Source organism: Arachis hypogaea, chromosome 13 (assembly GCF_003086295.3).
Source record: "Arachis hypogaea cultivar Tifrunner chromosome 13, arahy.Tifrunner.gnm2.J5K5, whole genome shotgun sequence".
Lineage (NCBI taxonomy): Eukaryota > Viridiplantae > Streptophyta > Magnoliopsida > Fabales > Fabaceae > Arachis > Arachis hypogaea.
In genome coordinates, this window is record NC_092048.1 from 72,313,384 (window position 1) to 72,385,472 (window position 72,089).

A 72,089-nucleotide genomic window follows, 5' to 3' on the forward strand; every position below is an offset into this window, starting at 1 on the left:
CTTTCTGCACCACTTTCTTCATGGCTGGATTTAGCCGCCTCTGTGGTTGAACCACTGGTTTAGCATTGTCCTCCAATAAGATCTTGTGCATGCATCTAGCTGGGCTTATGCCCTTAAGGTCACTTATGGACCACCCAAGAGCTGTCTTGTGTGTCCTTAGTACTTGAATTAGTGCTTCCTCTTCCTGTGGATTTAAAGCAGAGCTTATGATCACTGGAAAAGTATCACCTTCTCCCAGAAATGCATATTTCAGGGATGGTGGTAATGGTTTGAGCTCGGGTTTAGGAGGTTTTTCCTCTTCCTGAGGAAATTTCAGAGGCTCTTTCAATTCCTCTGAATCCTCTAGATCAGGTGGAACATCTTTAAAGATGTTTTCCAGCTCTGATTTGAGACTCTCAGCCATGTTGATCTCTTCTACCAAAGAGTCAATAAGATCAACTTTCATGCAGTCTTTTGGTGGGTCTGGATGCTGCATGGCATTGACAGCATTCAACTTAAACTTATCCTCATTGACTCTCAGGGAGACTTCCCCCTTTTGGACATCAATGAGAGTTCGTCCAGTTGCTAGGAAAGGTCTTCCTAGAATGAGAGTAGCACTCTTATACTCCTCCATCTCCAACACTACGAAGTCAGTGGGAAAGGCGAATGGCCCAACCCTGACAATCATGTCCTCAATCACGCCTGATGGGTATTTAATAGAGCCATCAACAAGTTGGAGACATATCCGGGTAGGTTTAACTTCTTCAGTTAAACCAAGCTTTCTGATAGTGGATGCAGGTATTAGGTTGATGCTTGCCCCAAGATCGCATAAAGCTATCTTCGTGCAATTTCCCTCTAATGTGCATGGTATCAGAAAGCTTCCGGGATCTTTAAGCTTTTCAGGAAAGCTTTTCAGAATGACTGTACTGCATTCTTCAGTGAGGAGAACTCTTTCAGTTTCTCTCCAATCCTTCTTATGACTCAATATCTCTTTCATGAACTTGGCGTAAGAAGGTATTTGCTCAAGTGCTTCTGCAAACGGAATCTTTATTTCAAGGGTCCTGAGATAATCTGCAAAGCGAGCAAATTGCTTATCCTGCTCCTCTTGGCGGAGTTGTTGAGGATAAGGTATCTTGGCTTTATATTCCTCAACCTTGGTTGCTGTAGGTTTATTTCCTACAGAAGTGGTTGAAGAAACCTTTTTAGAGGGGTTGTCATCAGTACTTGTGTGTGTCTGATCCCTCACTGGCATTTGAATGCCAGGGTTGGAAGCTGGAGTGACGTTAGATGCCAACTCCTCAGCTGTTCCTGGCGTCTGAACGCCAGAACTGTGCTTCCTTTGGGCGTTCAACGCCAGTTCCTTGCTTGTTTCTGGCGTTGAACGCCAGTCCTGAGCATGGTCTAGGCGTTCAGCGCCAGTCTTCCACCCAATTTCTGGCGTTTTAACGCTAGAATTATTTTTTCCTGGGCTCTTACTGTCCTCAGATGGATTTTGGGTGGTTTGCTCATTCCTTGGCTTCCTGCTGCCTTGAGGTGGGGTATTCAATGTTTTCCCACTTCTTAATTGAACTGCTTGGCATTCTTTTGTTATTTATTTTGACAGCTGCTGTTTTGTTTGCTTCAATTGTTCTTCCATATTTATATTAGCCATCATTGTCTCTTGTAGTCTATCTTTGAATTCGGCTAACTGTTGTGTTAGAAAGTTCAATTGCTGATTGAATTCAGCAGCTTGTTCTACAGGACTGAGTTCAGCAGTTACTATTTTAGCCTCTTCTTTCATGGAAGGGTCACTGCTTAAGTACAGATGCTGATTTCTGGCAACTGTATCAATGAGCTCTTGAGCTTCTTCAATTGTCTTTCTCATATGGATAGATCCACCAGCTGAGTAATCTATAGACATCTGAGCTCTTTCTGCAAGCCCATAATAGAAGATGTCTAACTGAACCCATTCTGAAAACATTTCAGAGGGGCATTTTCTTAGCATCTCTCTGTATCTCTCCCAGGCATCATAAAGAGATTCATTATCTCCTTGTTTAAAGCCTTGGATGTCCAGCCTTAGCTGTGTCATCCATTTTGGAGGAAAGTATTGATTCAGGAATTTCTCTGTCAGTTGTTTCCATATCTTTAGGCTGGCCTTAGGTTGGTTATTTAACCACCTCTTGGCTTGGTCTTTTACAGCAAATGGAAATAGTAATAATCTGTAGACGTCCTGATCTACTTCCTTATCATGTACTGTGTCAGCAATTTGTAAAAACTGTGCCAGAAACTCTGTAGGTTCTTCCTGTGGAAGACCGAAATACTGGCAGCTTTGCTACACCATGACAATGAGCTGAGGATTCAACTCAAAGCTACTGACTCCAATGGAGGGTATACTGATACTACTCCCATATGAAGCAGTAGAGGGGTTAGCATACGACCCCAGAGTCCTTCTGGACTGTTCATTTCCACTTAGATCCATGATGGAGAAAGGGAGATGATGTAAAATAGAGAAGAAATATTTTTATTTATTTAATTATTATTTATTTATTTCGAAAATAAAATAAATTTAAATAAAATAAATAAAAATGGGTGAAGATTTTCGAAAAAATGAGGAGAGAGAAAGTGGTTAGGAAGTTTTGAAAAGGATATGATGATTTTTGAAAAAGGTTTTAAATTTTGAAATAAAAATCTGAATTTTAAAGGTAAATTTCGAAAATTTGCTTTAAAATAGAGAGAAAAGATATTTTTGAATTTAAAGAGGAGAGAGAAAAACAATAAGATAGCACAAGATTTAAAATTTTTAGATCTAATGCTCCTAGTTTTCGAAAATTTTGGAGGGAAAACACCAAGGAACACCAAACTTAAAAATTTTAAGATCAAGACACAAGGAAAACTCAAGAACACTTTGAAGATTCACAAGAACACAAAGAAAAATAAGATTTTCGAAAACCAAAGAAAAATCAACAAGAAAACACCAAACTTAAAGTTTGGCACAAGATTTAATGTAAAAATTATTTTTGAAAAAGAATTTTAAAAAGAAGGTACCTAATTACCAAGAACACAGACCAACGCTCTAGCCAAATGGGCAGTAAATGTAACACTTGTTTTGAAAAATATTTTTAATAACTAAGAAAAAATATTATTTTTATTTTTATTTTTTTTTCGAAAAGAATATAAAAGACTCTAACCCAAAAGACAAAATTTTCCTAATCTAAGCAACAGAATTCACCGTCAGTTGTTCAAACTCAAACAATCCCCGGCAACGGCGCCAAAAACTTGGTGCACGAAATTGTAATGTCAATGTTCACATTACTCTCTTACAACTTCGCGCAACTAACCAGCAAGTGCACTGGGTCATCCAAGTAATACCTTACGTGAGTAAGGGTCGATCCTACAGAGATTGTTGGCTTGAAGCAGGCTATGGTTATCTCGTAACTTTTAGTCAAGATATAATATCAATAATAATTTTTAATTTGAATTGTAAAAAGTAAGAAGGGCAGAACACAAATTATACTTGTATGCAGTAATGGAGAATATGTTGGAGTTTTGGAGATGTTTTGTCTTCTAAAATTCTGCTTTCCTCTATTTTCTGATTCACGCATGCACGTCCTCCTATGGCAAGCTGTGTGTTGGTGGATCACCGTTGTCAATGGCTTCCATCCATCCTTCCAGTGAAAAGGGTCCAGGTGCGCTGTCACCGCATGGCTAATCATCTGCAGGTTTTCAATTGTACCGGAATAAGATTTACTATCCTTTTGCCACTACGCCCAGCACTCGCGAGTTTGAAGCTCATCACAGTCATTCAATCCCTGAATCCTACTCGGAATACCACAGACAAGGTTTAGACTTTCCGGATTCTCTTGAATGTTGCCATCAATCTAGCTTACACCACGAAGATTCTGATTTAGAGATCAAAGAGATATTCATTCATTCTACGGTGGAACGAAAGTGGTTGTCAGGCACACGTTCGTGGGGGAATGATGATGATTGTCATGTTCATCACATTCATGTTGAAGTGCGAATGGATATCTTAGATAGGAACACACATGTTTGAATAGAAAACAGAAATACTTGCATTAATTCATCGAGACACAGCAGAGCTCCTCACCCCCAACAATGGAGTTTAGAGACTCATGCCGTCAAAGAGTATAAAATTCAGATCTAAAATGTCACGAGATACAAAATAAATCTCTAAAAGTTGTTTAAATACTAAACTAGTAACCTAGGTTTACAGAAAATGAGTAAACTATGATAGATAGTGCAGAAATCCACTTCTGGGGCCCACTTGGTGTGTGCTGGGGCTGAGACTAAAGCTTCTCACGTGCCTGGGCTGTTTTGGGCGTTCAACGCCAAGCTGTAACCTGTTTCTGGCGTTGAACTCCAACTTGTAATGTGTTTCTGGCGCTAGACGCCAGACTGCAACATGGAACTGGTGTTGAACGCCGGTTTACGTCATCTATCCTTGAGCAAAGTATAGATTATTATAAATTTCTGGAAAGCCCTGAATGTCTACTTTCCAACGCAATTGGAAGCGCGTCAATTGGACTTCTGTAGCTCCAGAAATTCCATTTCGAGTGTAGAGAGGTCAGGATCCAACAGTATCAGCAGTCCTTTTTTAGCCTGAATCAGATTTTTGCTCAGCTCCCTCAATTTCAGCCAGAAAATACCTGAAATTACAGAAAAACACACAAACTCATAGTAAAGTCCAGAAATATGAATTTTTCCTAGAAACTAATGAAAATAAACTAAAAACTAACTAAAACATACTAAAAACTATATGAAATTAACCCCAAAAAGCGTATAAAATATCCGCTCATCAAGTTCCGATCTAATTTTCCTTTTCCTACTAGTTTTTCGATGACGTTCTTTAAGTCGAAACATTCGTTGGTAGAATGCCCATAGATTCGATGGTATTCGCAATATTCAGTCCGATTTCCTCCTCCTTTTTTGCCTTTGAGTGGTCGAGCTGGGGGTATTTTTTCAGTGTAGCAGACTTCTCTGTAGACATCCACAAGGGACACCCAAAGAGGGGTGTAATTGTGATATTTTTTGATTTTCTTCCCATGTCGATCTTCCTTCTTTTTGGATTCCTTGTCCTTATCCCGGGAGGGGTAGGTAAATCCGGATTTTGAGGTCTCTCCTGGTCGGAAGTTTTCCTCCATGTTGATGTACTTCTCTGCTCGTTCTTGTACTTCGTTCAGAGATTCGGGGTGTTTTTTCGATATAGATTGGCTAAGAGGTCCCTTTTGTAAGCCATTGATGAGGCCCATAGTTGCGAAGACTTTTCCGATCTCCTTGCTTGATTCCTAATAGACTTGGGGCGTGCTTAGCCTTATCTTTTTGGATGGAAAATCTGGCCAGAAATTTCCTAGCTAAGTCGTCGAAGCTTGAGATGGACCTAGGAGGTAGATTGTCAAACCATCTGATCGCTGTCTTTGTTAAGGTAGTCGGAAAGGCTTTGCAGCGAACTGCATCTGAGGCATCAGTGAGGTACATTCTACTTCTGAAATTGCTGAGATGATGACCGGGATCTGTAGTGCCATCATATAAAAGCATATCCGGGAGTTTAAAGTCTTTAGGGATTTTGGTCTTCATGATCTCCCTAGTGAATGGATCTTGATCCTTGCGGGAGCTGTCCTCATGGATGGATCAAGTAGCTTTAGTTTTGAGATCGGCTTCGAGTTTTAGAAGTTTATCTTCTAATTCCTGACGCCACCTTATCTCCCTTTGTAGATCCTTCCCAGCTTCTCGCTGATGTTGGGCTTCTTTTTCAAGTTGTTTTAAGAGATCTTGAAGTGCCTCCATGGCTCCCACAGTTGATGAATCATTGTTTTTATTAGGTTGAGGAGTATCATTTGGTGTAGTGTCCGTGTTCTTGTGCGGCATTCTATCTTCCAGATCCGAATCGTGGTCGTTGTCATGGTCGTCCGCCATAGTGATGAGATGACTTCCAGGGTCCCCAGCAACGGCGCCAATGTCCTGAGGGTTACCTGAAACTGTAGGTCGATCTCAGATGAGATCTTCTATACTGGTCGGAGATGACGTGTCTGGTTAGTGAATGGTGGCCGGAGCGGTCGTGTCTGACTTATTGGACTGCTGCGTTGTTGATCCGTTGTCACCGGAGGGTGGTGGTACCTACAAGGGACTCCGATGCTTAAGTTAGCAAGGGTATTGAGCAGGTTTTTAGTAGAATCAGAGTATGAGTTATACCTGGGTGCTCCAGTGTATTTATAATAGCGTGGGTTGACCTTTTTAGATAAGATAAGTTAGTTATCTTATCTTATCTTATCTTATCTTATCTTTGGGTGAGGACAGCTTATCTTCAAGGAAACCACCTTTATCTCTATAGGCTTGGACTGCCTTTGGATTTGGGTCGTGTTCCTCTATTTGGGCCCTTTACTGGGCTTTCCTGGCAGTTTGGCCGAGTTCATTGAGAAGAGGTCAGATAGTCGAACCTGTCGAGGTCGGTCGCCTTGTCGCTAAACATCCCGGGTCGGGTAACTCGACCCAGGTTATGAACAGTAGGCGTCGATAAACGAGAGGTATTTATATCCAGAGGAGGCATCCACCAGAGTGTCGATACTTGGGAGTAGATATGGGTCTTTTGGAAAGGCTTTGCTGAGATCAGTGTAGTCGGTGCACATTCGCCACTTCCCATTTGGTTTTTACACCAAGACGACGTTAGCTAGCCATAATGGGTACTTGACTTCTCTTATGAATCCTGCCTCCAGTAGAGCCTATACCTGCTCTTCCACAGCTTGGGATCATTCTGGTCCGAGCTTTCTATGCCTCTACTGTACTGGCCGAGATCCTGAGTAAACTGCCAGCTTATGGCACATTAGGTTAGTGTCTATGCCTGGTATGTCTACGGCCTTCCATGCAAAGAGGTCGACATTATCTCGTAAGAACTGTACGAGTGACTCTGTTATCTGTCCTTTTAAGATTGTGCCAATATTGGGTGTTTTGTCTGGGACATCTCCGATCTGGACTTTTTCTACTTCGCCTTCGGGTTGTGGACGGAGTTCTTCTCGCCCGCAAACTCCACCAAGTTCAATGGTATGGCATTCTTCTCCTCTGCCTCTGAGGTTTAGACTTTCGTTATAACAGCAGTGCGCCGTCTTCAGGTCTGCTTTTATTGTAGCTATTCCTTCTGTGGTTGGGAACTTCATGCACAGATGTGGAGTCGAGACTACTGCGCCAAGCTGATTTAACGTTGTCCGACCTATTAGGGCATTGTAAGTTGAACTCACGTCGACTACGATGTAGTCTATATTGAGTGTCCTTGACCGGTTTCCTTTTCCAAAGGTCGTGTGGAGTGAGATGTACCCCAGGGGTTGAATTGGAGTGTCTCCCAGCCCGAACAGGCTGTTCGGATATGCTCTGAGTTCTTTTTCTTCTAGGTCGAGCTTGTCGAAGGCGGTTTTGAACAAGATGTCAGCCGAGCTTCCTTGGTCTACCAGAGTGCGGTGGAGATTTGCATTGGCTAATACGATATGATAACCATGGGATCGTCATGTCCCGTGATGATGCCGGCTGCGTCCTCTTTTGTAAAAGTGATTATGGGGATATCGGGTGCTTCCTCTTTTCCTTCTACGTGATATACATCTTTAAGATGTCTTTTGCGAGATGATTTGGAGATTCCTCCTCCCACAAATACTCCATGTATCATGTGGACATGTCTCTCTGGTGTACGAGGTGGTCGTTCAGCCCGTCCGACATCTTCATCCCTTCTTCTTTTTCTCGGATAGTCTGCTCGGCTGGCTAAGTACCGATCTAACTTTCCTTCTCTTACCAGTTTTTCTATGATATTTTTTAGGTCGAAACATTCGTTGGTGGAATGTCCATGGATTCAATGGTATTCGCAATATTCAGTCCAATTTCCTCCTCTCTTTTTGCTTTTGAGTGGTCGAGCTGGGGGTATTTTTTCAGTATGGCATACTTCTCTGTAGAGATCCACAAGGGATGCCCGGAGAGGGGTGTAATTGTGGTATTTTTTGATTTTTTCCCCATGTTGATCTTCTTTCTTTCTGGACTCTTTATCCTTATCTCGGGAGGAGTAGGAGAATCCAGATTTTGAGGCCTCTCCTAGTCGAGAGTTTTCGTCCATATTGATGTATTTCTCTGCTCGTTCTTGTACTTCGTTCAGAGATGTGGGATATTTTTTCGATATAGATTGGCTAAAAGGTCCCTCTCGTAAGCCATTGATGAGACCCATAATGGCGGCCTCTGTTGGTAGACTTTGTATGTCCAGACATGCTTTGTTGAATCTTTCCATGTAGCTTCAGAGACTTTCCCAATCTCCTTGCTTAATTCCTAATAGACTTGGGGCGTGCTTAGCTTTGTCTTTTTGGATGGAGAATCCGGCCAGAAACTTCTTGGCTAAGTCGTCGAACCTTGAGACGGACCTAGGGGGTAGATTGTCAAACCATTTAATTGTTGTCTTTGTTAAAGTAGTCGGGAAGGCTTTGCAGCGAACTACATCTGAGACGTCGGTGAAGTACATTCTACTTCTGAAATTACTGAGATGATGGCCGGGATCTGCTGTGCCATCGTAAAAGTCATGTCGGGAAGTTTGAAGTCCTTTGGGATTTTGCTCATCATGATCTCTTTAGTGAATGGGTCTTGGTCCTTACGGGAGTCGTCTTCGTGACCGGATCAAGTATTTTTGGCCTTAAGATCTGCTTCGAGTTTTAAGAGCTTGTCCTATAACTCGCGGCGTCACCTAGCTTCCCTTTGTAGGCTTCTCTTCATTTCGCGTTGGTACTCGACCTCTTTTTCAAGTTGTTTTAGTCAATCCTGAAGTGCTTCCATAGCTCCCATGTTCGGCGAATCTTTGTCTTTGTTAGGTTGAGGAGTATCTTTTGGTGTAGTGTCCGTGTTTTTATACGGCATCCTATCTTCTAGATCAGAGTCGTGGTCGTTGTCAAGGTTGTCCGCCATGACGATTTCCAGGTTCCCCGGCAACGGCGCCAATGCTCTGAGGGTTACCTGAAACTGTAGGTCGATCTCGGACGAGATCTTCTGTGCTGATCGGTGCTGACATGTCTGACTTGTAAGTGGTAGCCGGTGCGGTCGCGTCCGACTTGTTGAACTGTCGATACTGCTGATCCTTTGTCACTGGAGGGTGGTGGTACCTGCAAGGGACTCCGATGCTTAAGTTAGCAAGGGTATTAAGCAGGTATTTTGTAGAATCAGAGTACATGTTATACCTGGGTGCTCCAGTGTATTTATAATAGTAGAGGATGACCTTTCTGGGGATAACATAGTTATCTTATCTTATCTTATCTTTGAGTGAAGTTATCTTCTTCAAGGGAACCGCCATTATCTCTATAGGCTTGGGCTACCTTTGAATTTGGGTCGTGTTCCTCTATCTGGGCCCTTTATTGGGCTTTCCTGGCAATTTGGCCGAGCTCTTTGAGAAGAGGTCGGATAGTCTGACCTGAAGAGGTCGGTCGCCTTGTCGCTAAACATCCCGGGTTGGATAGCTCGACCCAGGGTATGAACAGTAATGTTCCGAGGGTTACCTGAAACTGTAGGTTGATCTCGGACGAGATCTTCTGTTCTAGTTGGAGATGACGTGTCCAGCTGGTGGGTGGTGGCCGGAGCTGTCGTGTCCGACTTGTTAGACTGGCTGCGCTACTGATCCTTTGTCACTGGAGGGTGGTGGTACCTGCGAGGGACTCGAATGCTTAAGTTAGCAAGGGTATTAAGCAGGTTTTTAGTAAAATCAGAGTATGAGTTATACCTTGCTGCTCCAGTGTATTTATAATAGTAGAGGATGACCTTTCTGGGGATAAGATAGTTATCTTATCTTATCTTATCTTTGAGTGAAGTCATCTTATCTTCAAGGGAACCGCCCTTATCTCTATAGGCTTGGGCTGCCTTTGGATTTGGGTCTTGTTCCTCTATCTGGGCCCTTTATTGGGCTTTCCTGTCAATTTGGCCGAGCTCTTTGAGAAGAGGTTGAATAGTCTGACCTGAAGAGGTCAGTCGCTTTTGTCGCTAAACATCCCGAGTTGGACAACTCGACCCAGGGTATGAACAGTGCCCCTACTCGAGCACGGTCTTTCTTTTGAGGTCGAGTCTTTAGTTTTAGGACTTCGATCCTTCTTTTGGTGAAGCCGAACTCGAGTATTTTGTCGACTTCTTCTTTGTAGAGTTTCCTTTTGAATGTGGAACGTTTTTTCTTTAAATTTTCATTCCTTTGAAAAGGCGCGTCTCCTTGCTTTGGGAATGCGCGAGGGTTTAATTACCTCATTGATTCCTTTAATGTTCCGTTTCTTTTGCCTCCCACGTTCATTTTGAACTTTTCACAAAAATGGTTTTCTCTTCTCTTGCTGTAACTTCCCCCTTTTCTTTCTACCTTTCTGTTTTTCCTGGGACTTACATTTCTGCATTTCTCTCTGTAACACCGTTTGGTGATTGTTGGTGCTTTCTTTGCTTTAAAAGGCGACTCCAGATTCTGTCTCTCCATCTTCGATTTCATTCAAACTTTTCCCCTTTTTCCAGGTTGGTTCTTCTTTCTGCTTCTTTGCTTCCTTCATCGATTTGCATTCAGTTCTTGGTAAAGTTTTGATTTTGCTTGAATGTTCATTGAAAGATTGAACCTTTTTGCCTTCTTGTGTCTGCTTTTGGCATTTTTCTTTTATGATAAAGGCTTTTTTAGGGCTATGCATGTTTGTTGCCTTTTTATTTGGTTTTGTAGCTTTTGAGATAATGGCTTTTGTTTATTTCTGGAAAAAGTTGCGTCTTTGATGACTTCTACCTGATACGTTTTATTGCTTGGTAGTTCCGCTTGAAACTGTAGTTTGGGAGGTGGTTATTTTGATGACTTTATTTGATTTATGGCTCGTAGCTTTCTTCTCGGAGTGTCGCTTTTGTTGGAAATAGTGTTATTATCTTCCTGTTAGGACGTGTAGAGATGTAGGCTTGTAGATTTTCCTGAATCCTTATTCCATAATTGCCTCCAAAGGATGCCCCTGGATCTTTAGTGTAGGTCCTGGGATTTCCTTTTGTTGCTTTGTCTGCCTTCTTGACACTTATGCGTTTTAGTTTTGAGTTGTATCCCTTTATGCCCGAGTTACGCTTTATTTTGCCCGAGCTGTTTGATTAGTAGCCCCCTTTTTCCTTTTCTTACTGTAGGATTTTAGTTGACCTATGTCGTTTCGCAAAAATATTGTCGAGACCTCTTCCAGAGTCCCCGAGGGCATGTCGGACTGGCTGGAATCCCTTGTGTTGATGTGTGTTTCTGTAGTAAATTCTGAATTCTGTGTGGAGAAAACATCACAGGATGTGTAGTAATCAGGAGCAGGAGAAGAGTTATGAGCTAGTAGCACCTGATTCTGATGAGATGGTCTGTTTCCTTACTTCAGTCCAGGGGGAATGTCCCTTCTTTTATGCCTATGACTATTTCTTTAGTCAAATGAACATTACCTTTCCCTTTACTCCCTTTGAGACCAACTTGTTGTGGTCGTGTAATGTGTCTCCATGCCAACTTCATCCGAATTCATGGGGATTTGTTAAGATTTTCCAGTTGTTATGTCAGGAATTGGAAGTTAAGCCTTCTCAAACTCTCTTTCTTTACCTTTTCGTTTTGACCAAGCCTGGGATTTCTGCCAAAAAGAAAGCTTCCTGGGTTTCTTTTTGGTCTGCCCAAGGAAAGAAAGTTTTTTCGATGTATGATGAGTCTTTTAGAGACTTCAAGAATTATTTCTTTTAAGGTTCGAGCTGTTGAAGGAGCTCGCCCATTTTTTCTGGATGAGAATGACGAGCCTGCGTTTCCTTTAGAGTGGCAAAAGAATGTTGTAGTGTCGAGGTATACGTGGGAGATATTGGACGAGGTCGAACAGGCCTTTGTTAACGTGTTGGAGGAGAACTGGGGACAACCTCCTTATCTTCACACAAAAAGGTTTTTAAGGGATCCCTCGCTTCTCCGAGCTGAGCTGGGTAGTGGTTGTCTTGTTTTCATTTTGTTTTCATTTTTTGTCGAGCTTGTTCTTTTTCTCTCAATTTGTAACTAGGTTTTTGCTGTGTTTTTTCCAGAGATGGTTAAAAATAATGATTCCATGAGGACTTTCAAAAAGGTGAGGAAAGCGACTGCAGCCCTAAACATCTCGGCCAAGGTGGCCGGGGAAGGATCTTCTCATGCTTTGCTCAAGCCGTCGGTACCGAGCTCTCCTGGACCGAGGAGGATGATTCCTACCCCTCGGGTTCATTTGGTCAATCCTCCACAGCCTTCTGCTGCTACCTCTTCTCCTATCGGTGCTCTTCCTCCGAAGAAACAAAAAATAGCTGAGCCCTTTAACCTTGATGCACCTGATTTTGATGCTGTCGAGTTTGGGACCAACAAATTGGTCCTTATGGTACCATCCCTACTGATGATGTTTCTCTTCTTTGCCATCTGGACTTTATTACTCGGAGCAGCATCAAGATGGCACACATGGGGGCGGCTTTATAACGAACTACCCAGGATCTTCCCATTCATGCTATGAAAGCCTTTATGGAGGAGGCTAAGTTGGAGTTCGACCACATGAAGGGTTTGAAGGAGGAGCTTGAGGTGAAGGTGACCAAGTTGGAGAAAGAGTTGGAGGGTGAAAAGACTAGTTCTATTGCCTTGGCGGCTTCTGCAAAGTTGGCTGAAGAGACGGCGTTGAAGCACAAGGAGAGCTATGTCACGACCTATAGGGAAATGATGCATCTCAGGGAGGATTTGGAATTTGCCCGAGCTGATTATGCCGAGCTCCAGGGTCATCTTGTAGGCAGCGTAAATGCTGCTTCTGAGAACCTGAAGGAGCAGGTTTGGGTTCTTGCACCCGAGCTCGACCTTACTCTCTTCAGCTTGGACAACATTGTGAAGGATGGTAAAATTGTCCCTGATGACCCTGATGATGATGATGTCGAACCTCCTTCTGTGCACGCCGCCAAAGATTTACGCCGACTTCTTGAACTCCTTCAGCTGAGGTTGGTCATCCCGAGTCGGATTTCGATTGTCAAGTCCTGAACCGGGATGATGGGACGGCAGATGCGGTGCCTCTTCAGACTCGTCCTCCTGATGCTGTGACTGGGAACTCTCTATGATTTGTCTTTGGATATTTTTGTATATAGCCCAGCTTGTGGGCTTTGAACTTTTTTATGTTTTGTAATTTGTGGTATCTAACTGCTGGACACCTTTATTTGCTTTTCTATTAGCAAATTATTTTGAAAAAACAAAGTAGTTTTTCAAGCTCTTGGGGCTGACTTTTTGGTGGCCTCTTGAGTTCTCGTTATTATTATAACTTGGTGGCCTCTCCACCTGTCTGATATCTTTTAGGTTTTTTGGGAATGTTGGAGCCTTGTTGTCTGACCTTTTTTGATTGCCTTTTGTATTTTCATACTTGTAGCTTGATTATTTTGAGGTCGTGGATGTTTGGGTCCAACTTGTATGCCAACTTACTCACTTTGGCCTGAAGTTATTTCTAGTAATCCATTTTGTTTTGACCTTTGTTAGGTCTCTTCCATGGATTTACCTTTAGCTTTGGCATCATGATCGGGATGACTTCATCATGTTGGTCCCTGTTCCGAGGGTTACCTGAAACTGGAGATCAATCTCGGACGAGATCTTCTGTACTGGTCGGAGATAACGTGTCCGGCTGGCTGATGGCGGCCGGAGCTGTTGTATCTAACTTGTTGGATTTACAGTACTGCTGATCCTTGGTCACCGAAGGGTGGGGGGTACCTGCAAGAGACTCCGATGCTTAAGTTAGCACGGGTATTAAGCAGGTTTTATGTAGAATCAGAGTATGAGTTATACCTGGGTGCTCCAGTGTATTTATAGTAGTGTGGGCTGACCTTTCTGATAAGATTAGTTAGTTATCTTATCTTATCTTATCCTGTTTTGGATGAAGTCAGCTTATCTTCAAGGGAACCGCCTTTATCTCTATATGCTTGGATTGCCTTTGGATTTGGGTCGTGTTACTCTATTTGGGCCCTTTATTGGGCTTTCCTGTCGATTTGGCCGAGCTCTTTAGAAGAGGTCGGGTAGTCTGACTTGAAGAGGTCGGTCGCTTTGTTGTCAATCATCCCGGGTCGGGTAGCTCGACCCAGGGTATGAACAGTGCCCCTGCTTGAGCTCGGTCTTTTTTTTTTGAGGTTGAGTCCTCTGACTTCGATCTTTAGTGAAACCAAGTTCAAGCATTTTGTCGATTTCTTCCTTTTGTTGACTCTTTTTGAATATAGAACGTTTTCCTCTAAAAGCGCGCGCTTTTATATCAGCGCTTTATTTTTTGGGAATGTGAGAGGGTTTAATACCTTCATTAATTGGTATTAATTGCCCCGTTTTCTCTTGGCTTTTATTTTGAATCTCTTAATCAAAAAACAGTTTCTCTTCTTCGCTCTTCTTCGTAACTTCTTCCTTTATTCTCTCATTTTCTACTTCTTTCGTAGTTCCTTCTCGCAACGCCTGTTCTGCTACTGCTTTCTGAGGAAGAGGGGTGATTTCCATATTTCTCCTTCTATCTTCACAGTTTTCCGCTTCGAGGGGTGGCTTTGGTGCTTCTTCTCTTCAGCTTCCTTTTTATTTTTGAGGTTCGATTTTCTTTCTCTGTTTCTTTATATGTCTGTTTTTTTAATTTTGCTCAGAGAAAGTTTGAATCTTTTCTGCTTTTACTGTACCTGATGTGTTTTGGAATTTCTTCATTTTTGGTGTGAATCTTTTTTCTTTTCTTGTTGCCTGAATCTAAAAATTGGGGCTTTTACATGTTTGTTGTTGTTTCTGCTTGTACCTTCGATGGTGGTTTTGCTTGATTCTGAAAAAGTTTGCGTCTTTGGTGATTTTCTGCTGGGCATTTTTTATTTTGACAAGCTTTGGCTGATAGACTGTAGAAAGGTAGTGACGTTGTGTTTTTTACTTCCTTTGTTTTCGTTTGAAACCTTATTTTCTCCTTTGATGAGTGCCGGGACGTAAGCTGTAGAATTTTCTTGAAACCTTGCTTTGTTACTGCCTCCAAAGGATGCCCCAGGGCTTTGGTTTGAGTCTTGGGGTTTTCCTTTCCTATTTGTTCGTCTGTCGAGTTGTTTTGCCCCTCATCTGAGATGTTTTATTAGTAATCCACTCTTCTTTTCTTATTGTAGGATTTAGTTGGCCTCATGTCTTCTCGCAATAACGTTGTAGAGATGTCTTCCCAGGTTCCCGAGGGCATGGCCGATTGGGTGGACTCGATGGTTCTTATGTGTGTCTCTTTGGTTGATTCCGAGTTTTGCGCACAGCTTAGGCAGTTTCATAGGGTCTGTAGTAATCCTGGTGATGAGAAGAATTATGAACTTGTCCCTCCCTCTTCTGAGGAGAAAGTTTGTTTCTCTACTCAGGTTGTTAATGATCGCCTTTTTTTCTATGCTTATGACTTCTTCTTTGGTCAGCTGGGTATCACCCTTCCTTTTACTGAGTTTGAGACCGACCTATTATGGTCCTGTAATGTTGCTCCCTCTGAACTTCACCCTAATTCCTGGGGTTTCATTAAAATTTTTCAATTGTTGTGTAATGGTTTTGGTATCCCTGCCTCGCAATCTCTCTTTTTCTACCTATTTGTCTTGACAAAGCCTGGAGTAGTAAAAAAGAAGGCAGCGTGGGTCTCCTTCTGATCTTCCCAGGGAAAGAAGGTCTTTCCCATGTTTGATGAATCATTTCGCGATTTTAAGAACTATTTTTTCAAGGTCCGAGCTGTTGAAGGAGCTCGGCCTTTTTTCCTGGATGAGAATGATGAGCCCGCCTTTCCCTTGGAATGGCAAAAAGATGTGAGAGTGTCCAGATATACGTGGGAAATGTTGGATGAGGCTGAGCGAGCTTTTGTGACTGTCTTGGAAGAACACTGGGGTCAATCCCCCTATCTTGATACAAAGATATTTTTAACCAATCCCTCTCTTCTTCAAACTGAGCTGGGTATTTTACATTTCCTTTGTTATCTGTTTATGTTGCTTGTGAATGCCTTTCCAACTTGTAGCTTAATTTCTTACTGTTGTGTCTTATTTGTAGAGGCGATGAAGAATAATGAATCCATGAAGGATTTTAAGAGGGCACAGAAGGCGACTGCTGCCAAAAACATCTCGGCTAAGGCGGCCGGGGAGGGATCTTCCCAAGTGCGTGTGAAGCCGTCCATCCCGAGTTCTCCTGGGATGAGGAAGGTGATCCCTACTCCCCGAGTTCGTCTGGCTGACTCTCTTCCAACTTCTGCTGCTCTTTCTGTCGCTTCTCCCAATAAGAAACAAAAAACAGTTGAGCCCTTCGACCTCGACGCTCCCGACTTTAATGCTATTGAATTTGTAGATCAGTAAATCGGCCCCTATGGCGCCTTTTCTATGGACGATGTGTCCATCCTTCATCATTTGGAATTTATGACCCGAAACAGCATAAAGATGGCGTATATGGGGGCTGCTCTGCACCGAACTGCTCAGAACCTACCTCTCCATGCCACCAAAGCATTTATGGAAGAGGCAAAGCAAGAGTTCGACCGGATGAAGGGGCTGAAGGAGGAGCTTGAGGTGAAGGTGGCCAAGCTGGAAAGAGATCTAGAGAACGAGAAGGCGAGTTCCCTTTCTCTGGCAGCTTCTGTGCGGTTGGCCGAGGACACGGCAATGATGCATAAGGATAGTTACATTACGTCCTATCAGGAGGTGATGCGCCTGAGGGGGGAGCTAGAGAGTGCCATGGAAGATTATTCTGAACTTCAAGGTCATCTTGTTGGCAGCGTGACTGCTGCTTATGAGAACCTGAAGGAGCAAGTTCGGGTTATTGCTCCCGAGGCCGACCTGACCCTCTTCAGCCTGGATAATGTTGTTAAGGATGGCAAGATTGTCCCTGATGATGAGGATGATGATAATGTCGAACTTCCCCCTGTGTCCTCTGCTAAGGTGTCGACTTCTGCTGTTCCTACCGAGGTTGACCCTCCCGCCTCTGATCCTGACTGTCAGATCTTAAACCGAGATGACGGTACTGTGGATGCTGTTCCTCTCCAGACTCGCCCTCCGTCTCCTGCTAAAAAGTCTTCTGACCCTTAGCTTCATTTATTCTGGATATTTATATAGTTGGCCCGGCTTGTGGGCTTTTTAAACTCTTTATGTTCTGCTGACAGTTTCTTGTTGCTTGCCTAGCAACTTTTATTTTTGAAAAACAAAAGGTAGCTCGCTTAGCTTTTTAAGGTAGGTTTTGGTGGCCTCTAAGGCTTTTATAACTTTTTGTAAACTATATCATGCTTTTTGTGCTTGATTTGGTATCTCTTTTGTTTTCTGAGAATGTTGGAACCTTGCAGCTCGACCTTTTTGGATTTGCTTTGTACTTTTGTAGCTTGAATCCTTTGTGGTTGTGGGTCTAACTTGTTTTTCGGTTTTTTTCGCTCTTGCTTGTATTTCTGTCGATCTATAACAAATTTCTTCAAGTTAGTCTATGTTGTTTTGGTAGTCCTATTCCGGTTTTCTCAGGGGTTACCTTTGTAACTTGCTTTATAGTAGGGCGACTTCTTTACGTCGTTCTTTTCTAAGTTATTTTTGTAATCCTCTTTCTTGGATCTTTGTCAGATCTCTTTCAAGGATTGCTTTTATAACTTTTTAGTAGTAGGAGTCCGACTTCGTTATATCGGTCTCCTTTAAGTTATTTTTGTAAATAACTTTTTAGTAGTAGGAGTCCGACTTCGTTATATCGGTCTCCTTTAAGTTATTTTTGCAAATAACTTTTTAGTAGTAGGAGTCCGACTTCGTTATATCGGTCTCCTTTAAGTTATTTTTGTTTTAAGTTATTTTTGTAGTCCTCTTTTTTGGACCTGTGTCAGGTCTCTTTCAGGGACTACTTGTATAACTTTTTAGTTTTGGGTTGACTTTGTTATGTCGGGCCCTTCTAAGTTAAAGTAATCCTCTTTAATAGGGTTGGCCAGACCTCTTTCTAGGGTTTGCTTATAACTTGGGTTGACTTGGTCCAACTTCCTAATGTCGGCCAGTCTTTAAGTTATTATTTTAGCAATCCGTAAGACCTCGTCAGGTTCTTTTTTAGATCACTTTCGATAACTTCTTACATTATTCTGTGTTCATCTTTGCCGATTTGTAGAAAGTGGTTGTCATCTCTAGATCGTCCTTTGGGTGAATCACGTTTTCACCTTTATCAGACGGTTATCTTTATCGTGATCGTGCAGTGAAATTATTTTTTTTTTCACTTTCTGCCGATCTGTTGCTTTATAATCGGACGATGAATACTTCAGATTAATGCGTCTTGAAATCTTGTAGAATATCTAAAATATATATTTATTCAAAGGAAAGTGCAAATATGTACATGTGGGAATTTTTCATCCCTTTATGTCGAATAGTGTTTGAGTCTCAACTTGGTGCCTCATTAAAAAACCTTTTCAGGAAAAAGAGTGCATCCAATGGTGAGATCTTTTACTTTTCTAGCTGTAGTACCTTCTTAGGTTGCAGGCGTGCCATGATCTGGGAAGCTCTCGTCCATCGAGTTCGGACAGTCTGTAGTAGCCCTTTCCGAATACTTTTACAACTCGGTAGGGTCCTTTCCAGTTTGCTGCCAACTTTCCTTCTCCTGGTCGAGTTGTTCCAATATCATTTCGGATTAGGATGAGGTCGTTCTCCGTGAAACTTCTTGGCACTACCTTTTGATTATATCTGGAAGCCATTCGACGTTTTAGTGCTTCTTCCCTGATCCGAGCTCTTTCCTGAATTTCAGGTAGTAGGTTGAGTTCTTCCTTCTGAAGTTGAGAGTTGGCCTTTTCATTGTAGTGGACTACTCTGGGTGACCCTTCCTTGATCTCTACTGGGATCATTGCCTCCACTCCGTATGCTAGTCGAAAGGGTGATTCATTTGTCGTGGAGTGTGGCGTTGTTCAATATGCCCATAGGACTTGCGAAAGTTCTTCGGCCCAAGCTCCCTTTGCATCTTGTAATCTCTGTTTTAACCCTGCCAATATGACTTTGTTGGCAGCTTCGGCCTGTCCATTGGCTTGAGGGTGTTCGACGGAGGTGAACTGGTGCTTTATATTCAAGTCGGGTACTAGTCTCCTGAAGCATGCGTCTATGAATTGAGTGCCATTGTCTGTGGTTATGGAGTATAGAACCCCGAACCTCGTGACAATGTTTCTGTATAGGAATTTCCGACTTCTTTGAGCGGTGGCGCTGGCTAGGGGATCTGCCTCAATCCATTTTGTAAAATAGACTACTCCGACTATGAGGAATTTTACTTGTCCTGATCCCTAGGGAAAGGGTCCGAGAAGATCAAGTCCCCATTTTGCAAATGGACAGGGCGAGGTTACACTGATGAGCTCTTCTGGCGGGGCGATATGGAAGTTGGCATGTTTTTGACATGGTGGACATGTCTTTACAAATTCTATAGCTTCCTTCTGTAGGGTTGGCCAATAAAATCCCGCTCGAAGTACTTTTTTGGCAAGAGCTCGTGCTCCGAGATGATTACCGCACATGCCGCCGTGTACTTCTTCTAACACTTCCTTTGTGTTGTTGGTCGGCACGCATTTAAGTAGTGGTATTGAGATCCCTCTTTTGTACAGGATGTTGTTTATAATAGTGTAGTACTGTGCCTCCCTTTTTAATCTTTTCGCCTCTTTTTCCTTCGTGGGGAGCGTCTCTGCTTTGAGGTAGTTAATTATGGGGGTCATCCATCCTTGGTCCTGACTTGTGATGGCTAGGATTTTTTTTGCTTCCGATATTGACGGGTTCTGTAGCATTTCCTGGATGAGGCTTCTATTGTTGCCCCCTGGTTTGGTGATGGCTAGTTTTGAGAGTGCGTCAGCTGGACATTTTGCTCGCGGGTATGTGGTAGATTTTATATTCCCCGAGTTGTCCGAGCTGTTCCTTGGTTTTATCCAAATACTTTTTCATGGTGGGATCTTTGGCTTGATAGCTCCCTGTTATCTGTGAGGTGACTACTTGTGAATCGCTATAAATGTTGAGTTTTTTAGCTCCAACCTCTGTAGCTAGCTTCAAACCGGCTAATAACACTTCATATTCTGCCTGGTTGTTTGAGGCCGAGAACCCGAACTTGAGGAAGAGCTCAACTTGGGTTCCTTGGTTGCTTTCTATTATCACGCCTGCGCCGCTTCCAGTCTTATTTGAAGAACCGTCCATGTAGAGATTCCATTCTGTGGGAGTCTCCAAGGCATCTATGAATTCTGTGATAAAATCGGCTAGGTAATGTGATTTAATGGCCGTCCGAGCTTCATATTGGAGGTCGAATTCTGATAACTCGACTGCCCATTGTAAAATTCTGCTTGCTAAATCTGTTTTCTGCAATATTCCTTTTATGGGCTGGTTGGTTCGAACCTTAATAGTGTGAGCCTGGAAGTACGGGCGAAGTCGTCGAGATGTTAGAATGAGAGTATAGGCAAACTTTTCTATTTTCTGGTAGTTCAGCTCGGATCCCTGTAGTGCTTTGCTAATGAAGTAGACGGGTTGTTGCCCACTTTCGTCTTCTCTGACTAGTGCTGAGGCTATTGCCCGGCTTCCTACTGGAGATATAGTACGAGTGGTTCTCCTTCTCGTGGTCGAGATAAGATAGGCGGTCGTCCTAAGAACTCCTTGAAGTCTTGGAAGGCTTGTTCGCATTCTGTCGTCCATTCGAACTGTTTTCCCTTCCTTAAAGTAGCATAGAAGGGGAGAGATCTTATCGCTGCCCCTGCTAAGAATCTGGATAGGGCGGCCAATCTCCCGTTGAGTTGCTGCACTTCTTTGACACAGGTCGGGCTCTTCATGTTGAGTATGGCTTGGTATTTATCCGGGTTTGCTTCAATTCCTTTTTGTGTGAGCATGAAACATAGGAATTTGCCTGCTTCTACCGCAAAGGTGCATTTTACCGGATTAAGTCGCATGTCGTGCTTCCTTATGGTGTCAAACACTTGAGCCAGGTCGGACAATAATGTATCTTCGCTTTGTGTCTTTATCAACATATCGTCCACATAAACTTCCATGATCTTTCCAATGTGGTCTGAGAAGACTTTATTCATCAGCCTTTGATAAGTAGCTCCCGCGTTCTTGAGACCGAAGGGCATTACGATGTAGCAGTAATTTGCTTTTGGCGTTAAAAACGAGGTCTTTTCTTGATCTGGTGGATATATGGAGATTTGGTTGTATCCCGAGTATTCGTCCATAAACGAGAGGTATCTATATCCGGAGGAAGCATCTACCAGAGCGTCGATACTTGGGAGTGGGTAAGGATCTTTTGGGCATGCTTTGTTGAGATCGGTGTAATCGGTACACATTTGCCACTTCCCATTTGATTTTTTCACCAAGACGACGTTGGCTAGCCATAATGAATACTTGACTTCTCTTATGAATCCTACCTCCAGTAGTGCCTGTACTTGCTCTTCCACCGCTTGGGATCGCTCTGGCCCAAGTTTTCTTCGTTTCTGCTGCACCGGCCGAGATCCCGTATAGACCGCCAACTTGTGGCACATTAGCTTGGGGTCTATACTTGGCATATCTGCGGATTTCCATGCGAAGAGATCGACATTATCGCGTAAGAATTGTATCAGTAATTCTTTTGAGTCTCATCTTAGGATCGTTCCAATATTAGTTGTTTTGTCCGAGGTGTCTCCGATCTGAACCTTCTCTTTCTCACCTTCCGGCTGCGGACAGAGTTCTTCTCGTCGCTGAACTCCGCCAAGCTCAATTGTATGAAACTCTTCTCCTCTGCCTCTGAGGTTTAGACTTTCGTTATAATAGCGACGTGCCATCTTTTGATCTGCTTTTACCATGGCTATCCCCTTTGTAGTTGGGAATTTCATGCATAGATGTGGAGTTGAGACTATTGCGCCGAGTTGATTGAGTGTTGTCCGAACTATTAGGGCATTGTAGGCTGAACTTACGTCGACCACGATGTAGTCTATCTTGAGGGTCCTGGATTGGTTCCCTTTTCCGAAGGTTGTGTGTAGTGATATGTATCCCAGTGGTTGTACCAGGGTATCTCCAAGTCCGAACAGACTATTCGGGTATGCTCTAAGCTCCTTTTCGTCTAAGCCGAGTTTGTCGAAGGCTGTTTTAAATAAGATGTCGGCAGAACTCCCTTGGTCTACTAATGTGCAGTGTAGATTGGCATTTTCCAGTATGATAGTGATGACCATGGGGTCGTCGTGTCCCGAGATGATGCCGGATGCGTCCTCTTTAGTGAATGTTATCGCAGGGATGTCGGGTGCTTCCTCTTTTCCCTCGACATGATATACTTCTTTAAGATATCTTTTTCGGGATGATTTGGAGATCCCGCCTCCTACGAATCCCCCGTGTATCATGTGGATGTGTCTTTCTGGTGTCCGAGGTGATCGCTCAGCTCGTCCGTCATCTTTGTCCCTTCGTCTCTTTCTTTGGTCATCATATCGGGTAGCCAGAAAGCGATCTAATCTTCCTTCTCTCACCAATTTTTCTATGATATTCTTTAAGTCGAAGTACTCGTTGGTGGAGTGCCCTCGAACTCGGTGGTATTCACAATATTCCTTCCGGTTTCCTCCTCCTCTTTTGCCTTTGAGTGGCCGTGCTGGGGGAATTTTCTCTGTATGGCAGACTTCTTTGTATACATCGACCAGGGATACTCTGAGAGGAGTGTAATTATGGTATTTTTTTATTTTCTCCCCTTGTCGATCTTCTTTCCTTTTGGATTCCTTGTCTTTGTCTCAGTAGGAGGCCCCGGATTTTGAGGTTTCTCCTAGCCGAGCATTCTCTTCCATGTTGATGTATTTTTCTGCTCGCTCCTGTACTTCGTCTAAGGAGGTGGGGTACTTCTTTGATATAGATTGGCTAAAAGGTCCCTCTCGTAGGCCATTGATGAGTCCCATGATGGCGGCCTCTATTGGTAAACTTTGTATGTCCATGCATGTTTTGTTGAATCTTTCCATGTAGTTGCGGAGACTCTCTCGATCTCCTTGCATGATCCCTAGTAAACTGGGTGCGTGCTTGGCCTTATCCTTCTGGATGGAGAATCTGGCCAGGAACTTTTTGGCCAGGTCGTCAAAGTTTGAGATGGACTTAGGAGGTAAGTTGTCGATCCATCTGATCGCTGTCTTCGTGAGGGTTGTTGGAAAAGCTTTGCAGCGAACGGCATCTGAGGCGTCGGTAAGGTACATTCTGCTTCTGAAATTGCTAAGATGATGGTTGGGATCTGTGGTGCCGTCGTACAAAATCATATCCGGGAGTTTGAAGTCTTTTGGAATTTTGGTTTTCATCATTTCCCTGGTGAATGGATCTTGTTCTTTGCGTGAATTTTCCTCAGGAGTAGTCCGGGGAGTTTTCGATTTGAGATCGGCTTCTAATTGTTGTAGTTTTTCTTCTAATTGTCGACGTCGCGGTACCTCTCTTTGTAGATCATTTCCGATTTCTCGTTGTTGTTGGGTTTCTTTCTCAAGTTGTTTCAAGCGATCTTGAAGCGCCTCTATTGCTCCCGGATTTGATGAATTTTTGTCTCCGTTGGATTCCGGGGTATCTTTCAGTGTGGTGTCCGCGTTTTTGTGCGGCGTTCTGTTTTCTAGATCTGAATCGTGGTCGTTGTCATGGCAGTCCGCCATGGTGGTGGGATGACTTCCAGGCTCCCCGGCAACGGCGCCAATGTTCCGAGGGTTACCTGAAACTGGAGGTCGATCTCGGACGAGATCTTCTGTACTGGTCGGAGATAACGTGTCCGGCTGGCTGATGGCGGCCGGAGCTGTTGTATCCAACTTGTTGGATTTACAGCACTGCTGATCCTTGGTCACCGAAGGGTTGGGGTTACTTGCAAGAGACTCCGATGCTTAAGTTAGCACGGGTATTAAGCAGGTTTTATGTAGAATCAGAGTATGAGTTATACCTGGGTGCTCCAGTGTATTTATAGTAGTGTGGGCTGACCTTTCTGATAAGATAAGTTAGTTATCTTATCTTATCTTATCCTGTTTTGGATGAAGTCAGCTTATCTTCAAGGGAACCGCCTTTATCTCTATAGGCTTAAATTGCCTTTGGATTTGGGTCGTGTTCCTCTATTTGGGCCCTTTATTGGGCTTTCCTGTCGATTTGGCCGAGCTCTTTAGAAGAGGTCGGGTAGTCTGACCTGAAGAGGTCGGTCGTTTTATCGCCAATCATCCCGGGTCGGGTAGCTCGACCTAGGGTATGAACAGTCCCTTCCAAGTTATCTCTGGTAATCCTCTTTCTTGGACCTTTGTCAGATCTCTTTTAGGGATTACTTCTTATAAATTTTTGGTTTTTAGGCAGACTTCTTTACGTTGCTCCCTTTTAAGTTATTTATAGTAATCCTCTTTTTGGACCTTTGTCAGGTCTCTTTTAGGGACTACTTTTTATAACTTGTTTGTGGGAGGCCGACTTCATCATGTCGATCTCTTCTAAGTTATTTTAGTAATTCTCTTTTTTGGACCTTGTTCAGGTCTCTTTCAGGGATTACTTCTATAACTTTATGATCTGGGCCGACTTCATCATGTCGGGCCTTTCTAAGTTATTTTAGTAATCCTCTTTTTTAGACCTTGTTCAGCTCTCTTTTAGGGAGTACTTTTATAACTTTATGTTCTGGGCCGACTTCATCATGTCGGGCCCTTCTAAGTTATTTTAGTAATCCTCTTTTTTGGACCTTGTTCAGGTCTCTTTCAGGGATTACTTTTATAACTTTATGTTATGGGCTGACTTCATCATGTCAGGCCCTTTCTAAGTTATTTTAGTAATCCTCTTTTTTAGGACTGGCCAGACCTCTTTCTAGGGATTTAATTTTTATAACTTTGGTTATTATGGTCGACTGGTCCGACTTCTTTACGTCGGCCGGTCTTTAAGTTATTTTTAGTAATCCATTTTATTAAGACCTCGTCAGGTCCTTTCTATAGATCACTTTCGATAACTTCTTGCATTATTCTGTTTTCATCTTTGCCAATTTTGTAGAAATTGGATTTGATCCCCGTTTGGTCGACCTTTTGATGAATTTGATTTTCATCTTTGTTGGTCTTTATCGTGATCGTGCAGTGAATTTGATTTTCACTTTCTGCCGATCTGTAGCTTTACAATCGGGCGATGAATTTTTGTGTTTCAGATTAACGCGTCTTGATAAAGAATATGTAGGAACTCAAGAAAAACTTCTAATAAAAAATATGAAAATATATACATGTGGGAGTTTTATTCTTCTAAGTTAGGTATTTTATGAATCTTGGCTTGGCGCCTCATTAAAAAACCTTTTCAGGAAAAAGAGTGCACCTTATTCTAAGATCCTTATTACTTCTAACTATAATACCTTCGTAAGTTGCAAGAGTGCCATGACCTGGGAAGCTCTCGCCCTTCGAGTTCGGACAGTCTGTAGTAGTCCTTTCCAAGTATTTCTATGACTCGGTAGGGTCCTTTCCAGTTTGCTGCCAGTTTTCCTTCTCCAGGTTGAGTTGTTCCGATATCATTTCGGATTAGGATGAGGTCGTTCTCGACAAAACTTTGCGGTACTACCTTTTGATTGTATCTTGAAGCCATTCGATGTTTTAATGCCTCTTCCCTGATCCGAGCTCTTTCTCGGATTTCTGGAAGTAGGTCGATTTCTTCCCTTTGAAGTTGGGAGTTGGCCTCTTCGTTGTAGTGGATCACTCTTGGCAACCCTTCTTCGACCTCCACTGGGATCATTGCCTCCATTCTGTAAGCTAATCGGAAGGGTGATTCTTTTGTAGTGGAGTGTGGGGTTGTCCGATATGCCCATAGGACTTGTGGGAGCTCTTCAGCCCAGGCTCCCTTTGCATCCTGTAATCTCCGTTTTAACCCAGCTAATATGACTTTGTTAGCAGCTTCTGCTTGTCCATTGGCCTGGGGATGTTCTACGCAGGTGAATTGGTGTTTTATGTTCAAGTCGGCCACTGACTTTCTGAGGCCTGCATCTGTGAATTGGGTGCCATTGTCTGTGGTGATGGAGTATGGAATCCCAAACCTTGTGACAATGTTTCTATATAGGAATTTTCGACTTCTTTGAGCAGTGGCATTAGCTAGAGGTTCTGCCTCGATCCATTTTGTGAAATACTCCACCCCTACTATGAGGAATTTCACTTGTCCTGATCCCTGAGGAAAAGGTCCAAGAAGGTCGAGTCCCCATTTTGGGAATGGCCAGGGTGATGTTACGTTGATGAGCTCCTCTGGCAGGGCGATGTGAAAGTTGGCATGTTTCTGACATGGTGGACACGTCTTTATGAACTCTGTGGCTTCTTTGTGTAGAGTTGGCCAATAAAATCTGGCCCGGAATACTTTTTTTGGTAAGTGCCTGCACTCCGAGACGATTGCCACAGATGCCACTGTGTCCTCTTCTAAAACTTCCTTTGTGTTGGAAGTCGGCACACGCTTTAACAATGGTATTGAAATCCCTCTTTTTTATAGAGTATTGTTTATGATAGTGTAGTATTGTGCTTCCCGTTTTAACCTCTTTGCCTCTTTCTTATCTATGGGGAGTGATTCTGTTTTGAGGTAGTTAATTATGAGAGTCATCCATCCTTGATCCAGACCTGTTATAGCTAGGACTTTTTCTTGGATGAGGCTTCTATTGTTGCCCCTTGGTTTGGTGCTGGCTAACTTTGAGAGTGCATCAGCTCGGGCATTCTGTTCTCGGGGTATGTCGCGGACTTCATATTCCCCGAGTTGTCCGAGCTGTTCCCTGGTTTTGTCCAAGTACTTTTTCATGGTGGGGTCCTTGGCTTGGTAGCTCCCTGCTATTTGTGAAGTGACCACCTGTGAGTCACTGAAGATGATGAGATTTTGAGCTCCAACCTCCTTAGCCAGCTTCAAACCAGCCAGTAGTGCCTCATACTCAGCTTGGTTGTTGATGCATGAGCATCTTTCCTATTTTTTCTAGTAAATTTGCATGTAATTTGTTGAGTTTAATTAAAAATTAATTATATTTTAGCCACTATGGATGCTATTTTAAGTTTTGTGCAATACTATTTATTTTAGGTAGCATTCGGCTGGATTTGATGGAGTTTCTGCAGCACAAGAATCAAAGGAGATGGCAGCGAGGAGCGACGCGTACGCGTGACTGACGCGTACGCATGATTTGAAGATTTGCAAAGCGACGCGTCCGCGTGACTCGCGAAAAAGACCATCGACGCGTGCGCGTGACCGATGCGTACGCATGACATGCGCAACATGCAAAAAATGCAGAAAGATGCTGGGAGCAATTTCAGGGCTGTTTTGACCCGGTTTCCAGCCCAGAAAACACATATTAGAAGCTGCATAATGGACAAATCAAGTGGTCCCCACCCATCAGCTGAAGACTTGTTAATTAATTCGAATTTAAATTCAAATTTGATTTTTAAATGGAAAAATATATTATTTTAATTTTAATTTTAGAAATTTGATTTTTAAATTATTAGGATTAGTTATAAAAGGGGATTCAGATCCATCAGATTGAAACTTAGTACATTTTTACCTGAATTCTTATTTTCTACTTTGAACCATGAGTAACTAATCCTCCATTGTTAAGGTTAGGAGCTCTGTCTATTTCTATGGATTGATTTTATTACTTTTTCTATTTTAATTTATGTATGGATTTATAATTTAAGAATTGTTTTCGTTCTTTATCTTATGAATTTGGGTGGAATGGAAGTATGACCCTCTTTCTAAATGCGTTCTTGTATAACTTGGAAAAGCCTTTACTTGAACAACAGCTTGAAAACATATTCTCCTAAATTTTAATTATCTGAATTTAACGGGATACGTGACATATAATCCTTTTATTTTTGGGTAATTAGAGTTTTTGTGGCATATAAACTGGAATTTGATCATCACTCTCTAATTGGAATTAATTGACCAAGGACTTGGCTTTTGATGAATTTTAGAGGAGATTAGGAAGGTCTAAGGAATTAGGGTCTAGTCATATATAGTTTGCCATAAATTAAATCCTACATGATTAAAATAGTTAGTAAGAAAAATAATTCCAGAAAAATAGATAACTCTGAAGCCTTAACTATCTTCTCCGTATTTTCTTCCCAAAGTATTTACATGCCTTTCTTCAATATTCTTTATATTGATTAATGTCTTTTATATTGCATCTCAACACTATTTTCTGTTTGTCTAACTAATCCTATCAAACACTATTGTTGCTTAATCCATCAATCCTCGTGGGATCGACCCTTACTCACGTAAGGTATTACATGGTACGACCCGGTGCACTTGCCGGTAAGTTAGTGGGTTACAAATACCGCACCAAGTTTTTGGCACCGTTGCCGGGGATTGATAGTGATTAATAATTATTCGTTGTTTGATTGCTTAGATTAGATATATATATATATATATATATATATATTTTATTATTAATTTTTATTTTGCATTTCTTTTTTTTTTTTACGTTATTTTTTTCTTTTTTTTCCTTTATGTTATTTTTTTCTTTTTTTTCTTTTACGTTATTTTTTTTCCTTTTCGTTTACTTTTCCCCCTTCCCTTTATACCGTATCCTTTTTTTTTATTTTACTTTTATTATTTAAAAAAAACAAAAAAATAAATAAAAATTTAAATAAATAAATAAATAAATAGTACCATTATTTTCCTTAATTTTTGAAATTAAGTTTGGTGTTCTCTAATTAATTTTATTTTTATTTTTATTTTTTTTGGCTTAATAAATTCAAAATTTTTGTCTTAATTTTAATTGCAATTTTCAATTTATTTATTTAGTATTTTTATTTTATTTCTTTACACAGGTTACCTCACAGGGACTTCTCTACACTCTGACGTAGAGAGTCCCATTTTTTCTTGTTTTCTGTTTGTGTATGCGCAGGAACAGAGACAAAGAACATCTCTTAGACTTTGATCTTGAACCTGAAAGAACTTTCAGGCGGCGTTTGTAACAAGCAAGACTTTACAAGGCTACAAAGTCCACTATGGATCCTAACAATAATGCTAATGCTAATGTGGCAAATCCGAATGGGGATGAGCAACAAAAGAGAGTGCTTGGCTCTTATTCTGCCCCTACTGCGGATCTTTATGGAAAAAGCATTGTGGTGCCTCCTATAGCTGCAAATAACTTTGAGTTGAAGCCACAATTGGTCACGCTGGTGCAACAAAACTGCCAATATCATGGACTTCTTCATGAAGATCCAAATCAGTTTATATTTGATTTTCTGCAGATGTGTGATACTGTGAAGACAAATGGAGTGAACCCAGAGGTGTACAAACTCATGCTCTTCTCGTTTGCTCTGAGGGATAAAGCAAAGTTGTGGTTAGAATCCCAACCAAAGGAGAGTCAGAATACTTGGAAAAAGTTGTTACAGAATTTTTCACTAAATTTTTTCCACCAAAGAAGCTGACTAAGCTCAGGTTGGAGGTTCATACTTTCAGACAGAAGGAGGGTGAAACTCTTTATGAAGCTTGGGAGAGATACAAGCTACTGACTAGGCAATGCCCTCCGGACATGTTCTCCAAATGGACCCAACTAGATATCTTTTATGAAGGTTTAGGTGAGATGTCCAAGATCAGCCTAGACACTTCTACAGGCGGTTCACTGCACAAGAAGAAGACACCAGAGGAGACTATTGAGCTGATTGAATTGGTTGCAAGCAACCAATATTTATACTTATCTAACAGGAGTTATGTGAACTCTGAGACCCCTCAGAAGAGAGGCGTGTTAATGAAATTGATCAGAGGACCACTAATAGCCTTCCTGGTAACACAATTCCAAATTCAAGAGAGGAATGCAAGGCTATCACCGTAATAAGTGAACAAGTGGCAAGTACGGAAGCACAAGCTATGCAGGAAACCAGAGCCTCCATTAGAAACTTAGAGGTGCTAGTGGGCCAACTGAGTAAGAAAATACTTGAGATGTCTGCAAGTACATTTCAAGGTGATATAGTGGTGAACCCAAGAGAAGATTACAAGGTTATTCAATTGAGAAGTGGTAAAGTAGCTGGCTCTGAGACCAAGGCCAATGAAGAGCTAGTTGAAAAGGAAGCTCCAGAGGAGAAGAAGGAAGAAGTAGAGCACGCACCTCCAAAGCGTGCGGACAACCCATTCCCATACTCTCTTGACACTTATCCTACATTGCCAAAGGCTCCCGAGTACAAACCAAAAATGTCATATCCTCAGAGACTTCAAAAGGAGACCAAGGACAAGCAGTTTTCAAAGTTCTTAGAAATCTTCAGAAAGTTGCAAATCAATATTTCTTTTGCTGAGGTTTTGGAACAAATGCCTCTCTATGCCAAGTTCATGAAGGAGCTGTTGTCAAGGAAGAAGCCTTTAAAGGGAAATGAGACAGTGGTCCTGACTAAAGAATGCAGTTCCATCATTCAGAATAACTTACCAAAGAAGATGCCAAATCCAGGGAGCTTTCAAATTCCATGCACCATTGGGATTACAACCTTTGAGAAAGCGTTATGTGATCTGGGAGCAAGCATCAATTTAATGCCCTTGTCTGTGATGAAGAAGTTGCAGATCCAAGAGGCACAACCCACAAAGATAGCATTACAGATGGCAGACAAATCTATGAAGCCTGCATACGGATTAGTAGAAAATATCTTGGTCAAAGTGGGTAAGTTCTTCCTCCCAGCAGATTTTGTAATTCTTGATACAGGGGAGGATGAGAATGCCTCTATAATTCTAGGAAGACCATTCCTAGCCACTGGAAGAGCTCTGATTGGTATAGAAGTAGGTGAATTAGTGCTTAGAGTGCATAATGAGCAACTGGTCTTTCATGTCTTCAAAGATATACATTCAACGGGTGAAGGAGAGAGGTGCATGCAGGCTGAGCTTATTGATCCAAACCTTCAAGAACCCCCTGATGATGCACAGCAGAGTCTGCAACTCAAACCACTTTTGGTGACAATAAGTAAAATTCCTCCTGACATCAAATCTAAGTTTGGTGTTGGAAATGCATCATCCACCAAGGAGGAGGTTCCCAAAAAGAAGAAAATACCCAGGGGATGGAGAAACAAAAAGATCCCCACTGAAGGTTTTTCCCCAGGAATGAAGGTGGTGTTGACTAAGACTCCAGCATGGATTTATACAGTAAACAGAATCCTCTCACTGGAGCATATTGAGCTAATTTATGAAGACACAGGAAAGAAGTTCAAAGTAAGGGGTGAAGAGCTGAGCCCCTATGATCCCCCTCCTTAGAGGAGCTAACCGTCAAGCTAGTGACGTTAAAGAAGCGCTTGTCGGGAGGCAACCCGATAATTTCGTATCCTTAGTTATTTTACGTAGTAGTAGTTTTCTTACTTATTTGATTTTTATTAAGTTCTTACTAATTTTCTGATCATATAGCTATTTTAGAACAGGAGCCGGAAAAAAAAAAGTACCCGACGCGCAAGCGTCGCTGACGCGTACGTGTCATCTAGGGGTGCGAGAAAAATAAAAAGTTACAGAGAGTTGCGCGTGGGCACGGCTGGCTTCGCATGAATCGCACAAAACCCAGGGCACGCGGACGCATGCCTGACGCTTCCGCGTCATTAAAAAAATCTCGTGACCCACGCGTACGCGTGCCGTACGCGTACGCGTCGCCTGCGCCGCACATGTCCACCAGTTCGCCGCCAGTTTTTTTTATTTTTTTATTCTCTCTCCCAAATCCTAATTCTCTCTTGTTCTTTTATCCTTTTATTCTTATTTCAGTATAATATTTGTTTCTTTTTATTTTCAGTTCTTCTTTGCTTGAAGACAAGCAAACCTTTAAGTTTGGTGTTGACGCTTTGCTTATAGGGTTTTCTGTCTATTCTTATGGCACCAAAGGGAGGTGAATCATCTTCACAAAGGAGCATAACCTAAAGAATAAAACGACCACTCAGATAACTAAGGTGGTTGAGTTCCTTTCTTTTTTTTCTTTTCCGCTTTTATTATGTTATGTTCTAGTTTTCTGCTACTTTGTTTTGTTTATTGCATGATCCTTTATTAGTAGATTCATAGGTTCTAGTTTAATTTTCTGTTAAGTGCTTTAATTCTGAAAGATGTCTCATGTATTGCCCACTGAGCTTGGAATCAAAAAGAAAGAAGAACAGATGTAGTGCATGAGAATTTGAGTTTAATTTTTAGAGTGGTCTCATTTACTTAGATGTGGTGGTACTTTCTGTTTTCTGAATGAATGATTAAACAATGCATAATTTTGATAGTGAAGTTTATGAATGTTAAAATTGTTGGCTCTTGAAAGAATGATGAAAAAAGAGAAATGTTATTGATAATCTGAAAAATCATAAAATTGATTCTTGAAGCAAGAAAAAGCAGTGAAAACCACGAAGCTTGCGAGAAAAAAAATTTATAGAAGAAAAAAAAAAGAGAAAAGCAAGCAGAAAAAGTCAATAACCCTTCAAACTTAAAAGCAAAGGGTAAAAAGGATCCAAGGCTTTGAGCATTAATGGATAGGAGGGCCCAAAGGAATAAAATCCTGGCCTAAGCGGCTAAATCAAGCTGTCCCTAACCATGTGCTTGTGGCGTGAAGGTGTCAAGTAAAAAGCTTGAGACTGAGCGGTTAAAGTCGTGATCCAAAGCAAAAAGAGTGTGCTTAAGAACTCTGGGCACCTCTAACTGGGAACTCTAGCAAAGCTGAGTCACAATCTAAAAAGGTTCACCCAGTTATGTGTCTGTGACATTTATGTATCCGGTGGTAATACTGGAAAACAAAATGCTTAGGGTCACAGCCAAGACTCATAAAGTAGTTGTGTTCAAGAATCAACATACTGAACTAAGAGAATCAATAACACTATCTGAATTCTGAGTTCCTATGGATGCCAATCATTCTGAACTTCAAAGGATAAAGTGAGATGCCAAAACTATTCAGGATTGCACTTGTAAACCCCACTATAAGAAGAGACATGAGCTTAATCGAACTCTCATTCTCATGCAAATTCACATCCTAAGCTTATATTAGTTTTGGTTGCTTGAGGACAAGCAACAATTCAAGTTTGGTGTTCTGATGCGTGAGCATCTTTCCTATTTTTTCCTAGTAAATTTGCATGTAATTTGTTGAGTTTAATTAAGAATTAATTATATTTTAGCCACTATAGATGCTATTTTGATCTTTGTGCAATACTGTTTATTTTAGGTAGCATTCGGCTGGATTTGATGGAGTTTCTGCAGCACAAGAATCAAAGGAGATGGCAGTGAGGAGCAACGTATACGCGTGATTTGAAGATTTGCAAAGCGACGCGTCCGCGTGACCAACACGTCTGCTGTTTACATTGAGTTTTTATGTTTATTTTATATTTATGTACATGCAGCTTGATTTTTTTTAATTCATATGAACTGATTAAATTGCTGTTTATTTTCCGGGACAATCCAATTTTAGCCGAAATGCTGTCCAATTTTTTAAATTTGTTTTCCTTCATGTCTTGGTTTGGCATTTCTGAAATCTGTTTTACTCTGCTTTACCCAAACCATTACATGAATGCTATGGCAGACCTTCTCACCCTTTTTGATTTCCTGGTTCATAAACTGCTTGTTCAATTATGAGTACTTCTATTCTTACCTATGAATCCTTGTTATATGGTTTTTTCTCTATGCCACTTACTTTAACCCGCACTTTACTAACTCACTGTTTTTAATTTACTAATTTCTTTTTCAAATCCTAACCATACTAACCCTTTTGGTCTCTTTTCTGATTATTTTCACTTTCCTCTAACTTTCTAACCATGGCATATTGCTTATTTTCTTTCCATTTAACATTCATTCAATCACAATTCAATTACTCATTTTCCTTATTCTATTTCTCCCTTACTACTTTGAGTTTCCTTTGTTTAATTGCCTATTTGCTTTCCTATTTTTTTATCCATTCCTGATTTTCTTTTTTCAGGATGTCTGCCTCACAAAGGAAAGGCAAAGGCAAGGCTACTGGCAAGCGCAAGAGAGGAGATTCCTCCCAGTCCATCATTGCTCTAATGCACGATTCATCATGGCGGGAGAAGAACTTCACACCGCAGGAGAAAGCTAACCAGCTGCTTCCTACAAATGATCCTATAAAGTTTGCAAACCGGTACTGTGAACTGAAGTACCCGGCTTTTGCAAACTCCAGAAACCTATACCTAGAACGTACCTTGAAGATTCCAGAGGCCCTCCAGCAAAACACTACTGAGCAAATCAAGCAAAGGGGCTGGTTCTTTCTGGAGAGACCACTGACAGAGGTCAATGCATCTTGGGTCCGGGAATTCTATTGCAACTACTGCCTTACTACCCTTGATGCAGTGAACCTGAGGGGAAAGCAAATTCTGGTCACAAAGGAGGCCATAGAGACCATTCTCCAGCTCCCAGCCAAGTCCGATCAGCCAGATGGTTTTGCACAGGCTGAGGAGGACATGGGCCAGATGCAGTTTGACTGGGATGCCGTAAAGGCACAGATAGCTCTCGACCCTACTGTTCCTTGGGAGATGGGTCAGAATACCACTATGCCTAGAGGGATCAAGAGAGTGTACTTGAACGATGAGGCTCGGCTATGGCATCAGATCTTGAGTAATTTTGTGATGCCGAGTACTCACGAGACGGAGATCCCGGCTACCATGATCACCCTCCTTTGGTGTGTGCTGGAGGGTAAGGACATATACTTACCTCATTTTATCCGGCATTATATGGCCAGGGCCCACGTACGAGGCACCCTCCCCTTTCCTTACCTGGTTACACGGCTAGGCCGTCAGGCTGATGTGCCTTGGGAGGATGCCGATGAGAGACCCCCAGCAGCGGACTGCAGGAAGATCATCCCGCACAGCAGGAACTTCCTTGCTTTGGGCAACAGACCACCACCTGTCACTGCTACTGATGAGACAGCCCCTCCGTCTGCTGGACCCTCTTCATCCACAGCTGCCCCAGCTGCCCCTGCTGCCACCACTGCACCTCCACCCGCCTCTGAGCCAGTCTATCGCCTCGTGCATCGTCTATTCCGCCAGCTTGATCAGATGGAGTGCCGTAACAGGCGCCGGTATGAGAGATTAGAGCACCGCAGCAGGCGACGCTATTCCCATCTGAAGCTGAGGATCAGACAGGGCGCCGACATCCCCTCCGAGCCCGACACCCTTTCAGAGCCATCAGAGGATGAGCACGAGGAGGAGCCTTATTCCCAGGCGGAGACTCATCAGCAGGCAGCCACAGAGCAGGCTGCCCCGCATCAGGAGGTTATGCCCCAGATAGAGGCTGCAGATCCGGAGATCCCGCTCCAGTCCGTCCCACCTCCACAGCAGCCAGACCCTCAGCCCACCACCGCCACGGAGACCCCAGCTACCATCCCTACCATTGATGACACTCCTTCACACCAGGCTTGATTGAGCATCGATGACGATGCTTCATTTTAAGTGTGGGGAGGTCGCCATCTCTGGCGTTCATTTTGGTGAACCACTACATACTTTTTCTTTTATTTTGGATATTTTTCTGTATTTTTCTCTTTTTCTTTTATTGTTATTTTCTGAGTACTTATACATTGCTACTTGTGTATTTTACTCTATTTTCTGCATTTTGCATTTTTTGTTCATATTTTAGTTATTTAGTTTAGTTTAGTTATTTAGCTTAGTTTGCAATTCTGATTTATTAGTGGATTAATTAGTATAGTTTACCCTTTTTAGCATAAGATAGCATAGTTTAAGTAGAAAAATATAAAAAGGAAGTAAACTAGAAACTTTAACAGAATCAAAACAACCCACACCTTGTATATATAGCATTACATGTTAGTTGACAATATTTCATCAAGGAGGAACATTAAAACTTTAAAAGCTACCCTAAATAATTTTTTTTGAGAGAATAATGGGAATTTTTAACTAAACCTGCATACAATATATATGAATGATATATGATGCTTGAGTTAGAGAACACACAGCCTGTGAGTCTTGAGCTTAAATTGTATGGTTGCATTCAAACCATAATTTCATTTCTGTGTGTCACATTTCTTTTTATTCTAATGTTCTTTACTTTGCTTTAATTTATATGTCCAATTATAGAATATAGAATAGATACATACCAAGAGAATGATTGAGGCCATCATTTGATTTTAGCTCACTCACCCCAAATTAGCCTACCTTTTACATCACCCTTGTTAACTCCCTTGAGCCTTTTAAAACCCCTTTATTCTATTTAGCCAAATTACTAGCCTTGAGCAGAAAAACAAAGGAAAATCCCAAGTGAATCCTTATTTAGCTTAAGATAGAAAATTATAAATAGAGTTAAATGTGGGAAACCTTTTGGAAACATGGTAATAGAAACAAAAGGGTAGAAAAAGTAAAAAGGAATAAAATCAAATTTGGGAAGCATGCTCATAAGAAAATCTAAGTGATTTAATTATCATGTGCTTAAAAAAAAAAGTTATTTTTCAGCATCTAAATAAAAGGGTATACAAAAAGGAAATTCCCCAATGAAAACAATGCACATGGAATAGAAAAAAAATAAAATAAAATAAAATAAAATAAAAAGTGAAACATAAGCATGTAACAATAAGTGGGAAATTATGGGAAATTAGGTAAAGAAATTTTATTTTACTAGATGTGTATGTTAAGTGAGATCTTAGTCTAATTAGGGATTCGCTTATTAGCTCACTTAACCCTATACATAAATCCTTACCTTTACCTTGGCCCCATTACAACCTTAATTAAGACCTCATGACTTTTTGGTATGACTATATTCTATAATTGTTGATTGGTTAGATGAAAAACAAAGTTATAGAAAGTAAGAATAAAAAGAAAAAAATAGAGTGAATAAACCCAATAAAGACTGAGTGACTAGAGAGTAAACACAAAATCCAGTGAGGGTTCAATAACTCATCAACATATATCTGTGCTTAAAATTTACTAATTATTTTGCAAGTTTGTACAATGTTTTCTTTCCCATCTCATTTGCTAAAGTGCTTTATTATTTAAGGGTTGGCTATATATATACACACAACTCCTTGAGAATGTGAATTAACTTAGCTACATGTAAACTTTATATATGAGTGGATGAATTAGAATTGCATGACTCATTAGGTAGATACATTTAGCATAGGTTGCATTTCATAACATTCCATCACTTTAACCTTAATTATTTACCTTGGATTTAGCATAAGGACATGCTAGTGTTTAAGTGTGGGGAGGTTGATAAACCCATATTTCATGAGTTCTTTTGTGCTTAATTAGAGTGATTTATTCAACTCTTCACCTACTTATTCACATTAATTGCATAGTTTTACTTTCCCTTCCTTATTATGTCATATAATGAAAAACATGTTTTCTAAGCTTAAAAAATTAATTATTTTAATTATCTTTATTTCCATTCGATGCCGTGATTAGTGTGTTGAGTAGTTTCAGATTTTCTAAGGCAGAATGACTTAAAGGATGAAAAAGGGAACATACTAAAATGGAAGGAGAAAGCAAAACGGAGCTTTAAAGAAACTGGTATCCACGCGATTGCATGGATGACGCGATCGCGTGCCAAGCACGAATCAGCAGCGACGTGGCCGCATGACTGACGCGGTCGCATGACTGACACGACCGCGTGGCAAGGAAAAGCTCCAAATGACGCGACCGCGTGACCCACGCGGACGCGTGATAGAGGCCACGCACCAGAAATTACAGAATACGCCCCCAGCGAATTCTGAAGCCCTTTTTGGCCCAGATCCAAGTACAGACAGCATAGACCAGAGGTTATAAAGTGTGAGAATGCTTCCATTTAAAGGAGAGCTCGCATATTTTCACCTTTCAATGATTTAGATTTAGTTGAGAGGGAGATCTTCTCTCTCTCTCTTTTAGGATTTAGGATTTCTTCCTGTTTTGGGAGTAACTCTGGATCCAGGTTTAATGTTCTTTTAGTTTTACTTTTATTTATTTATTCCAACATTTGAATTGATTATTATAATTTACGAATTATTCCATGTTACAGATTTCTAATTGAATTAATGATAATTTGAGGTATTTTCAGTTTATGATTATTCTCTTTGATTTAAGTTGCCATTGCTTCCCATCTAAGGACACTTTTATTATTTCAGCAATTTACTTTTTCCCCTTTTGGTTTTGGTTTAGAATTCAGTAACTCAACAATTATTAAACTCAACATAATTGATAATCGTTACCTTGCTAATTGAGTTGAACTTAATTAATCCTAACCTTTTCTTAGGAAATAATTAGGATTCAAAGGTCAATTTAATTAGTCCCTTAACTTTCCTTTGCTCTGGTAAAGGTTGACCCAGTGGAATTAAGATACAACTTTCATTATTGTTGAGAAGGATAACTAAGTTGGACTTCTAATTTCCCTTATCTTGCCAAAAGTTTATACAGTTATTATTTATTTTTACTTGCCATTTAATTCACTCGTCATTTAAATTACTTGCTTCTCACCTTCTAAACCCCGATTACAACCTTTATAGCCAATAATAAGAACATACTTCCTCACAGTTCCTTGAGAAGACGACCCGACGTTTGAATACTCGGTTAACAATTTTTAAGGGGTTTGTTACTTGTGACACCCAACACGTTTGTACGAAGGGATTTTTGCCGGTTTAGAAACTATATCTACAACGCAACCATTTCTATGAATTTCTTTACTGGCAGAAAACCCGACGTCAGTCGTCCAAGTAATAAACCTTATGTGAGTAAGGGTCGATCCCACGGAGATTGTTGGTATGAAGCAAGCTATGGTCACCTTGTAAATCTCAGTCAGGCGGATATAAAATAGTTATGGAGTTTTCGAACATAAATAATAAAATAAGGATAGAGATACTTATGTAAATCATTGGTGAGAATTTCAGATAAGCGCATAGAGATGCATTCGTTCCTCTGAACCTCTGCTTTCCTGCTGTCTTCATCCAATCAATCTTACTCCTTTCTATGGCTGGCTTTATGTAAGGACATCACCGTTGTCAATGGCTACTTTTTATCCTCTTTGGAAAATGGTCTGATGCGCTGTCACTGCATGGCTAATCGTCTAGAGGCATCACCCTTGTCAATGGCTGCATCCCATCCTCTTGTGAAAATGGTCCAAATGCTCTGTCATAACACGGCTAATCATCTGAGGTTCTCGATCATACTGGAATAGGATTCACCCTCCTTTTGCGTCTGTCACTACGCCCAGCACTCGCGAGTTTGAAGTTCGTCACAGTCATTCAATCACAGAGTCCTACTCGGAATACCACAGACAAGGTTTAGACTTTCCAGACTCTCATGAATGCCACCATCAATCTAGCTTATACCACGAAGATTCTGATTAAGAGATCCAAGAGATACTCATTCAATCTAAGGTAGAACGGAAGTGGTTGTCAGGCACATGTTCATAAGGAATGATGATGATTGTCACGTTCATCACATTCATGTTAAAGTGCGAATGAATATCTTAGAAGCGGAATAAGTTGAGTTGAATAGAAAAACAGTAGTACTTTGCATTAATTCATGAGGAACAGCAGAGCTCCACATCTTAATCTATGGAGTGCAGAAACTCTACCGTTTGAAAATACATAAGTGAAAGGTTCAGGCATGGCCGAATGGCCAGCCCCCAAGTCTAAGAACGAAACATCCCAGGATGTCTAATACAATAGTAAACAGTCCTATTTATACTAAACTAGTTACTAGGGTTTACAGAAGTAAGTAATTGATGCATAAATCCACCTTCGGGGCCCACTTGGTGTGTGCTTGGGCTGAGCTTGAATGTTACACGTGAAGAGGCTCTTTCTGGAGTTGAACGCCAGGTTATAATGTATTTCTGGCGTTCAACTCTGGTTTGTGACGTGTTTCTGGCGTTTAACTCCAAACAGCAGCGTTGAACTGGCGTTCAACGCCCTTTTACGTCGTCTAAACTGGGCCAAAGTATGGACTATTATACATTGCGGGAAAGCCCAGGATGTCTACTTTCCAACGCAATTGGAAGCGTGCCATTTTGAGTTCTGTAGCTCCAGAAAATCTAATTTGAGTGAAGGGAGGTCAGAATCCAACAGCATCAGCAGTCCTTCTTCAACCTCTGAATCTGATTTTTGCTCAAGTCCCTCAATTTCAGCCAGAAAATACCTGAAATCACAGAAAAACACACAAACTCATAGTAAAGTCCAGAAACATAAAAATTAATGAAAACATCCCTAAAAGTAACCAGATTCTACTAAAAACATACTAAAAACAGTGCCAAAAAGCGTATAAATTATCCGCTCATCACAACACCAAACTTAAATTGTTGCTTGTCCCCAAGCAACTGAAAATCAAATAGGATAAAAAGAAGAGAATATACTATAAATTCCAAACTATCAATGAAACATAGCTCCAATTAAATGAGCAGGACTTGTAGCTTTTTGCCTCTTGAATAGTTTTGGCATCTCACTTTATCCATTGAAGTTCAGAATGATTGGCATCTATAGGAACTCAGAGTTCAGATAGTGTTATTGATTCTCCTAGTTCAGTATGATGATTCTTGAACACAGCTATTTTATGAGTCTTGGCCGTGGCCCTAAGCACTTTGTTTTCCAGTATTACCACCGGATACATAAATGCCACAGACACATAATTGGGTGAACCTTTTCAAATTGTGACTCAGCTTTGCTAAAGTCCCCAATTAGAGGTGTCCAGGGTTCTTAAGCACACTCTTCTTTTGTTTTGGACCTTGACTTTAACCGCTCAGTCTCAAGTTTCACTTGACACCTTCACGCCACAAGCACATGGTTAGGGACAGCTTGGTTTAGCCACTTAGGCCAGGATTTTATTCCTTTAGGCCCTCCTATCCACTGATGCTCAAAGCCTTGGGATCCTTTTTATTTATCCTTACCTTTTGGTTTTAAGAGTTATTGGCTTTTTGCTCTTGCCTCTTGGTTTTAAGAGCTTTTGGCTTTTTCTGCTTGTTTTTTCTTTTTTATTTTTTTCGCCTATATTTTTTTTCTTTTTTTTTTCTGCAAGCTTTGTTCTTTGCTTCTTTTTCTTACTTCAAGAATCATTTTTATGATTTTTCAGATTATCAAATAACATGTCTCCTTATCATCATTCTTTCAATAGCCAACATATTTAACATTCTAAAACAACAACTTCAAAAGACATATGCACTGTTCAACCATTCATTCAGAAAACAAAAAGTATTGTCACCACATCAATATAATTAAACTAAGTTCAAGGATAAATTCCAAACTCATGTACTTCTTGTTCTTTTGAATTAAAACAGTTTTCACTTAAGAGAGGTGATGGATTCATAGGACATTCATAACTTTAAGACAAAGTTACTAAATACTAATGATCATGTAATGAAGACACAAACATGGATAAGCACTCAACATTAAGAAAACGAAAAACAGAGAATGTAAGAACAAGGAATGAGTCCACCTTAGTGATGGTGGCATTTCCTTCTTGAGGAACCAATGATGTCCTTGAGCTCTTCTATGTCTCTTCCTTGTCTTTGTTGCTCCTCCCTCATTGCTCTTTGATCTTCTCTTATTTCATGAAGGATGATGGAATGCTCTTGATGTTCCACCCTTAGTTGTCCCATGTTGGAACTTAATTCTCCTAGGGAGGTGTTGATTTGCTCCCAATAGTTTTGTGGAGGAAAATGCATTTGAGGCATCTCCGGGATCTCATGGTGATGAGCTTCATGAGTCTCTTGAGATCCATGAATGGGATCTCTTGCTTGCTCCATCCTTTTCTTAATGATGGGCTTCTCTTCCTCAATGGGAATGTCTCCTTCTATGAAAGCTCCAACTGAGTAACATAGATGGCAAATAAGATGAGGAAAAGCTAGCCTTGCCCCAGGAGAGGGCTTTTCGGCTATTTTGTAGAGTTCAAGGGAGATGCCTTCATGAACTTCTACTTTCTCTCCAATCATGATGCTGTGAATCATGATGGCCCGATCCACAGTAACTTCAGATCGGTTGCTAGTGGGGATGATGGAGCGTTGGATGAACTCCAACCATCCTCTAGCCACAGGCTTGAGGTCCAATCTTCTTAATTGAACCGGCTTGCCTTTGGAGTCAATCTTCCATTGAGCTCCTTCCACTGAGGACTTGGTCCAACCTTTGATTAAAGTTGACCCTTCTAGTGTAGGGGCGTGCATCTCCTTGCATCATAGGCAAGTTAAACGCCAACCTCACATTTTCCGGACTAAAATCTAAGTATTTCCCCCGAACCATTGTAATATAATTCTTTGGGTTTGGGTTCTTACTTTGATCATGGTTCCTAGTGATCCATGCATTAGCATAGAACTCTTGAACCATTAGGATGCCGACTTGTTGGATGGGGTTTGTTAGAACTTCCCAACCTCTTCTTTGGATTTCATGTCGGATCTCCGGATACTCATTCTTCTTGAGCTTGAAAGGGACCTCGGGGATCACCTTCTTCTTGACCACAACATCATAGAAGTGCTCTTGATGAGCTTTGGAGATGAATCTTTCCATCTCCCATGACTCGGAGGTGGAAGCTTTTGTCTTCCCTTTCCCTTTTTTAGAGGATTCTCTGGTCTTAGGTGCCATCAATGGTAATGGAAAAACAAAAAGCTTATGCTTTTACCACACCAAACTTAGAATATTGCTCGCCCTAGAGCAAGAGAAGAGAGAATAGATGAAGAAGAAGAAGAAAATATGGAGGAGAGGGGGGAGGGATGTATTCGGCCAAGAAGGAGAAGAGAGGGTTGTGTTGTGTGAAAATGAAGAAGAATGGAGGGCTTTATATAGGGAAGGGAGGGGGGGTAAGGTTCGGCCATAAGGGTGGGTTTTGGGTGGGAAATTGATTTTGAATTTTGAAGGTAGGTGGGGTTTATGAGGTAGGTTTATGGGGAAGAGTGGATGGATGTGAGTGGTGAAGTGGTGATAGGGAAGAGAGATTGAGGTGATTGGTGAAGAGTTTTGGGGAAGAGTGTTTATGGGATTGTGTGAAAGAGGGGTAGAAGAAGTGAGTGGAGGTAGGTGGGGATCCTGTGAGGTCCACAGATCCTGAGGTGTTCAAGGATTTACAACCTTGCACTAAATTAGGCATGCAAAATGCCCTTGCACACAACTCTGGGCGTTCAGCACCAGATTGGTGCTTGTTCTGGGCGTTGAACGCCCATTTGTTGCCCATTTCTGGCATTGAACGCCAGAACCATGCTTGTTCTGGGCGTTCAGCGCCAGCTCTTCTCCAGGGTGCAATTCTGGCGTTCAAACGCCCAGATGCTGCCCATTTTGGGCGTTCAGCGCCAGAACCATGCTCTGTTCTGGCGTTGAACGCCAGCCAGATGCTTCTTACTGGCGTTTAAACGCCAGTAAGGTCTTCCTCCAGGGTGTGATTTTTCTTCTGCTATTTTTGATTCCGTTTTCAATTTTTATATTTATTTTGTGACTCCACATGATCATGAACCTAATAAAACATGAAAGAACAAGAAAAATAATATTAGATAAATAAAAATTGGGTTGCCTCCCAACAAGCGCTTCTTTAATGTCAATAGCTTGACAGTGGTCTCTCATGGAGCCTCACAGATGTTCAGAGCATTGTTGAGACTTCCCAACACCAAACTTAGAGTTTGGTTGTGGCCTCCTAACACCAAACTTAGAGTTTGACTGTGGGGGCTCTGGTTGACTCTGTAGAGGGAGAAGCTTACTGTGCCTCTTTTCCATGTTTACAGAAGGATAACCTTGAGTTGTAAACACAAGGGAGTCTCCATTCAATTGAAGGACTAATTCACCTCTGTCAACATCAATCACAGCTCTTGCTGTGGCTAGGAAGGGTCTTCCAAAGATGATGAATTCATCCTCATCCTTCCCAGTATCTAGGACTATGAAATCAGCAGGGATGTAAAGGCCTTCGACCTTTACTAATACGTCCTCTACTTGTCCATAAGCCTGTTTTCTTGAATTGTCTGCCATCTCTAATGAGATTTTAGCAGCTTGCACCCCATAGATTCCCAGTTTCTCTATTACAGAGAGGGGCATGAGGTTTATCCCTGACCCAAGGTCACATAGAGCCTTCTCAAAGGTCATGGTGCCTATGGTACAAGGTATTAAGAACTTTCCAGGATCCTGTTTCTTCTGAGGCAATGTCAGTTGATCTAGATCACTTAGTTCATTGGTGAACAAGGGAGGTTCATCTTCCCAAGTCTCAATACCAAATAATTTGGCATTCAGCTTAATGATTGCACCAAGGTACTTGGTAACTTGCTCCTTAGTAACATCCTCATTCTCTTCAGAAGAGGAATACTCATCAGAGCTCATGAATGACATAAGGAGGTCTAATGGAATCTCTATGGTCTCTAGATGACCCTCAAATTCCTTTGGTTCCTCAAAGGGAAACTCCTTATTGATCACTGGACGTCCCAGGAGGTCTTCCTCACTGGGATTTACGTCCTCCTCTTCCTCTCCAGGTTCGGCCGTGTTGACTATGTCAATGGCCTTGTACTCTCCTTTTGGATTTTCTTCTGTATTGCTTGGGAGAGTACTAGGAGGATTTCAGTGATCCTTTTACTCAGCTGGCCCACTTGTGCTTCCAAATTTCTAATGGAGGACCTTGTTTCATTCATGAAACTTACAGTGGCCTTAGATAGATCAGAGACTAAGTTTGCTAAATTAGATGTATTTTGTTCAGAGTTCTCTGTTTGTTGCTGAGTGGATGATGGAAAAGGTTTACTATTGTTAAACCTATTTCTTCCACCATTATTAAAGCCTTGTTGAGGCCTTTGTTGATCCTTCCATGAGAGATTTGGGTGATTTCTCCATGAGGGGTTATAGGTGTTTCCATAAGGTTCACCCATGTAATTCACCTCTGCTATTGCAGGGTTTTCAGGATCATAAGCTTCTTCTTCAGAAGTTGCCTCTTGAGTACTGTTGGATGCAGCTTGCATTCCATTCAGACTCTGAGAAATCATATTGACTTGCTGAGTCAATATTTTATTCTGAGCCAATATGGCATTCAGAGTATTAATTTTAAGAACTCCCTTCTTCTGAGGCGTCCCATTACTCACAGGATTCCTCTCAGAAGTGTACATGAACTGGTTATTAGCAACTATGTCAATGAGTTCTTGAGCTTCTGCAGGCGTTTTCTTTAGGTGTATGGATCCACCTGCAGAAGTATCCAATGACATTTTAGCCAATTCAGATAGACCATCATAGAATATATCCAGGATGGTCCATTCTGAAAGCATGTCAGAAGGATACTTTTTGGTCAGTCCTTTGTATCTCTCCCAAGCTTCATAGAGGGATTCACCTTCTTTCTGTCTGAAGGTCTGAACATCCACTCTAAGCTTACTCAGCTTTTGAGGAGGAAAGAACTTGGCTAAGAAAGCCTTGACCAGCTTATCCCAAGAGTTCAAGCTATCTTTACGCTGAGAGTCCAACCATACTCTAGCTCTGTCTCTTACAGCAAAAGGGAAAAGCATGAGCCTGTAGACTTCAGGATCTACTCCATTAGTCTTAACAGTATCACAGATCTGCAAGAATTCAGTTAAGAACTGAAAAGGATCTTCAGATGGAAGTCCATGAAACTTGCAGTTCTGCTGCATCAGAGAAACTAATTGAGGTTTCAGCTCAAAATTGTTTGCTCTAATGGCAGGAATAGAGATGCTTCTTCCATGTAAATTGGAATTAGGTGCAGTAAAGTCATCGAGCATCCTCCTTGCATTATTATTATTTTCGGCTGCCATCTCCTCTTCTTGTTCGAAAATTTCTGAAAGGTGCTTGCTAGATTGTTGTAATTTAGCTTCTCTTAGTTTCCTCTTCAGAGTCCTTTCAGGTTCTGGATCTGCTTCAACAAGAATGTTCTTGTCTTTGCTCCTGCTCATATGAAAAAGAGGGATAGAAAATAATAATAATAGGGGTCCTTTTTACCACAGTATAGAGGTCCCTGTGTGAGTAGAAGAAAAGAAGAAGAAAAAATTCGAACACAGATGGAAGAGGGGGTTCGAATTTGGGTGAGATGAAGTGTTAGTAGATGAATAAATAAATAGAAGGAGATAAGAGAGAGAGAGAGAATTTTCGAAAATAATTTTTGAAAAAGAGTTAGTGATTTTCGAAAATAGTTTTTGAAAAAGGTTAGTAATTTTCGAGAATTAAAATAAAAAATTAAAATAATTAGTTAATTAAAAAGAAATTTTGAAAAAGAGGGAAGATATTTTCGAAAATTATAGAGAGAGGGAGTTAGTTAGGTAGTTTTGAAAAAGATAAGAAACAAACAAAAAGTTAGTTAGTTAGTTGAAACAAATTTGAAAATCAATTTTGAAAAGATAAGAAGATAAGAAGTTAGAAAAGATATTTTAAAATCAAATTTTTGAAAAAGATATGATTTTGAAAAAGATAAGATAGAAAGATATTTTTGAAAAGATATGATTGAAATTAGTTTTGAAAAAGATTTTATTTTTAAAATCACAATTAATGACTTGATTCACAAGAAATCACAAAATATGATTCTAGAACTTAAAGTTTGAATCTTTCTTAGCAAGCAAGTAACAAACTTGAAATTTTTGAATCAAAACATTAATTGATGATGTTATTTTCGAAAATTAGGAGATAAAGATAAGAAAAAGATTTTTGAAAAATATTTTTAAAATTTTCGAAAATAAATAAGAAAAATGAAAAAGATTTGATTTTTGAAAAAGATTTTGAAAAAGATAAGATTTTTAAATTGAAAATTTGATTTGACTCATAAAAACAACTAGATTTTAAAAAGTTTTGAAAAAGTCAACTCAAATTTTCGAAATTTATGAGTGAAAAAAAAAAGGAAAGATATTTTTTTTATTTTTGAATTTTTTTATGATGAGAGAGAAAAACATGAAAATGATGCAATGCATGAAAATTTTGGATCAAAACAATGAATGCATGCAAGAATGCTATGAATGTCAAGATGAACACTAAGAACACTTTGAATGTCAAGATGAACATCAAGAACTTATTTTTGAAAAATTTTTAATGCAAAGAAAACATGCAAGACACCAAACTTAAAAATTTTTCATGTATAGACACTATGAATGGAAGAATGCATATGAGAAACAAGAAAAGACACAAAACATGAAAACATCAAGATCAAACAAGAAGACTTATTAAGAACAACTTGAAGATCATGAAGAACATTATGAATGTATGAATTTTTCAAAAAATGCAAGATGAATATGCAATTGACATCAAACTTTCAACTTGACTCAAGACTCAAACAAGAAACATGAAATATTTTTTATTTTTATGAATTTTTTTTTGAAAATTATTATGAAAAAGAAAAATAAGGATTCCAAAATTTTTAATATGAATTCCAGGAATCTTGTACTCTTAGTCTAAAGCTCCAATCTGAGGGTTAGGCATGGCTTAATAGCCAGCCAAGCTTTAGTATGGAAATACATGCATTGAAGTGATTAGTTGAAGCCTCAGTCCAAACGAATTTAGACATGGCTTTACAGCCAGCCAGGATTCAACAAATCATCATGAAACACTAGAATTCATTCTTAAAAATTCTAAAGAAAAATATATTTTTGAAAACATTTAATTTTTTTTTCGAAAACAGATGAGAAATTTTTGAAAGGTTTTTGAAAAATTTTTGAAAATAAAACAAAAAGAAAATTACCTAATCTGAGCAACAAGATGAACCGTCAGTTGTTCAAACTCGAACAATCCCCGGCAACGGCGCCAAAAACTTGGTGCACGAAATTGTGATCTCAGGCAACAGCGCCAGAAACTCTGTACGCACGTCTTAATAAATCATTTTTCATTCACAACTTCGATACAACTAACCAGCAAGTGCACTGGGTCGTCCAAGTAATAAACCTTACGTGAGAAAGGGTCGATCCCACGGAGATTGTTGGTATGAAGCAAGCTATGGTCACCTTGTAAATCTCAGTCAGGCGGATATAAAATAGTTAGGGAGTTTTCGAACATAAATAATAAAATAAGGATAGAGATACTTATGTAAATCATTGGTGAAAATTTCAGATAAGCGCATAGAGATGCATTCATTCCTCTGAACCTCTGCTTTCCTGCTGTCTTCATCCAATCAATCTTACTCCTTTCCATGGCTGGCTTTATGTAAGGACATCACCGTTGTCAATGGCTACTTTTTATCCTCTCTGGAAAATGGTCTGATGCGCTGTCACTGCATGGCTAATTGTCTGGAGGCATCACCCTTGTCAATGGCTGCATCCCATCCTCTTGTGAAAATGGTCCAAATGCTCTGTCACAGCACGGCTAATCATTTGAGGTTCTCGATCATACTGGAATAGGATTCACCCTCCTTTTGCGTCTGTCACTACGTCCATCACTTGCGAGTTTGAAGTTCGTCACAGTCATTCAATCACAGAGTCCTACTCGGAATACCACAGACAAGGTTTAGACTTTCCGGACTCTCATGAATGCCACCATCAATCTAGCTTATACCACGAAGATTCTGATTAAGAGATCCAAGAGATACTCATTCAATCTAAGGTAGAACGGAAGTGGTTGTCAGGCACATGTTCATAAGGAATGATGATGATTGTCACGTTCATCACATTCATGTTGAAGTGCGAATGAATATCTTAGAAGCAGAATAAGTTGAGTTGAATAGAAAAATAGTAGTACTTTGCATTAATTCATGAGGAACAGCAGAGCTCCACACCTTAATCTATGGAGTGCAGAAACTCTACCGTTTGAAAATACATAAGTGAAAGGTTCAGGCATGGCCGAATGGCCAGCCCCCAAGTCTAAGAACGAAACGTCCCAGGATGTCTAATACAATAGTAAACAGTCCTATTTATACTAAACTAGTTACTAGGGTTTACAGAAGTAAGTAATTGATGCATAAATCCACTTCCGGGGCCCACTTGGTGTGTGCTTGGGCTGAGCTTGAATGTTACACGTGAAGAGACTCTTTCTGGAGTTGAACGCCAGGTTGTAACTTATTTCTAGCGTTCAACTCTGGTTTGTGACGTGTTTCTGGCGTTTAACTCCAGACAGCAGCGTAGAACTGGCGTTCAACACACTTTTACGTCGTCTAAACGCGGCCAAAGTATGGACTATTATACATTGCTGGAAAGCCCTGGATGTCTACTTTCCAACGTAATTAGAAGCGAGCCATTATGAGTTATGTAGCTCCAGAAAATCTACTTTGAGTGCAAAGAGGTCAGAATCCAACAGCATTAGCAGTCCTTCTTCAACCTCTGAATCTGATTTTTGCTCAAGTCCCTCAATTTCTGCCAGAAAATACCTGAAATCATAGAAAAACACACAAACTCATAGTAAAGTCCAAAAATGTGAATTTAACATAAAACCTAATGAAAACATCCCTAAAAGTAATCAGATTCTACTAAAAACATACTAAAAACAGTGCCAAAAAGCGTATAAATTTTCCGCTCATCAGAGGCCAACCTATTAAGTCTACTTCCCAAAAGCTTTAAGTATGTAACATCTACTCCTAAGCTTGAAGTACGTCAAATAGGTTTGATCACATCAACCCTTAAGTCCCAACCTACCTACTAATTAACTTAGTAGTGGGTTAGCGTCAATGGGTGTCAAATTGATCACCAAGGGCTCTCAAATCACCAAATCCATTATACCCAATAACTCAAGTTTACCCAATTCCCTTGGCTTAGACCAAGAGTTGATAAAACTACTCAAAAACTAAGGAGAACATTTCATCAAACATGTAGAATGCAATAAATGTAAACATCATAAATTGCAAGAATAATAAAATCTACCAACTACTAATTGCTAGGGAAGTAAGATCACAACTCAATTCATCAATAAAAGAAACATCAACATCAAATTGCATTAAATGTAAACCAAATCCAACATGAGTTCATCATCACAAAAGAGAGCAAAATGAGAAATTAACATCACAAATAAGAGAATCAAGATGTAGAAATGAGAAATTATACAAGAAACAAGATGAGATCAAGTAATTGAACATGGATCTAAGACAATCTAACCTAATCCTAACCTAATTCTAGAGAGAAGAGGGAGCTTCTCTCTCTAGAAAACTAACTAAAGGCTCATGTTGGCTAAACTAATTGCTCCCCCTTTTGCCCAAGCTTGAATTCTGTATGAAATAGCATTAGAAATGAGTTGGGTTGGGCCTAAAGTGCTTCAGAAATTGCCGCCAACATTTTGCCTTTAAGTGGGCCATGTGAGAGTATCGGCGCGTGCGCGCCATGTGCGCGTGCGTGTCGATTGGCAAATTCTTCATCCGCGCGGACGCGTCATGTACGCGTGCGCGTCTCTAAGTGAAACCACTTTTGCGCGTGCGCGCCTTGTACGCGTGCGCGTCCATTGGTGCATTCCCAATCTTTGTTTCTTCATGCATTCTCCACTTTGCATGCTTTTCTCTTCATTTCTTCCATCCAATACTTGCTTTGTGAACCTGAAATCACTCAACAAATATATCAAGGCATCAAATGGAATTTAAGTGAATCAAAATCACCAATTTAAGAGCCTAAAAAGTATGTTTTTACACCTAAGCCTAATTCAAGGGAGAATTACAAAACCATGCTATTTCATTGAATAAATGTGGGAAAAGGTGATAAAATCCCCCAAAATAAGCACAAGATAAATCACGAAATTGGGGTTTATCAAACTACACCACCACAGAAATTGAATTACTTGCAGTGGATTATGGCATTGACAAGTTCAGATCTTATTTAATAGGATCTAAGGTCATTATTGACACTGACCATGCTGCTCTCAAATATCTCCTCACCAAACAAGATTCTAAGCCAAGGCTGATAAGATGGGTGCCGCTCCTACAAGAGTTTGATATAGAAATCAGAGATAGAAAAGGATCAGAAAATCAAGTTGCTAACGGATAAACCCTAATTTTGTGGTTTATATTGTGTAGAATTTGGGGGGTTTTGTTATTATTTTCCACACTTATTCACAAGAAATGCATGGTTTTGTGTTCTCTTACTAATATTGCTCCATGATGAAAAACATGCTTATTTTGCCTTAGAATTGCTATATTTTCATCCTCTTTTACTGCCATTCGATGTCGTGATGTATTTGTTGAGTGATTTCAGAATTAATAGGGTATGAATGGCCTAGAAGAGAGAAAGAAAGCATGCACAAAAGGAAGGAACATGAAGATTTGGATTTTGGGAACTTCAGCACCGGCGCGCACGCGCACTTAACGCGCACGCGTGGATGAAGATAGCTGGAAGCGGCGCGCAAGGATGGATGCATCCGCGCGGGTCAGAGAAATTCCACCGACGCGCATGCGCACATGGCGCACACGCGTGGATCACAAAAGCAATCGGCGCGCACGCACGCATGGCGCGCACACGCAGAAAGCTGCACATGACCTTATTAAAGGAAATCGTGCCTGGCGATTTCTGAGGCTCATTAGGCCCAAATTCAAGCTGTTTCTGCTTGGAAAAGACCCAAGGATGCTAGGGGGAAAGGGGGGATCATTCATTTTACACTAAGACACAAATTTAGCTAGTTTTTGGTTCTTTGTTCTTCTAGAGAGAGAAACCCTTGTTCCTCTCTAGATCTAGTTTTAATTTGATCTTCCCTTGTTGAATTCTGATTTGGATCTTGTTAATTACTAGTTTTGATTGTTCAATTTGAATTCCTTAGTATAATTTTACTTAGATCTTGTGTTAGTTTTATGATTTCTTGTCAATTGTCATTTTATACCCATTGCATGAATGTTATGAATCTTGACTTGTTAATGTTACATTGATGATTTCTATGACTAATTATGTTGTTTGAGTGATTTTATGTTGATAATTGGTAGTGGGTACTTGTTAGTTTCAATTTAATTGTATTTTGAACATGTCTTTTGTTAATGCTTACCATGTGTTCGATGAATTGTTTACCTTGATTATGGAGTAGTTCTTTTTACTCTTGGCCTAAGCTAAGAGAATTGTGTAAACTTGAGTCATTGGGTCTAATAGATTTGATGATTTGGGAACCCTTAGTGGTCAATTTAATAGCCATTGACACTAGCCTACTACTAGGTTAATTAGTAGTGAGGTTAGACCTTATGGGTTGATGTTGACCAAGCCATTTAACGTACTTCAAGTATAGAAGTAGACTTAATGAGTTTGGTTCCTCATAATTGTCAAGATATGGTTATTAGACAAGGATAGTGACCCCAATTCCCATGTCTAGCCAAGAGTTACTTTTATTATTCATATTTGAAAACCCAAAAGTCTTGATTACTTTGTCTTAGTTATAGTTAGTTGTTTAGTTTGGTGTAGAATTACATTAAATGTTATCTCCTTAGTTTGGAATTGCTCATATCTTGCTTAGTTATTTGAATTAGTTTCTTGTAATTTAAGATTACTTGTTTGTTAAGATTCCTAGTTTAAATTCTTGCTCATGACTCACAACCCCGGATTTCTAACCAATGTTGAAGCACATGTTTTCCCATTCCTTGTGAGACGACTGATAAACCACTATTTTATGGTTTATCTTGTACTCAATTGAGTGGTTTTTATTAACTCTTTACCCACTTATTCATACTATTTGCATGGTTTTATATTTCCTTCCTAATTATGTATTTTGATTGAAAACATGCTTCTTTGATCTTATATTTGCTTATTATTAATCCTCTCTTATTACCATTTGATGCCTTGATATGTGTGTTAAGTGTTTTCAGATATTATAAGGCAGGAATGGCTTGGAGGATGGGAAGAAAGCATGCAAAAGTGGAAGGAATGCAAGAAGTTGGAGAAATTGCTAAGCTGTCCAGCCTGACCTCTCTGCACTCAAACAGCTATAACTTTAGCTACAGAGGTCCAAACAATGCGGTTTCAGTTGCGTTGGAAAGCTAACGTGCAGGGCTTCGATTTGATATATAATATGCTATAGTTCCCCTGATGCTAGGTGATGCGACCGCGTGATCCATGCGGCCGCGTCGCAGTGACGAAAATCCAGCGTGGCAAAATTCGAAACCAGCGAATTCTGGACTGTTTTTGACCCAGTTTGCGGCTCAGAAAACACAGATTAGAGGCTATAAAGTGGGGGAATACATTCATTCATAAGGAGGCTCTCATATAATTCATAATTTTAGGAGTATATGTAGTTTTTAGAGAGAGAGGTTCTCTCCTCTCTCTTAAGATTAGGATTTAGGATTTCTCTTAGTTTTAGGAGTGACTCTCAATCCCAGGTTCTTTATTTTTATTTATTTTCTCAATATTGTTTATGACTCTTTATGTTTGGATTGATTTTCTTAATTAATGTTATTTGAGGTCTTTTCAGATTTATGATTGCTTTCTTTAATTTATTAAAATTCTCAATTTATCCAAATTATTTTCATTCAAGTAGAATTTCTTCCCTCTTTGGCTTGGGTCAAGTAATTGGTAACACTTGAGCTGTCAAATAAAACAGTGGTTGAAATTGGCAGATTCTGATTGGACTAGGACCTGAGAATCAAGCTAATCAGTCCACTTAACCTTCCTTTGTTTAGCAAAGGTTAACAAAGTGGAATTAAGATTCAATTCTCATCATCATTGATAAGGATAGCTAGGATAGGACCTCTAATTTCTAATACCTTGCCAAGAGTTTATTTTATTATTATTATTTTATTTTTCTTATCATTCAACATACTGCTTCCCTACTTTCTAAAACCCCTACCTTACAAGACTCATAACCAATAATAAGAACATACCTCCCTGCAATTCCTTGAGAAGACGACCTGAGGTTTAAATACTCGGTTATCAATTTTAAAAGGGGTTTGTTACTTGTGACAAGCAAAATGTTTGTACGAAGGGATTTTTGTTGGTTTAGATACTATATCTACAACACGACTGTTTTTATGAAATTCTTTACTGGCAAAAATCCCAACGTCAACGACCCAAGGTTTGAATACTTCGGTTATTTTTAATTGGGGGTGAACTTGTGACAACCAATTCCCTTTCTAAATTTGATTCTCGAGGATTATTGTTGGTAGAGCTATACTTGCAACGCAACTTTATTGAGAAATTCTTTAGCGATGCAACCCTGAGTACCATCAAATTTTTGGCGCCGTTGCCGGGGAATGGTTGCAACATATGCCTTGATATTGGTTATGTGAATATGTGAATATTGTAGATAGTTTACTTTCTTTCAATATTTAGCTATAGTTTAAATTTCTTTTGTATTTGTGCTATGACTCTCAAGTTTGATGACTCGGTCTCAACCGAATTCTAGCTTAGCCGATTTTGATCCTGTTCCAAGGGTTACCTGAAACTATAGGTCGATCTCGGACGAGATCTTCTATTTTAGTTGGAGGGGACGTGTCCGGCTGGTGGGTGGCGGCTAGAGTTGTCGTGTTCGACTTGTTGGACTGCTGCACTGTTGATCCTTTGTCATCAGAGGGTGGTGGTACCTGCAAGGGACTCCGATGCTTAAGTTAGCAAGGGTATTAAGTAGGTTTTTAGTAGAATCAGGGTATGAGTTATACCTGGGTGCTTCAGTGTATTTATAATAGTAGAGGATGACCTTTCTGGGGATAAGATAGTTATCTTATCTTATCTTATCTTTGAGTGAAGTCATCTTATCTTCAAGGGAACTGCCCTTATCTCTATAGGCTTGGGCTGCCTTTGGATTTGGGTCGTGTTCTTCTATCTGGGCCCTTTATTGGGCTTTTCTGGTAATTTGGCCGAGCTCTTTGAGAAGAGGTCGGATAGTCTGACCTGAACAGGTCGGTCACTTTTGTCGCTAAACATCCCGGGTCGGACAACTCGACCCAGGGTATGAACAGTGCCCTTGCTCGAGCTCGGTCTTTCTTTTGAGGTCGAGTCTTTAGTTTTAGGACTTCGATCCTTCTTTTGGTGAAGCCGAACTCGAGTATTTTGTCGACTTCTTCTTTGTAGAGTTTCCTTTTTAATGTGGAACGTTTTTTCTTTAAATTTTCATTCCTTTGAAAATGCGCATCTCCTTACTTTGGGAATGCGCGAGGGTTTAATTACCTCATTAATTCCTTTAATGTTCCGTTTCTTTTGCCTCCCACGTTCATTTTTAACTTTTCATAAAAACGGTTTTCTCTTCTCTTACTGTAACTTCCCACTTTTCTTTCTACCTTTCTGTTTTGCCTAGGACTTGCATTTTCGTGTTTCTCTCTGTAACGCCATTTGGTGATTGTTGGTGCTTTCTTTGCTTTGAAAGGCGACTCCGGATTCTGTCTCTCCTTCTTTGATTTTATTCAAACTTTTCTCCTTTTTCCAGGTTGGTTCTTCTTTATGCTTCTTTGCTTCCTTCGTCGTTTTGCATTTAGTTCTTGGTAAAGTTTTGATTTTGCTTGGATGTTCGTTGAAAGATTGAACCTTTTTGCCTTCTTATGTCTGCTTTTGGAATTTCTCTTTGATGATAACGGCTTTTTTAGGGCATTTCATGTTTGTTGCCTTTTTATTTGGTTTTGTAGCTTTTGAGATATGGCTTTTGTTTATTTCTCGAAAAGGTTGCGTCTTTGATGACTTCTACTTGATACATTTTGTTGCTTGGTAGTTCCGCTTGAAACTGTAGTTTGGGAGGTGGTTATTTTGATGACTTTATTTGATTTATGGCTCGTGGCTTTCTTCACGGAGTGTCACTTTTGTTGGAAATAGTGTTATTATCTTCCTGTTAGGACGTGTAGAGATGTAGGCTTGTAGATTATCCTGAGTCCTTGTTCCATAATTGCCTCCAAAGGATGCCCCTGGATCTTTAGTGTAGGTCCTGGGGTTTCCCTTTGTTGCTTTGTCTACCTTCTTGACACTTATGCATTTTAGTTTTGAGTTGTATCCCTTTATGCCCGAGTTGCGCTTTATTTTGCCCGAGCTGCTTGATTAGTAACCCCTTTTTTCCTTTTCTTACTGTAGGATTTTAGTTGACCCATGTCGTCTCGCAAAAATATTGTCGAGACCTCTTCCAGAGTCCCCGAGGGCATGTCGGACTGGCTGGATTCCCTCGTGTTGATGTGTGTTTCTATGGTAAATTCTAAATTCTGTGTGGAGCTAAGAAACTATCACAGGATTTGTAGTAATCGGGAGCAGGAGAAGAATTATGAGCTAGTAGCACCTGATTCTGATGAGAGGATTTGTTTCCCTACTTCAGTCCAAGGGGAACGTCCCTTCTTTTATGCCTATGACTATTTCTTTAGTCAAATGAACATTACCTTTCCCTTTACTCCCTTTGAGACCAACTTGTTGTGGTCGTGTAATGTGTCTCCATCCCAACTTCATCCGAATTTATAGGGTTTTGTTAAGATTTTCCAGTTGTTATATCAGGAATTGGATGTTAAGCCTTCTTAAACTCTCTTTCTTTACTTTTTCCTTTTGACCAAGCCTGGGATTTCTGCCAAAAGGAAAGCTTCCTGGGTTTCTTTTTGGTCTGCCCAAGGAAAGAAAGTTTTTTTGATGTATGAAGAGTCTTTTAGAGACTTCAAGAATAATTCCTTTAAGGTTCGAGCTGTTGAAGGAGCTCGCCCCTTTTTTCTGGATGAGAATGACGAGCCCGCCTTTCCTTTAGAGTGGCAAAAGAATGTTGTAGTGTCGAGGTATACGTCGGAGATGTTGGACGAGGTCGAACAGGCCTTTGTTAATGTGTTGGAGGAGAACTGGGGACAGCCTCCTTATCTTGACACAAAAAGGTTTTTAGGGGATCCCTCACTTCTCCAAGCTGAGCTGGGAAGTGGTTGTCTTGTTTTCGTATTGTTTTCATTTTTGTCGAGCTTGTTCTTTTTCTCTCAATATGTAACTGGGTTTTTGCTGTGTTTTTTCCAAAGATGGTTAAAAACAATGATTCCATGAGGACTTTCAAAAAGGCGAGGAAAGCGACTGCAGCCCTAAACATCTCGGCCAAGGTGGCCGGGGAAGGATCTTCTAATGCTTTGCCCAAGCCATTGGTACCGAGCTCTCCTGGACCGAGGAGGATGATTCTACCCCTCGGGTTCATTTGGTCGATCCTCCACAACCTTCTGCTGCTACCTCTTCTCCTACCGGTGCTCCTCCTCCGAAAAAACAAAAAACAGCTGAGCCCTTTAACCTTGATGCCCCCGATTTTGATGCTGTCGAGTTTATGGACCAACAAATTAGTCCTTATGGTACCATCCCTACTGACGATGTTTTTCTTCTTCACCATCTGGACTTTATTACTCGGAGCAGCATCAAGATGGCACACATGGGGGCAGCTTTATATTGGACTGCCCAGGATCTTCCCATTCATGCTACGAAGGCCTTTATGGAGGAGGCTAAGTTGGAGTTTGACCGGATGAAGGGTTTGAAGGAGGAGCTTGAGGTGAAGGTGACCAAGTTGGAGAAAGAGTTGGAGGGTGAAAAGACTAGTTCTATTACCTTGGCGGCTTCTGCAAAGTTGGCTGAAGACACGGCGATGAAGCACAAGGAGAGCTATGTCACAACCTATAGGGAAATGATGCATCTCAGGGAAGATTTGGAGTCTGCCCGAGCTGATTATGCCGAGCTCCAAGGTCACCTTGTAGGCAGCGTAAATACTGCTTATGAGAACCTGAAGGAGCAGGTTCGGGTTCTTGCACCCGAGCTCGACCTTACTATCTTCAGCTTGGACAACATTGTGAAGGACGGTAAAATTGTCCCTGATGACCTTGGTGATGATGATGTCGAACCTCCTCTTGTGCCCGCCACCAAAGCTTCTGTTGCGCCGACTTCTTCAACTCCTTCAGTTGAGGTTGGTCATCCCGAGTCGGATTTCAATTGTCAGGTCCTGAAACGGGATGATAGGATGGTAGATGCGGTGCCTCTTCAGACTCGTCCTCCTTCGCCTCGTGATGCTGTGATTGGGAACTCTCTATGATTTGTCTTTGGATGTTTTTGTATATAGCCCGGCTTGTGGGCTTTGAACTTTTTTATGTTTTGTAATTCGTGGTATCTAACTTCTGGACACCTTTAGTTGCTTTTCTGTTAGCAACTTATTTTGAAAAAACAAAGTAGTTTCTCAAGCTCTTGGGGCTGACTTTTTGGTGGCCTCTTGAGTTCTCGTTATTATTATAACTTGGTGGCCTCTGCACCTGTCTGATATCTTTTAGGTTTTTTGGCAATGTTGGAGCCTTGTTGTCCGATCTCTTTTTATTGTCTTTGTATTTTCATACTTGTAGCTTGATTCTTTTGAGGTCGTGGATGTTTGGGTCCAACTTGTATGCCGACTTCCTCACTTTGGCCTGAAGTTATTTCTAATAATCCGTTTTGTTTGTACCTTTGTTAGGTCTCTTCCATGGATTTACCTTTAGCTTTGGCATCATGATCGGGCCGACTTCATCATGTTGGTCCCTTCCAAGTTATCTCTCGTAATCCTCTTTCTTGGACCTTTGTCAGATCTCTTTTAAGGATTACTTCTTATAACGTTTTGGTTTTTGGGCCGACTTCTTTACGTTGGTCCCTTCTAAGTTATTTCTAGTAATCCTCTTTTTAGATCTCTGTTAGGTCTCTTTTAGGGACTACTTTTTACTTGTTTGTGGGAGGCCAACTTCATCATGTCGGTCTCTTCTAAGTTATTTTAGTAATCCTCTTTTTTGGACCTTGTTCAGGTCTCTTTCAGGGATTACTTTTATAACTTTATGTTTTGGGCCGACTTCGTCATGTCGGGCCCTTTCTAAGTTATTTTAGTAATCCTCTTTTTTGGACCTTGTTCAGGTCTCTTTAGGGATTAATTTTATGACTTTATGTTATGGGCCGACTTCATCATGTCGGGCTCTTTCTAAGTTATTTTAGTAATCCTCTTTTTTGGACTTTGTTCAGGTCTCTTTCAGGGATTACTTTTATAACTTTATGTTCTGGGCCGACTTCATCAGGTAGGGCCCTTTCTAAGTTATTTTAGTAATCCTCTTTTTTAGGGCTGGCCAGACCTCTTTCTTGGGATTTACTTTTTATAACTTTGGTTATTGTGCTCGACTGGTCCGACTTCTTTACGTCGGCCGGTCTTTAAGTTATCTTTAGCAATCCATTTTATTAAGACCTCGTCAGGTCCTTTCTATGGATCACTTTCGATAACTTCTTGCATTATTCTATTTTCATCTTTGCCGATTTTGTAGAAATTGGGTTTGATCCCCGTTTGGTCGACCTTTTGATGTTAGTGGTACGAGTTGTGAAAAGTGTGATTTACAATTCGTGCACCAAGATCCATAAGGGACACCCGGAGAGGGGTGTAATTGTGGTATTTTTTATCTTTTCCCCATGTTGATATTTTTTCTTTCTGGACTCTTTATCCTTATCTCGGGAGGAGTAGGAGAATCCGGATTTTGAGGTCTCTCCTAGTCGAGATTTTTCCCCCATGTTGATATATTTCTCTGCTCGTTCTTGTACTTCGTTCAGAGATGTGGGATGTTTTTTCCATATAGATTGGCTAAAAGGTCCCTCTCGCAAGCCATTGATGAGACCCATAATGGCGGCCTCTGTTGGTAGACTTTGTATGTCCAGACATGCTTTGTTGAATCTTTCCATGTAGCTTCGGAGACTTTCCCGATCTCCTTGCTTGATTCCTAATAGACTTGGGGCGTGCTTAGCTTTGTCTTTTTGGTTAGAGAATCTGGCCAGAAACTTCTTGGCTAAGTCGTCGAAGCTTGAGACGGACCTAGGGGGTAGATTGTCGAACCATTTAATTGCTGTCTTTGTTAAAGTAGTCAGGAAGGCTTTGCAGCGAACTACATCAGAGGCGTCGGTGAGGTACATTCTACTTCTGAAATTATTGAGATGATGGCCGGGATCTAATGTGCCATCGTATAAAGTCATGTCGGGAAGTTTAAAGTCCTTTGGGATTTTGGTCCTCATGATCTCTTTGGTGAATGGGTCTTAGTCCTTAAAGGAGTCGTCTTTATGACCGGATCGAGTATTTTTGGCCTTAAGATCTGCTTCGAGTTTTAAGAGATTGTCCTCTAACTCGCGGCGTCGCCTAGCTTCCCTTTGTAGGCTTCTCTTCGTCTCGCGTTGGTACTCGACCTCTTTTTCAAGTTGTTTTAGTCAATCCTGAAGTGCTTTCATAGCTCCCATGTTTGGCGAATCCTTGTCTTTGTTAGGTTGAGGAGTATCTTTTGGTGTAGTGTTCGCATTTTTATGTGGCGTCCTATCTTCTAGATCAGAGTCGAGGTCGTTGTCAAGGTTGTCCACCATGATGATGGGATGACATCCAGGTTCCCCAGCAACGGCGCCAATGTTTCGAGGGTTACCTGAAACTGTAGGTCGATCTCGAACGAGATCGTCTGTGCTGATCGGCGCTGACATGTCCGACTTGTAAGTGGTGGCCGGTGCAGTCGCGTCTGACTTGTTGAACTGGCGATGCTGCTGATCCTTTATCACCGGAGGGTGGTGGTACCTGCAAGGGTCTCCGATGCTTAAGTTAGCAAGGGTATTAAGCAGGTATTTTGTAGAATCAGAGTATATGTTATACCTGGGTGCTCCAGTGTATTTATAATAGTAGAGGATGACCTTTCTAGGGATAAGATAGTTATCTTATCTTATCTTATCTTTGAGTGAAGTCATTTTATCTTTAAGGGAACCACCCTTATCTCTATAGGCTTGGGCTACCTTTGGATTTGGGTCGTGTTCCTCTATCTGGGCCCTTTATTGGGCTTTCCTGGCAATTTGGCTGAGCTCTTTGAGAAGAGGTCAGATAGTCTGACCTGACGAGGTCAGTCGCCTTGTCACTAAACATCCCGGGTCAGACAGCTCGACCCAGGGTATGAACAGTAGTGTTCCGAGGGTTACCTGAAACTGTAGGTCGATCTCGGACGAGATCTTCTGTTCTGGTTGGAAATGACGTGTCCGGCTGGTGGGTGGCGGCCGGATCTGTCGTGTCCGACTTGTTGGGCTGGCTACGCTGCTGATCCTTTGTCACCGGAGGGTGGTGGTACCTGCAAGGGACTCTGATGCTTAAGTTAGCAAGGGTATTAAGCAGGTTTTTTGTAGAATCAGAGTATGAGTTATACCTGGATGCTCCAGTGTATTTATAATAGTAGAGGATGACCTTTCTAGGGATAAGATAGTTATCCTATCTTATCTTATCTTTGAGTGAAGTCATTTTATCTTCAAGGGAACCGCCCTTATCTCTATAGGCTTGGGCTGCCTTTGGATTTGGGTCGTGTTCCTCTATCTGGGCCCTTTATTGGGCTTTCCTAGCAATTTGGCCGAGCTCTTTGAGAAGAGGTCGAATAGTCTGACCTGAAGAGGTCGGTCGCTTTTGTCGCTAAACATCCCGGGTCGGACAACTCGACCCAGGGTATGAACAGTGCCCCTACTCGAGCTCGGTTTTTCTTTTGAGGTTGAGTCTTTAGTTTTAGGACTTCGATCCTTCTTTTGGTGAAGCCGAACTTGAGTATTTTGTCGACTTCTTCTTTGTAGAGTTTCCTTTTGAATGTGGGACGTTTTTTCTTTAAATTTTCATTCCTTTGAAAACACGCGTCTCCTTGCTTTGGGAATGCGCGAGGGTTTAATTACCTCATTAATTCCTTTAAGTTCCATTTCTTTTGCCTCCCACGTTCATTTTAAACTTTTCACAAAAACGGTTTTCTCTTCTCTTGCTGTAACTTCCCCCTTTTCTTTCTACCTTTCTGTTTTGCCTAGGACTTGCATTTTCGCGTTTCTCTCTATAACGCCGTTTGGTGATTGTTGGTGCTTTCTTTGCTTTGAAAGGCGACTCCAGATTCTGTCTCTCCGTCTTCAATTTTATTCAAACTTTTTTCCTTTCTCCATGTTGGTTCTTCTTTCTGCTTCTTTGCTTCCTTCGTCATTTTGCATTCAGTTCTTGGTAAAGTTTTGATTTTGCTTGGATGTTCGTTGAAAGATTTAACTTTTTTGCCTTCTTGTGTCTGCTTTTGGCATTTCTCTTTGATGATAAAGGCTTTTTTAGGGCTTTTCATGTTTGTTGCCTTTTTATTTGGTTTTGTAGCTTTTGAGATAATGGCTTTTGTTTATTTCTGGAAAAGGTTGCGTCTTTGATGACTTCTACTTGATACGTTTTGTTGCTTGGTAGTTCCGCTTGAAACTGTAGTTTGGGAGGTGGTTATTTTGATGACTTTATTTGATTTATGGCTCGTGGCTTTCTTCTCGGAGTGTCGCTTTTGTTGGAAATAGTGTTATTATCTTCTTGTTAGGACGTATAGAGATGTAGGCTTGTAGATTTTCCTGAGTCTTTGTTCCATAATTGCCTCCAAAGGATACCCTTGGATCTTTAGTGTAGGTCTTGGGGTTTCCTTTTGTTGCTTTGTCTACCTTCTTGACACTTATGCGTTTTAGTTTTGAGTTGTATCCCTTTATGCCCGAGTTACGCTTTATTTTGCCCGAGCTGTTTGATTAGTAACCCCTTTTTTCGTTTTCTTACTATAGGATTTTAGTTGACCCATGTCGTCTCGTAAAAATATTATCGAGACCTCTTCCAGAGTCCCCGAGGCATGTCGGACTGGCTGGATTCCCTCGTGTTGATGTGTGTTTCTATAGTAAATTCTGAATTCTGTGTGAAGCTGGGAAAACATCACAGGATTGGTAGTAATCGGGAGCAGGAGAAGAGTTATGAGCTAGTAGCACCTGATTCTGATGAGAGGGTCTGTTTCCCTACTTCAGTCCAGGGGGAACGTCCCTTCTTTTATGCCTATAACTATTTATTTAGTCAAATGAACATTACCTTTCCCTTTACTCCCTTTGAGACCAACTTGTTGTGGTCGTGTAATGTGTCTCCATCCCAACTTCATCCGAATTCATGGGGTTTTGTTAAGATTTTCCAGTTGTTATGTCATGAATTGGATGTTAAGCCTTCTCAAACTCTCTTTCTTTACCTTCTCATTTTGACCAAGCCTGGGATTTCTGCCAAAGAGAAAGCTTCCTGGGTTTCTTTTCGGTCTACCTAAGGAAAGAAAGTTTTTTCGATGTATGATGAGTCTTTTAGAGACTTCAAGAATTATTTCTTTAAGGTTCGAGCTGTTGAAGGAGCTCACCCCTTTTTTCTGGATGAGAATGACGAGCCCGCCTTTCCTTTAGAGTGGCAAAAGAATGTTGTAGTGTCGAGGTATATGTGGGAGATGTTGGACAAGGTCTAACAGGCCTTTGTTAACGTGTTGGAGGAGAACTGGGGACAGCCTCCTTATCTTGACACAAAAAGGTTTTTAGGGGATCCATCGCTTCTCCGAGCTGAGCTGGGTAGGGGTTGTCTTGTATTCATTTTTGTCGAGCTTGTTCTTTTTCTCTCAATTTGTAACTGGGTTTTTGTTGTGTTTTTTCTAGAGATGGTTAAAAACAATGATTATGTGAGGGCTTTCAAAATGGCGAGGAAAGCGACTGCAGCCTTAAACATCTCGGCCAAGGTGGCCGGGGAAGGATCTTCTCATGCTTTGCCCAAGCCATCGGTACCGAGCTCTCCTGGATCTAGGGGATGATTCCTACCCCTCGGGTTCATTTGGTCGATCCTCCACAGCCTTCTGCTGCTACCTCTTCTCCTACCGGCGCTCCTCCTCCGAAAAAATAAAAAACAGCTGAGCCCTTTAACCTTGATGCCCCTGATTTTGATGCTGTCGAGTTTGTGGACCAACAAATTGGTCCTTATGGTACCATCCCTACTGACGATGTTTCTCTTCTTCGCCATCTGGACTTTATTACTCGGAGCAGCAACAAGATGGCACACATGGGGGCGGCTTTATATCGGACTGCCCAGGATCTTCCCATTCATGCTACGAAGGCCTTTATGGAGGAAGCTAAGTTGGAGTTCGACCGGATGAAGGGTTTGAAGGAGGAGCTTGAGGTGAAGGTGAGCAAGTTGGAGAAAGAGTTGGAGGGTGAAAAGACTAGTTCTATTTCCTTGGTGGCTTCTGCAAAGTTGGCTGAAGACACGGCATTGAAGCACAAGGAGAGCTATGTCACGACCTATAGGGAAATGATGCGTCTCAGGGAGGATTTGGAGTCTGCCCGAGCTGATTATGCCGAGCTCCAGGGTCACCTTGTAGGCAGCGTAAATGCTGCTTATGAGAACCTGAAGGAGCAGGTTTGGGTTCTTGCACCCGAGCTCGACCTTACTCTCTTCAGCTTAGACAACATTATGAAGGATGGTAAAATTGTCCCTGATAACCCTGATGATGATGATGTCGAACCTCCTTCTGTGCCCGCCGCCAAAGCTTTGTGCCCACTTCTTCAACTCCTTCATCATCCCGAGTCGGATTTCGATTGTCAGGTCCTGAACCGGGATGATGGGACGGTAGATGCGGTGCCTCTTCAGACTCGTCCTCCTTTGCCTCATGATGTTGTGACTGGAAACTCTCTATGATTTGTCTTTGGATGTTTTTGTATATAGCCCGGCTTGTGGGCTTTGAACTTTTTATGTTTTGTAATTCGTGGTATCTAACTGCTGGACACCTTTAATTGCTTTTCTGTTAGCAACTTATTTTGAAAAAACAAAGTAGTTTCTCAAGCTCTTGGGGCTGACTTTTTGGTGGCCTCTTGAGTTCTCGTTATTATTATAACTTGGTGGTCTCTGCACCTGTCTGATATCTTTTAGGTTTTTTAGGAATATTGGAGCCTTCTTGTCCGACCTCTTTTGATTGCCTTTGTATTTTCATACTTGTAGCTTGATTCTTTTGAGGTCGTGGATGTTTGGGTCCAACTTGTATGCTGACTTCCTCACTTTGGCCTGAAGTTATTTCTAGTAATCCGTTTTGTTTGGACCTTTGTTAGGTCTCTTCCATGGATTTACCTTTAGCTTTGGCATCATGATCGGGCCGACTTCATCATGTTAGTCCCTTCCAAGTTATCTCTGGTAATCCTCTTTCTTGGACCTTTGTCAGATCTCTTTTAGGGATTACTTCTTATAACGTTTTAGTTTTTGGGCCAACTTCCTTACGTTGGTCCCTTCTAAGTTATTTCTAGTAATCCTCTTTTTGGACCTCTGTCAGGTCTCTTTTAGGGAATACTTTTTATAACTTGTTTGTGGGAGGCCGACTTCATCATGTCGGTCTCTTCTAAGTTATTTTAGTAATCCTCTTTTTTGGACCTTGTTCAGGTCTCTTTCAGGGATTACTTTTATAACTTTATGTTTTGGGCCGACTTCGTCATGTCGGGCCCTTCTAAGTTATTTTAGTAATCCTCTTTCTTGGACCTTGTTCAGGTCTCTTTTAGGGACTACTTTTATAACTTTATGTTCTGGGCTGACTTCATCATGTCGAGCCCTTCTAAGTTATTTTGGTAATCCTTTTTTTTGGACCTTGTTCAGGTCTCTTTCAGGGACTACTTTTATAACTTTATGTTCTGGGCCGACTTCATCATGTCGGCCCCTTTCTAAGTTATTTTAGTAATCCTCTTTTTTGGACCTTGTTCAGGTCTCTTTCAGGGATTACTTTTATAACTTTATGTTCTGGGACGACTTCATCATGCCGGGCCCTTTCTAAGTTATTTTAGTAATCCTCTTTTTTAGGGATGGCCAGACCTTTTTCCAGGGATTTACTTTTTATAACTTAGGTTATTGTGGTCGACTGGTCCGACTTCTTTACGTCGGCCGGTCTTTTAGTTATTTTTAGCAATCCATTTTATTAAGACCTCGTCAAGTCCTTTCTATGGATCACTTTCGATAACTTCTTGCATTATTCTGTTTTCATCTTTGCCGATTTTGTAGAAATTGGGATTGATCCCCGTTTGGTCGACCTTTTGATGAATTTGGTTTTCATCTTTGTTGGTCTTTATCGTGATCGTGCAGTGAATTTGATTTTCACTTTCTGCCGATCTGTAGCTTTACAATCGGGCGATTAATTTTTGTGTTTCAGATTAATGCGTCTTGATAAAGAATTTGTAGGAACACAAGAAAAACTTTTAATATAAAATATGCAAATATATACATGTGGGAGTTTTACTCTTCTAAGTTAGGTATTTTATGAATCTTGACTTGGCGCTTCATTAAAAAACCTTTTCAGGAAAAAGAGTACACCTTATCCTAAGATCCTTATTACTTCTAACTATAATACCTTCCTAACTTACAAGAGTGCCCTGACCTGGGAAGCTCTCGCCCTTCGAGTTCGGACAGTCTGTAGTAGCCCTTTTCCAAGTACTTCTATGACTCGGTAGGGTCCTTTCCAGATTGCTGCCATTTTTCCTTCTCCAGGTCGAGTTGTTCCGATATCATTTCGAATTAGGATGAGGTCGTTCTTGACAAAACTTCGCGGTACTACCTTTTGATTGTATCTTGAAGCCATTTGACGTTTTAATGCCTCTTCCCTGATCCGAGCTCTTTCTCGGATTTTTGGAAGTAGGTCGAGTTCTTTCCTTTGAAGTTGGGAGTTGGCCTCTTCATTGTAGTGGATCACTCCTGCTGACCCTTCTTTGACCTCCACTAGGATCATTGCCTCCATTCTGTAAGCTAATTGGAAGGGTGATTCCTTTGTAGTGGAGTGTGGGTTTGTCCGATATGCCCATAGGACTTGTGGGAGCTCTTCAGCCCAAGCTCCCTTTGCATCCTGTAATCTCCGTTTTAACCCGGCTAATATGACTTTGTTAGCAGCTTCTGCTTGTCCATTGGCTTGGGTGATGGAGTATGGAATCCCAAACCTTGTAACAATATTTCTATATAGGAATTTTTGACTTCTTTGAGCAGTGGCATTAGCTAGAGGTTCTACCTCGATCCATTTTGTGAAATAGTCCACCCCTACTATGAGGAATTTGACTTGTCCTGATCCCTGAGGGAAAGGTCCGAGAAGGTCGAGTTCCCATTTTGCGAATGGCCAGGGTGATGTTACACTGATGAGCTCCTCTGGCAGGGCGATGTGAAAGTTGGCATGTTTCTGACATGGTGGGCACGTCTTTACGAACTCTGTGGCTTCTTTGTGTAGAGTTGGCCAATAAAATCCGGCCCGGAGTACTTTTTTGGTAAGTGCCTGCGCTCCGAGATGATTGCCACAGATCCCACCGTGTACTTCTTCTAAAACTTCCTTTGTGTTGGAAGTCGGCACACACTTTAACAATGGTATTGAAATCCCTCTTTTGTATAGAGTATTGTTTATGATAGTGTAGTATTGTGCCTCCCGTTTTAACCTATTTGCCTCCTTCTTATCTATGGGGAGTGTTTCTATTTTGAGGTAGTTAATTATGGGATTCATCCATCCTTGATCCAGACCTGTTATGGCTAAGACTTTTTCTTCTTCCGAGATTGACGTGTTTTGCAGTATTTCTTGGATGAGAGTGCATCAACTCGAGCATTCTGTAGTATTTATTGCCCTTTGGTTTGGTACTGGCTAGATTTGAGAGTGTATCAGCTCGGGCATTTTATTCTCGGGGTATGTGGCGGACCTCATATTACCCGAGTTGTCTGAGTTGTTCCCTGGTTTTGTCCAAGTACTTTTTCATGGTGGGGTCCTTGGCTTGGTAGCTCCCTGCTATTTGTGAAGTGACCACCTGTGAGTCGCTGAAGATGCTGAACTTTTGTGCTCCAACCTCCTTAGCGAGCTTCAAACCAGCCAGTAGTGCCTCATACTCAGCTTGGTTGTTTGAGGCAGGGAACCCGAATTTGAGGGAAAATTCGATTTGAGTTCCCTGGTCACTTTCAATTATCACACCTGCACTGCTTCTAGTTTTGTTTGAGGAACCATCTACATAGAGATTCCATTCTGTAGGGATTTCTGGGGTGTCTGTAAATTCTGTAATGAAGTCGGCCAAATATTACAATTTGATGGCTGTCCGAGCTTTATATTGAAGGTCAAATTCAGACAACTCGACTGCCCATTGTAAGATTCTTCCTCCTAAATCTGTTTTCTGCAGAATGCCTTTTATTGGCTGGTTGGTCCGAACCCTGATAATATGGGCTTGGAAATATGGACAAAGTCGTCGAGATGTTAGTATGAGAGCATAGGCAAATTTTTCTATTTTTTGATAATTTAGTTCAGATCCTTGTAGTGCTTTGCTGATGAAGTATATAGGTAGTTGCCCACAGTCGTCTTCTCAGACCAATGCTGAGGCTATTGCCCAACTTCCTACTGTGGGGTATAATACATGAGGTTCTCCCTCCCGTGGCCGAGTTAGGATAGGAGGTTGCACCAGGAACTTTTTGAAATCTTGGAAGGCCTGCTCACATTCCGTTGTCCATTCGAACCTCTTTCCCTTCCTTAGAGTGGCATAGAAGGGGAGAGATCTTATTGCTGATCCAGCTAGAAATCTGGACAAGGCTGCCAATCTTCCATTGAGTTGTTGTACCTCTTTGACGCAAGTTGGGCTCTTCATATCGAGTATGGCCTGGCATTTATCCGGATTTTCTTCGATTCCTCTTTGTGTGAGCATAAAACCCAAGAATTTGCCAGCTTCTACTGCGAAGGTGCATTTTGCCGGGTTAAGCCGTATGCCATGCCTTCTTATAGTGTCGAATACTTGGGTGAGGTCGGACAGTGACGTCTCTTCACTTTGTGTTAACATGTCGTCCACATAGACTTCCATGATTTTCCCGATGTGGTCTGCAAAAACCTTATTCATTAATCTCTGATAAGTAGCTTCCGTGTTTTTGAGTCCAAAAGGCATGACGATGTAGCAATAGTTTGCTTTTGGGGTTAAGAATGAAATTTTTTCTTGGTCGGGTGGGTACATCGGGATTTGATTGTATCCTGAGTAGGTGTTCCAAGGGTTACCTGAAACTGTAGGTTGATCTCAGATGAGATCTTCTATACTGGTCGGAGATAATGTGTCCGGTTAGTGGATGGTGGCCGGAGTAGTCGTGTCCGACTTGTTGGACTGCTACGTTGCTGATCCGTTGTCACCAGAGGGTGGTAGTACCTGCAAGGGACTCCGATGCTTAAGTTAGTAAGGGTATTGAGCAGGTTTTTAGTAGAATCAGAGTATGAGTTATACCTGGGTGCTCCAGTGTATTTATAATAGCGTGGGCTGACCTTTTTATATAAGATAAGTTAGTTATCTTATCTTATCTTATCTTATCTTTGGGTGAGGTCAGCTTATCTTCAAGGGAACCGCCTTTATCTCTATAGGCTTGGACTGCCTTTGGATTTGGGTCGTGTTCCTCTATTTGGGCCCTTTACTGGGCTTTCCTGGCAGTTTGGCCGAGTTCTTTGAGAAGAGGTCGGATAGTCGGACCTGTCGAGATCGGTCGCCTTGTCGCTAAACATCCTGGGTCGGGTAGCTCGACCTAGTGATGCGGTCAGAAATTGGTGAATTAAAAATTATTAGAATATATGCATTGCAAGTATAGTTCTTAACTCGCCAGAGATCCACCGCTCAATTTAGAAAGGTGTCACAGAAAATTGAAATTTAAAATACTGGGAGTATGAATCCCAGGTCGTCTCCCAATGAGTTGCAGGAAAGAGCGCTATTTTACTAATCAGATGTTTTTGAAAAGGGTTGAGTTGAGTAAACAGGAAATTAAATTGATGAAATTGAATAATGTAAATAAAAGCCTTGACTGGGAGTTGATTACATGGAAGCCCTATTCTTGATGGAACATTCTTAAGATTAATTGACAATTGAGAGTTATTTTGTTTAGTTATCCTTTACTAAGTAAAGGAAGGTAAAACCAGTTGGAATGTTGTTCTATTCACAAGTCTCAATCCACTCTGGGGAGGATTGGTGTCAGGAATTAGAGAGCAATCCAACAATAACCCAATTACAATCTTTCTCTTGAACCTTACAATTCAAGGGTTCCTTTCATTCAACTCCCCATCAAGTTAGGGAACTACTCACTCATTGTGAAGGTAAAATTCATAGCATATGAAAAGGAATTGAAGAAAAACATTGTAAATAAAAATTGAAAAATAATCAATTAAAAATAAAAGTGATCCTTGTATTAAATAATCCTAAAAATATTCTAATGGTAAAATTAAACAAGCAAGGAACATGGAAGAGTAAGCCAAGTAAAGAAAACGAACTAGAATGACGAAGTCTTGATGAGGTAATAACTCTTCTCAATATCCCAATGCAAAAAGCTAGAGAAACTAAAATCCTAAGAACTATGAATGTGTAGAGAGAAAACCTAGAGGAGGAGTAAAACTAGATCTAAAAACTAAAACTGTGTAGAATGAATGTTCTCTTTGGTTTCAGTTTGTTCTCTGGCTCTAGTCTGCTGTTCCGGGCCGAAAACTGGGTCAAAATAGGGCCCGAAATCGCCCCCAGCGAATCTGTAAATTATGCAGATCGCGCACGTCACGTGATCGCGTCGCTCATGCGGACACGTCATTCGCGTTTCTGCTTTGCCACGCGGACGCATCGTCCACGCCTCCGCGTCACTCGTGCTTTTCCATTTCGCGCGGTCGCGTCATCCATGAACTGCGTCACTACGATTTGATCTTCTCCGCGCGGTCGCGTTGTCCATGCTGCCGCGTCACTTCTCGCTGGTCATCTCCTAAATTTCTTATGTTCCTTCCATTTTTGCTAGCTTCCTTTCCAATCTCCAACTCATTCTTGCCCTATAAAGCCTGAAACGCTTAACACACAGATCACGGCATCGAATGGAATAAAGGAGAAGTAAAATGTATAATTAAAAGTCTCTAAGAAGCAATTTTCACTCATGTAATAATTTCAGGAAGGAAATATAAATGCATGCTATTTTAGTGAATAAGTGGGTCAGGATCATGATAAGACCACACAATTAAACACAATATAAACCATAAAATAGCAGTTTTACACCCAGGGTATGAATAGTGCCCCTGCCCGAGCTCGGTCTTTCTTTTTTAGGTCGAGTCTTAGTCTTAGGACTTCGATCCTTCTCTGGTGAAGCCAAACTTGAGCATTTGTCGACTTCTTTCTTTGTAGAGTTCTCCTTTTTTAATACGGAACGTTTTCCTTTCCTCTTCTGAAAGCGCGCTCTTTTGCATTCAGAAAAACGGTTTCTGAAAGCGCGCTCTTTGTGCGAGGATTTTAATACCCTCATTAATTGGTTTTAATTGCCCCGTTTCTCTTAGCCTCTTTATTTTGAATTTCACATTCAGAAAAACGGTTTCTCTTCTCCGTAACTTCCCTGTTCTTTCTCTCTTTCTGTTTTCGCCTGGAGTTTGTAGTTTTTGCCTCTTTCCCTGCGACATTGCTTGGTTATTGTTTCTTTCTAGCTGTGGAAGGGTGATTCCAGATTTTGTTCCTCTCTTCAACTTTCTCTCGAAGCTTTCTGCTTTTCCAGGTTGGTTTTTTCTTACTTTCTTGTTTTTCATGTAAAGCTTTGATTCTGAATGTATGCTGAAAAGCTTGAACCTTTTTGTAGTCCTGTGTTTGTTCGTCACTGTGATATATTTTTTGGCTTCCTTTTCGTCTTTATGCGTACTCCTAGTACTTCTGTGGAGGCTTTTTAGGGCTTTGCATGTTTTGCTGTTTGCTTCTGGTTGTTTTTTGATACTCGAAAATTGCATTTGTTTACTTCTGCAAAGATTGCCCCTTGATTTTTGCCCTATTGGTAGCTTTTTTTGCTGCTGAACTTTTGTAAAAGAAGATCGGTGCTTGTTTTGACTTTACATCGTTTGTTCGGGGGGATTTTATTTCTCTGAGGACAAGGTTGTGTCTTTGATGATATTTTGTTGATTGCAACTGGGATGGTGAGTCTGGAAGGTAGTTTATTTTGATGACTTTGCTCGATTTGTGGCTCGTATCTTTCTTTTTGGAGTGTCGCTTTAGTTGCAGATCAAAAGAGGGGTTTATTGTTTTTCTGTTAGGATGTATGTGAGCTTGTAGGTTTTCCTGAATCTTTGTTCTCCAAAGGATACCCCTGGATCTTTTTTGATGTGGATCCTAGGGTTTCCTTTTGTTGCTTGTATTGCGCTGGGTTATGTTGGCCGAGTTGTTTTGGTTTCGTCTGGGATGTTTTTTAGTAATCCAATCTTCTTTTCTTGTTTGTAGGGCTAGTTGGCCATGTCTTCTCACAAAACTATTGTCGAGGCGTCTTCTAAGGTTCCTGAGGGGATGTCTGATTGGCTGGACTCCCTTGTGTTACGGTGTGTTTCTTTAGCCAATTCTGAATTTTGCATAGAGCTTAGAAAACATCATCGAATTTGTAGCAGTGGAGATCATGAGAACAGTTACGAGTTGGTAGCATCTGATTCTGACGATAGGGTTTGCTTCCCTATTCTGACTTAGGGGGAGCATCCCTTTTTCTATGCATATGATTTTTTTTTAGTCAAATGAACATCACTCTTCCCTTTACTTCTTTCGAAACTGACCTGTTATGGTCCTGTAATGTTGCCCCTTCTCAGCTTCACCAAAACTCTTGGGGTTTTATCAAGATTTTTCAGTTGGTTTGTCGAGAATTTGATGTTACTCCTTCTCAAACTCTCTTTTTGTATCTTTTTGTGTTGACCAAGCCTGGGACTACCAAGAAGAAGGCTTCTTGGATTTCTTTTAGGTCTGCCCAGGGGCACAAGGTTTTTTCTATGTATGATGAATCCTTTCGGGATTTTAAGAATTACTTCTTTAAGGTTCGGGCTGTTGAAGGAGCTCGGCCTTTCTTTCTGGATGAGAATGACGAACCCCGCTTTCCTTTAGAGTGGCAGAAAAATGTAGTGGTATCCCGATACACCTGGGAG

At 41.0% G+C, this 72,089-nt stretch overlaps 2 non-coding genes across 2 annotated transcripts; one reads left to right on the forward strand and one right to left on the reverse strand.

Moving 5' to 3' along the window:
• Positions 1 to 29,212: 29,212 nt before the first annotated feature.
• On the reverse strand, positions 29,213 to 29,321 carry LOC112738516 (small nucleolar RNA R71). The gene has a single exon (XR_003169473.1). It is a non-coding gene; the product is annotated as a small nucleolar RNA R71 (small nucleolar RNA).
• Positions 29,322 to 44,883: 15,562 nt separating this feature from the next.
• Positions 44,884 to 44,991, forward strand: LOC112738638 (small nucleolar RNA R71). Its single transcript, XR_003169586.1, has one exon. It is a non-coding gene; the product is annotated as a small nucleolar RNA R71 (small nucleolar RNA).
• Positions 44,992 to 72,089: the final 27,098 nt, after the last annotated feature.